Here is a 50,723-nt window from a genome sequence, read left to right on the forward strand (position 1 = left end):
CATTGATATCTTGGGCACATATTCTAGGACCGACTCCCATCTATCATTGTCAATTATTCCCAATTCAGCTTCCCATTTCCCTTTGGCTCGGATGGGATATTTTTCCAGGAAAGAAAAAAGTAGAAACCCATATATTTCTGAAATCGCCCCCTTCGTGCAGCTATTCTTAAGGATATAGTCGAGCATGTGATCAATCTGTACCACTATGGCTCCCCTTTTATTCTGTGCCTGATAAGCATGAGAGATACGATTATACTGGAACAATTCAGACCGTGGCAACTGAAATTCTTCCTGCAACTCCTCAAATGTTTTAAGTCTGCCCTGACTTATCAGCTGCCCCAGCCGTTTAATACCTGCTGCAGACCAAAAGTGAAAACCCTCCCTCTGCCTAAATTCCGGTAGATAAATGTTGTCCCAAATAGGCGAGAATCTGGTGAACCCACTCACTTCCCTAATGAGTTTGACTTTTTCCCATACTCTGTGAATTAATTTGATAGTGCACCCATGTGAACCCATTTTTTTGAATTGTCCTCCCTCCAAACTGTCACTCAAAACGTCTGCCTGTAGTAAGAACCTCAAGCTATTAGGTATTTGCACACTCCCTGCCTCCTCCCCCCATCCACACAGTCTGATCCTTAACGAATCGGTTTGGGGATGACCGAAGTTTATGTGGTTGGTACACGTTCCGTTTGTCGACTTAGTCCATCGGCATTACCGTTTTGTTTGCCGGGTCTGTAGTGGATGGTGAAGTCCAGAGGTTGTAGGGCTAAACTCCACCGCAGTAATCTGGCGTTGTCTCCGGAGACCCGATTAAGCCAGACTAGGGGATTATGGTCCGTTAGGAGGGAAAACTGTCGTCCATACAAATATGGTTGTAACTTTTTGAGTGCCCATACTATTGCCAGGCACTCCTTCTCGATGGCCGCATAGCTCACTTCACAGGGCAGTAGTTTCCGACTCAGGTAAGCTACAGGGTGCTCTTGGCCGTCCGGGCCGACTTGGCTCAGTACTGCCCCCAATCCAAACATAGAAGCGTCTGTGTGAACCAGGAAACGTTTAGTTGGATGGGGTGCGGCCAATACAGGGGTATTGGTGAGGGCGTCCTTTAGCTGGCGGAAGGCTTCCTCACACTCTGGGGTCCAGGTTACCTGGCGGGGTTGGTTCTTACGGGTCAGATCAGTGAGGGGCTTGGCTACGCTGCTGTAATTGGGAACAAATTTCCTGTAATACCCCGCTGTCCCTAGAAACGCCATGACACTTGTTTGGGTTCAGGGTGATTCCGGCCTGGTGGATCCTGTCCAATACTGTCTCTAGGTGATTTAGATGCTCTTCCCATGTCGCGCTGTAGATGGCGATGTCATCCAGGTAGGCACACGCATAGTCCTGGAGACCATCCAGAAGCCGGTCAGCCAGCCTCTGGAAGGTCGCCGGGGCAGTCTTCATCCGGAATGTCAAAACTCGAAAATGGAATAAGCCAAACGGGGTGACAAATGCCGACTTGGGAATAGCATCAGGACTAAGAGGAATCTGCCTGTAGCCTTTGCATAGATCGATGGTGGTCAAATACTTTGCCCCCGTCAGCCGGTCTAACAAGTCATCCACACGCGGCATGGGATACGCATCCGTCACTGTTTTCTCATTGAGCTTACGATAGTCTACACAAAACCGTGTAGTCCCATCCTTCTTGGGCACTAACACTACGGGGGATGCCCAGGGACTATCTGACTCTTTAATGACCCCTAAACGCAACATCTCTTGTATCTCTTGTCGCATCCCTTCTCGTACAGACTCAGGGACGCGGAAGGGGGGTTGTCGCAGGGGGAGTCTGATCATGGGTCTCAACCTTGTGTTGTGCCAGGTGAGTGTACCTGGGTTTCCCCGAAAACATCCTCTGTCGCTGCCTCAACAACTCCTCCGCCTGCTGTCTCTCCCGGGGACCTAAAGGCCCCTTCACACTAAGCGACGCTGCAGCGATACCGACAACGATCCGGATCGCTGCAGCGTCGCTGTTTGGTCGCTGGAGAGCTGTCACACAGACAGCTCTCCAGCGACCAACGATCCCGAGGTCCCCGGTAACCAGGGTAAACATCGGGTTACTAAGCGCAGGGCCGCGCTTAGTAACCCGATGTTTACCCTGGTTACCAGCGTAAACGTTAAAAAAACAAACACTACATACTTACCTTCAGCTGTCTGTCCTCCGGCGCTCTGCTTTCCTCTGCACTGTCAGCGCTGGTCAGTCGTAAAGCAGAGCGGTGACGTCACCGCTGTGCTTTCCGGCTGGCCGGCGCTGACACAGGATGCAGGAGGAGTGTAGAGAAGCACAGCGCCGTGGACAGACAGCTGAAGGTAAGTATGCACTGTTTGTTTTTTTAACGTTTACGCTGGTAAACAGGGTAAACATCGGGTTACTAAGCTCGGCCCTGTGCTTAGTTACCCGATGTTTACCCTGGTTACCAGTGAAGACATCGCTGGATCGGTGTCACACACGCCGATCCAGCGATGTCAGCGGGAGATCCAGCGACGAAATAAAGTTCTGGACTTTCCTCAGCGACCAACGATCTCCCAGCAGGGGCCTGATCATTGGTCGCTGTCACACATAACGATTTCCTTAACGATATCGTTGCTACGTCACAAAAAGCAATGATATCGTTAACGATATCGTTATGTGTGACGGTACCTTTAGTCTTCACCCCAGTGTACCTGGTCCCATGTTTTAGACTGAGTCCTCTCCCCTAAGACATCAGGCAAGGGAAGGCCGGCTAAATCCTCTGCTTCAGGTGCACAGATGGCCACTACCTCTTCAGGGCGCTCCCGGTAGAGCTTCAGCATATTCACGTGGAACATGCGGATAACCCTGGGGTCGTCACAATCGGCGACATTATAGGTGGTGTCGGCTATTTTCCCCACTACCTGGTAGGGCCCCTGCCATGCAGCTTGGAACTTGTTCTGCCAAGTGGGCTCTAACACCAGGACCTTCTGCCCTATTTCCAAGGTGCTCTCTCTGGCCCTCCAATCGTACCATACACGCTGGCGCCGCTGGGCCACCTGCATGTTCCCACGTACAGCCTGGGTCAGCTCCTGTAGGCGGTCCCGGAATTCCAGCACATAGGGTACATTAGGTACCCCTTCTATGATGCCCTCCCCTTCCCAGTGTTCTAGCACTAAATCTAGGGGTCCCTTTACCCGTCTCCCGTATACCAGTTCAAATGGGGAGAACCCCGTGGATTCTTGGGGCACCTCTCGATAGGCAAACAAGAGGGGGGCAAGAATTTCTCCCAGTCCCTGTAGGTCCTGGTAAAAGTCCCAATGAGTTGTTTTAACGTCCCGTTGAAGCGTTCACACAACCCATTGGTTTGCGGGTGGTACGGGGCGCTTCTAATGGACTTTACGCCGCACAGCTTCCACAGTTGGTCGGTCACCTCTGCTGTAAACTGGGTACCCTGGTCCGAGATAATCTCCCGGGGAAATCCAACCTGTGAGAAAACCTGGAGCAGGGCAGCCGCCACCGTCTCGGCCAGTATGTTAGGTAACGCAACCGCCTCTGGATACCGTGTGGCATAATCTACCATTGTCAATATATACCTTTTCCCTGACGGACTGAGTTTGGCTAACGGCCCTATCAGATCGACCGCTACTCGGCTAAACGGTTCCTCCACAATGGGGAGGGGGCGTAATTTGGCCTTGCATCGATCTCCCCTCTTGCCAATGCGCTGGCAACTGTCACAGGTCTGGCAGTATTGACGAACATCATAGGTTACCCCCGGCCAAAAGAAGTTTTGTGTCAGACGATGCCTGGTGCGACTGACGCCGAAGTGCCCGGCCAAGGGTATGTCATGAGAGATTCGCAGTAACTCCTGCCTATACTTCTTGGGAACTACCAGCTGTCGTTTTATAGTGGGGCTCGTCCCTGTGTGGTGCTGCTCTGTGATCCGGTAGAGGAGTCCCTGCTTCCATACAAACAGTTCCCCTTCCAGTACCCCTCTCCCCTCCTGTGCCTTCCCACGATATCCCTCCAATGAAGGATCCTCAAGTAACTCCCTCTTAAATTCATCTGGGGTGGCCCAAGAAATGCGTCTGGCTATGGGAATACGTGTAGGGCTGGGATGTCTTACCTGGGCCTCCTCTGAGTGTGATTCCGTCTCCGCAGCTCGAGCTTGTCTCCAGGTGGTCACAGGATATGTCTCAGTCAGAGGGGCAACTGAGAAGGCAGACAACATGGGCCCAAAGTCATTTCCCAGCAAAACGTCTGCAGGCAAATCCTCCATCAAGCCGTCCTCAACAAGGCCATCCCCAACTCCCCAGTTCAGGTGAATCCTGGCAGTGGGCAGTCAATGTATGGCTCCCCCTGCTACACGGACTGCCACTGTCCGGTCCGTCTTCTCTTGGTCCCGGACGAGATGAGGCTTCACAAGGGTCAAAGTTGCTCCGGAATCTCTTAGTCCCTGCATGCGTTTCCCATTAACCCACACGACCTGTCGATGCTGTTGTCGATTATCTGCCCGGGCTGCCTGCACCGGGTCTACTTCATGCAGCACTTCCTCCATGTCTTCCACCCCTTGGTTAGTTGTAGCCCCCAATTCCGGGTCAGCTTCGCCTTGGTAGCAGTGTACAGCGGCCCGGCGGAAGGTAGCTGTTCCCGCCTTTGGCCACTGGGTATGCTGAGTCCGGTTGGGACATTGTCTTTGCAGGTGGCCCAGCTGACGGCAGGTGTGGCATCGCGCTCCAGGGGAACTGTGGTAGGCCGGGTTTCTAGCTGGTCCCCCTACAATCTTCGGTGGTTTGGGGCCCTCCAGGTCCATGGGCGGACCCCTAGTGACCATCTTTGATCCGGACAACTGAGGCCTCCTGGCGTCATGATGTTCATCGGCCAGACGAGCGGCTTCCTCAAGAGTCCTTGGCCGCCTGTCCCGAAGCCATTCCTGTGTCTCGGGGTTTAGTCCATTAAAGAATCGTTCTAACAAGAAGAGCTGGAGGACGTCCTCCTTAGTGGTTGCTTGGCTCCCTTGTACCCACTGTAGCAGTGACCACCGTAATTTACAGGCCCATTCAGCGTGGGTATCGGTTACTCGTTTTATAAGTCCGCAGAACTTTTGGCGGTATGCCTCTGGTGTCAGCGCATACCGGGCCAAGATCACTTCTTTGATCCGCTCATAGTCCATACAGTCCTCATCAGGTGCCGTGCGATAGGCGTCCGCTGCCCGGCCTGTCAGCTTGCTGGCCAGAATCTGAACCCATTCCTCCGGCTTCACTTGATGAGGGGCACACTGCTGCTCAAAGTCCTGCAGAAAGCCATCAATGTCTTCCTCTGCCTCCCCCAACTGTCGGAAGGCATTATACTGGATCTTTTTGTGGCTTACTGTTGAAGGTACCTGGTCGAAGGTCAGAGCTCCCCCTGCTCGCTGACTCTCCTCTCTCCGCTCTGCCATCTCCATCTTGGCCAGCTCCACTTTGGTCCGCTCTGCCATCTCCATCTTGGTTAGCTCTATCCTGGTCCGCTCGGCCATCTCTTCCTTTAGATCAGTACGCACATCAGCCATCACCTCTCGTATGATCCATACTGCAGGGTTTGGGCCATAGAACGCCAGTCTGTTCTTTACCTCCCTCTGGAATTCAGTCTCCTCCACGTTCACATTGGGGGGCGCTGCACTGTCGTGTTCCATGATGGCTGCTATCAAATCCGCTTTTGTTTTGTTGCAGGCGATTAACCCTCGGGCTTCCACCAGATCTTTTAGTGTAGTCCTCTTTAACTTCTGGTAGTTGTCTTCCATTCATTCCTTTCCTCCTGTAAAAGGGGTATCAGATCCCGCTGTCTGCCACCAGTGTAACGGGGTCTACTGTGCTGTAGTACCTCTTTCAGCACCCCCCCTTGTTTCAGGAGGTCCACTCTGCTTTTGCTGGATTCTGAATGAAGGACGCTTGCTGGAATTCCTTGATTACATGGGAGCATATAAAAGCTGACTGCTACTCCACGTATTTCCAGTCTAAAAGAACACACTTTATTCACAGCAAACAGAATATATAGCACAGATACACAGGGCAGGCCAATAGAAAAAACAAGCCAGCCATACATTACAATAGCCGCAGGGGGCCGGAGCCTGCTGGTATTTATTGTGGGAATTACAAAGGTGGGGGAGGTCAGAAGGAGAATATTTTGTCCCCTCTGCCCAGGGATGCAGCCTGTGGACTGATGCATTTCACATGGAACCTATTATACATAATATATATAGCATAACATATTCATGGTTCTGTAACACTGACCAAAAACTGAACATGTGAACGTGGCCTTAAGGTTAAGGTAGTAAATTTCTTAAAAAATAAAAGTGTTGAAAAAGCAATGAAAGAAGTCAATGATTTTTCTCAAAGGCAAAAAATAAATTGGGGCTCACTGGATCCAATTTCAATACATTTCTGGTCATTTTTTGCAGTCCACATGTCATCCATTTGTCTTGTGTTAGGTCTGGGTGTCAGCCATTTGTCTTGTGTTAGGTCTGTGTGTCATCCATTGCTCTTGTGTTAGGTCTGTGTGTCATCCATTTGTCTTGTGTTAGTTCTGTGTGTCATCCATTTCTCTTGTGTTAGTCCTGTGTGTCATCCATTTCTCTTGTGTTAGGTCTGTGTGTCATCCATTTCTCTTGTGTTAGGTCTGTGTGTCATCCATGTCTCTTGTGTTAGGTCTGTGTCATCCATTTCTCTTGTGATAGGTCTGTGTGTCATCCATTTGTCTTGTGATAGGTCCGTGTGTCATCCATTTCTCTTGTGATAGGTCTGTGTCATCCATTTCTCTTGTGTTAGGTCTGTGTCATCCATTTCTCTTGTGATAGCTCTGTGTCATCCATTTCTCTTGTGATAGGTCCGTGTGTCATCCATTTCTTTTGTGATAGGTCTGTGTATCATCCATTTCTCTTGTGATAGGTCTGTGTATCATCCATTTCTCTTGTGATAGGTCTGTGTATCATCCATTTCTCTTGTGATAGGTCTGTGTTTCATCCATTTCTCTTGTGTTAGGTCCGTGTGTCATCCATTTCTCTTGTGATAGGTCTGTGTGTCATCCATTTCTCTTGTGTTAGGCCTGTGTGTCATCCATTTCTCTTGTGATAGGTCTGTGTGTCATCCATTTCTCTTGTGTTAGGTCTGTGTGTCATCCATTTCTCTTGCGATAGGTCTGTGTATCATCCATTTCTCTTGTGATAGGTCTGTGTGTCATCCATTTCTCTTGTGATAGGTCTGTGTGTCATCCATTTCTCTTGTGATAGGTCTGTGTATCATCCATTTCTCTTGTGATAGGTCTGTGTGTCATCCATTTCTCTTGTGTTAGGTCTGTGTGTCATCCATTTCTCTTGTGTTACGTCTGTGTGTCATCCATTTGTCTTGTGATAGGTCTGTGTGTCATCCATTTCTCTTGTGTTAGGTCTGTGTGTCATCCATTTCTCTTGTGATAGGTCTGTGTGTTTTCCTTTTATTTTTTCTTCATACACTCACCGACTACTCTTCATACACCGACTTCTCTTCATACACCGACTTCTCTTCATACACGCACCGACCTCTCTTCATACACGCACCGACCTCTCTCCATACACGCACCGACCTCTCTCCATACACGCACGACTTCTCTTCATACATGCACCGACTTCTCTTCATACACGCACCGACTTCTCTCCATACACGCACCGACTACTCTTCATACACCGACTTCTCTTCATACACTCACCGACTACTCTTCATACACCGACTTCTCTTCATACACGCACCGACCTCTCTTCATACATGCACTGACTTCTCTTCATACACGCACCGACTTCTCTTCATACACGCACCGACTTCTCTTCATACATGCACCGACCTCTCTTCATACACGCACCGACTTCTCTTCATACACGCACCGACCTCTCTTCATACACGCACCGACCTCTCTTCATACACGCACCGACCTCTCTTCATACACGCACCGACCTCTCTTCATACACGCACTGACTTCTCTTCATACACGCACCGACTTCTCTTCATACACGCACTGACCTCTTCATACACGCACCGACTACTCTTCATACACCGACTTCTCTTCATACACGCACCGACTTCTCTTCATACACCGACTTCTCTTCATACAGGCACCGACTTCTCTTCATACACGCACCGACTTCTCTTCATACACCGACTTCTCTTCATACACGCACCGACTTCTCTTCATACACCGACGACCTCTCTTCATACACGCACCGACTTCTCTTCATACATGCACCGACCTCTCTTCACACACGCACCGACCTCTCTTCACACACGCACCGACCTCTCTTCATACACGCACCGACCTCTCTTCATACACGCACCGACTTCTCTTCATACACGCACCGACTTCTCTTCATACATGCACCGACCTCTCTTCATACACCGACCTCTCTTCATACACGCACCGACTTCTCTTCATACACGCACCGATTTCTCTTCATACACGCACCGACTTCTCTTCATACACGCACCGACCTATCTTCATACACCGACCTCTCTTCATACACGCACCGACCTCTCTTCATACACGCACCAACTTCTCTTCATACACGCACCGACTTCTCTTCATACACGCACCGACCTCTCTTCATACACCGACCTCTCTTCATACACGCACCGACTTCTCTTCATACATGCACCGACCTCTCTTCATACACGCACCGACCTCTCTTCATACACGCACCGACTTCTCTCCATACACGCACCGACCTCTCTTCATACACGCACCGACCTCTCTTCATACACGCACCAACTTCTCTTCATACACGCACCGACTTCTCTTCATACACGCACCGACCTCTCTTCATACACGCACCGACCTCTCTTCATACACGCACCGACTTCTCTTCATACACGCACCGACTTCTCTTCATACATGCACCGACCTCTCTTCATACACCGACCTCTCTTCATACACGCACCGACTTCTCTTCATACACGCACCGACTTCTCTTCATACACGCACCGACTTCTCTTCATACACCGACTTCTCTTCATACACGCACCGACTTCTCTTCATACACCGACTTCTCTTCATACACGCACCGACCTATCTTCATACAAGCACCAACCTATCTTCATACACGCACCGACCTATCTTCATACACGCACCGACCTCTCTTCATACACGCACCGACTTCTCTTCATACACGCACCGACTTCTCTTCATACATGCACCGACCTCTCTTCATACATGCACCGACCTCTCTTCATACACGCACCGACTTCTCTTCATACACCGACTTCTCTTCATACACGCACCGACTTCTCTTCATACACCGACTTCTCTTCATACACGCACCGACCTATCTTCATACAAGCACCAACCTATCTTCATACACGCACCGACCTCTCTTCATACACGCACCGACTTCTCTTCATACACGCACTGACTTCTCTTCATACACCGACTTCTCTCCATACACGCACCGACCTCTCTTCACACACGCACCGACCTCTCTTCATACACGCACCGACCTCTCTTCATGCACGCACCGACTTCTCTTCATACACGCATCGACTTCTCTTCATACATACACCGACCTCTCTTCATACACGCACCGACTTCTCTTCATACACGCACCGATTTCTCTTCATACACGCACCGACTTCTCTTCATACACGCACCGACCTATCTTCATACACCGACCTCTCTTCATACACGCACCGACCTCTCTTCATACACGCACCAACTTCTCTTCATACACGCACCGACTTCTCTTCATACACGCACCGACCTCTCTTCATACACCGACCTCTCTTCATACACGCACCGACTTCTCTTCATACATGCACCGACCTCTCTTCATACACGCACCGACCTCTCTTCATACACGCACCGACTTCTCTCCATACACGCACCGACCTCTCTTCATACACGCACCGACCTCTCTTCATACACGCACCAACTTCTCTTCATACACGCACCAACTTCTCTTCATACACCCACCGACTTCTCTTCATACACGCACCGACCTCTCTTCATACACCGACCTCTCTTCATACACGCACCGACTTCTCTTCATACACGCACCGACTTCTCTTCATACACGCACCGACCTCTCTTCATACACCGACCTCTCTTCATACACGCACCGACTTCTCTTCATACATGCACCGACTTCTCTTCATACATGCACCGACCTCTCTTCATACACGCACTGACCTCCCTTCATACATGCACCGACTTCTCTTCATACATGCACCGACCTCTCTTCATACACGCACTGACTTCTCTTCATACACGCACCGACTTCTCTTCATACACGCATCGACTTCTCTTCATACACGCACCGACTTCTCTTCATACACGCATCGACTTCTCTTCATACACGCACCGACTTCTCTTCATACACGCTTCGACTTCTCTTCATACACGCACCGACTTCTCTTCATACACGCACCGACCTCTCTTCATACACGCACTGACTTCTCTCCATACACGCACCGACCTCTCTTCATACACGCACTGACTTCTCTTCATACACGCACCGACCTCTCTTCATACACGCACTGACTTCTCTTCATACACGCACCGACCTCTCTTCATACACGCACCGACTTCTCTCCATACACGCACCGACCTCTCTTCATACACGCACTGACTTCTCTTCATACACGCACTGACTTCTCTGACTTCTCTTCATACACGCACCGACTTCTCTCCATACACGCACCGACCTCTCTTCATACACGCACCGACTTCTCTTCATACACGCACCGACCTCTCTTCATACACGCACCGACCTCTCTTCATACACGCACCGACCTCTCTCCATACACGCACCGACCTCTCTCCATACACGCACCGACTTCTCTTCATACATGCACCGACTTCTCTTCATACACTCACCGACTACTCTTCATACACGCACCGACCTCTCTTCATACACGCACCGACCTCTCTTCATACACGCACCGACCTTTCTTCATACACGCACCGACCTCTCTTCATACACGCACCGACCTCTCTTCATACACGCACCGACCTCTCTTCATACACGCACCGACCTCTCTTCATACACGCACCGACCATTCTTCATACACGCACCGACCATTCTTCATACACGCACCGACTTCTCTTCATACACGCACCGACCTCTCTCCATACACGCACCGACCTCTCTTCATACAGGCACTGACTTATCTTCATACACGCACCGACCTCTCTTCATACACGCACCGACCTATCTTCATACACCGACCTCTCTTCATACACGCACCGACCTCTCTTCATACACGCACCAACTTCTCTTCATACACGCACCGACTTCTCTTCATACACGCACCGACCTCTCTTCATACACCGACCTCTCTTCATACACGCACCGACTTCTCTTCATACATGCACCGACCTCTCTTCATACACGCACCGACCTCTCTTCATACACGCACCGACTTCTCTCCATACACGCACCGACCTCTCTTCATACACGCACCGACCTCTCTTCATACACGCACCAACTTCTCTTCATACACGCACCAACTTCTCTTCATACACGCACCGACTTCTCTTCATACACGCACCGACCTCTCTTCATACACCGACCTCTCTTCATACACGCACCGACTTCTCTTCATACACGCACCGACTTCTCTTCATACACGCACCGACCTCTCTTCATACACCGACCTCTCTTCATACACGCACCGACTTCTCTTCATACATGCACCGACCTCTCTTCATACACGCACTGACTTCTCTTCATACACGCACCGACCTCTCTTCATACACGCACCGACCTCTCTTCATACACGCACCGACTTCTCTTCATACACGCACCGACCTCTCTTCATACACGCACTGACTTCTCTTCATACACGCACCGACCTCTCTTCATACATGCACCGACCTCTCTTCATACACGCACTGACTTCTCTTCATACACGCACCGACCTCTCTTCATACACGCACCGACCTCTCTTCATACACGCACCGACCTCTCTTCATACACGCACTGACCTCTCTTCATACACGCACTGACTTCTCTTCATACACGCACTGACCTCTCTTCATACACGCACCGACTTCTCTTCATACACGCACCGACTTCTCTTCATACACCGACCTCTCTTCATACACGCACCGACTTCTCTTCATACATGCACCGACCTCTCTTCATACACGCACCAACTTCTCTTCATACACGCACCGACTTCTCTTCATACACGCACCGACCTCTCTTCATACACCGACCTCTCTTCATACACGCACCGACTTCTCTTCATACATGCACCGACCTCTCTTCATACACGCACCGACCTCTCTTCATACACGCACCGACTTCTCTCCATACACGCACCGACCTCTCTTCATACACGCACCGACCTCTCTTCATACACGCACCAACTTCTCTTCATACACGCACCAACTTCTCTTCATACACGCACCGACTTCTCTTCATACACGCACCGACCTCTCTTCATACACCGACCTCTCTTCATACACGCACCGACCTCTCTTCATACACGCACCGACCTCTCTTCATACACCGACTTCTCTTCATACACGCACCGACCTCTCTTCATACACGTACCGACCTCTCTTCATACACGCACTGACCTCTCTTCATACACGCACTGACTTCTCTTCATACACCGACTTCTCTTCATACACGCACTGACCTCTCTTCATACACGCACCGACTTCTCTTCATACACGCACCGACTTCTCTTCATACACCGACCTCTCTTCATACACGCACCGACCTCTCTTCATACACCGACCTCTCTTCATACACGCACCGACCTCTCTTCATACACGCACCGACCTCTCTTCATACACGCACCGACTTCTCTTCATACACGCACCGACTTCTCTTCATACACGCACCGACTTCTCTTCATACACCGACCTCTCTTCATACACGCACCGACTTCTCTTCATACACGCACCGACTAGAAAGAAAAATCAGAAAAAGAAAAAAAAACTACATTTCCCGGCAGGCCACACTGCTCGGAAGTCAGACACTTCCGTTTCCTCCTCGCATGCCCCCCTCCCAAGACTACATTTCCACGCGTCCTCCGCGGCCACACCGCCGCCGCCATCTTGCTTGTGGTTCCGCGCGCTTCCGCCTTCTTATGGCAGAGGATGAGGCCAGAGTCCTGTGAAGACTACACTTCCCGGCGTGCCCCGCGGCTCAGTGGGCGGGAGCTGTAGCCTTTCCCACTGGGCGGCCATGTTGGATGTGGTATTGTTGTGTGTGTGAGTGTGAATGTGAGGGGAAGGCAGGCAGGGGACTGGGGGCAGCTGGTTTAGGGCCCTGTTTGGAGAATCAGGGGCCCCTGACGGAGTCAGTCCGCGCTGCTTGTATAAGAGGGGCGCCGGGGACAGCGAGCCGGGGATGAGGCAGCCATAGAGGGGAGGAGGCGGCGCCGGTGACTGCAGGGAGGGAGTGGGGCAGACGCCGGCCTGGGGGGCAGCTGCTCCTGGAGGGTCCTGGGGGCTCACGGTCTGTTATTGGGGTGCACACCGCTCTCCTGGAGGATGCTGGGAGAGTAGCGGGCGGGGGACCGGTGATAGCTCTGGGGTATGGCCCCCTCCCCTGTGTAGCATGGTGGGCTGCCGTTACTGATCGCCCCCGAGAAGACCCCCGGATTGTGATCATGAGCCGCGGGCAGGCTCGGTCAGCAGCGAGGAGCAGGTGAGTGGCAGCCGTCATGGCGGCCGTCGTGGGTGAGCGCGCTGCTTCGGGCGCTAACGTCTCCATCCCGCAGGTGCCGCCGCAGCTGAGGCCTCGTCAGGAGATGTCGGGGAAGGGTCTGGGGGCTGCGCGGCGCAGGAGGACGCGCTGCCGGAAGTGCGAGGCCTGTGTGCGCAGCGAGTGCGGAGAGTGCAACTTCTGCAAAGACATGAAGAAGTTTGGGGGTCCCGGACGGATGAAGCAGTCCTGCCTGAAGAGGCAGTGCACGGCGGTAAGGAGCGGGGGCACACGGCGGCGGCTGCGGCTTCACGGAGAGCGCGGTAATGACCCCATTCTCCTCCGCAGCCCGTCCTGCCGCACACGGCCGTCTGTCTGCTCTGCGGAGACGCCGGGAAGGAGGACACCGTGCAGGACGAGGAGCAGAAGTTCAACCTGTCGCTCATGGAATGTACCATCTGCAACGAGATCGTCCACCCCGGCTGCATCAAGGTACGGTCCGAGCAGGGACCCCCGAAACAATCCACCCCGATCTGTACAGTGGATTTATTAGTAGCATTTACGGACTGTGCGTCCACGGGCGCCGCCGCGGCTCCTGTGCGTCCACGGGCGCCGCCGCGGCTCCTGTGCGTCCACGGGCGCCGCCGCGGCTCCTGTGCGTCCACGGGCGCCGCCGCGGCTCCTGTGCGTCCACGGGCGCCGCCGCGGCTCCTGTGCGTCCACGGGCGCCGCCGCGGCTCCTGTGCGTCCACGGGCGCCGCCGCGGCTCCTGTGCGTCCACGGGCGCCGCCGCAGATCTCCTGAGGTCACTGGTGGGGTTGCTCTCAGGGATCTGGTGATCACTTCCTGTGTCTCTGGGGATCTGATGAGTTTTCTGCTCACCTGACGCCACTAACGAGGCCGGGGTGATTAGATCGGGTGCCGGGGAGTCTGCACACTTTGCTGATGGTCTCGGTACTTTGTCCTTTATTTATTTATACAGCAGAGAAGTTTCTCCACTTTGCTGATAGTTTACGGGTGGGGGAGGGGAGCATGGGTGTGATTGCTGCCGTACGTACGATTTATAAGGGACCATGGTGAAGAACTGAAGAAAGTCCGCAACACTTTTTCCAAATCTTTGCTTGCTGTCAGTGAATGTAACCGTCTCGTCTTTTCTCCTCAGATGGGTAAAGCTGAAGCCGTTATTGACACAGAAATCCCCAACTGCTGGGAGTGTCCGCGCTGCGTGAGAGAAGGCCGCACCTGTAAGGTAAGTGCTGGGAAGGGTGCGCAGCGCTGTGCATAGGCTGAGGCGTGGACCTGTGCTGGCTGTACCCCTCCTGCAGGTGTCGTGACTCCCAGTGGGGCACAACAAAGTCGCCCTCATCTCCATAGTGGAAACTAAGCGCCCGTGTAATGTCGGCCCGTCACACTGCTGTCTGTGAGCTTTAGTTCTTCTCTTTATCATTTATTGCATTAGTCTCCAGTCCCTGGGTCAGTACTTTGCGGGACCACCTTTCTCTGCAGTCTTTTGGAGTCTCTCTCCCAGCATAGCACATTTTTCCCCCTCGCTCAGTGACATTGGATGGAGACGTCTGTGATCAGTAATTTTCACGTCTTGTCACAGATTCTCTGGGATTTGGGTCTGGACTGTTGCTTCGCCGTTCACACACAAGAATATGCTCTGATCTACACTCTCCATTTCAGCTCTGGCAGGATGTTTAGAGTTGTTGTCCTGCTGGAAGGTGAATCTACGCCCCAGTCTCAAGTCTTCTGCTTCTCTAACAGGTTTTCCTCCACGATTGCCCCCTGTATTTAGCTCTCCCCATCTTCCCATTACCTCTGACCAACTTCCCTGCTGTAGAAGTGTCCCCACAGCAGGATGTGGCCACCACCATGTGTGACTGTAGGGATGGTGTTTTCAGGGTGATGTGCAGTGTTAGTTTTCTGCTATACTTAGCGTTTTGTTTTTAGCACAAATAGTTCTCCTTTGGTCTCATCTGACCAGAGCCTCGCTGTGTCCTCTACATGGGACTTCTTTATGGCTTTCAAAAATGTCTTTCTCCTTGCCACTCTTCTATAAAGGCCAGATTTGTGGAGGACATGACTAAGGGATCATACTCATTTGCGAGAAAAGTGGACGAGTGCAATACGATAAAAAATCGGATTGCACTCTGACCTATGTTATTCAATGGGTGACATCTCATCTGTGACTTTTTTATTTTCTTTCTCAGATGAAATCGGACTGAGAAAATCGCAGCATGCCGAGTATCTCGGACAAGACTTGCCAATTCAAGTCAATGGGTGCGAGGAAAAAAAACCCACAGCACTCGCACCATGCCAATGCTGTCCGTTTTTTACGCACTGGTGTTCTTTGAAAAGCCGGTAATTCATGTGTGCGTACAATAAAAACACACTGACAGGTTAGGATAGAATAGATATATACACATAGAATACATACACGCATGCATGTCGGTAACATGTATGTATTGAACTGAAATAATAAAAGCCAGTAATTCATCTGCCGGCTTCTGTAAAATCACTGCAGGAGCCGACAGAAGAGATGGATGACATACAGTAAATACACATAGAATAGGTAGATATATAGATGTCAGTGACCAATACAATTAGTACAGTGTGTGTTCAAATTACTGTACATGTATTTAATTAATAAACGATTATTTATTGGAGAAAAATGGGCTCCCACGCAATTTTCATTTTCAACCATCAGAGGGAAAGCCAGCGACTGGGGGCAGATGTTTATAGCCTGGGAAGGGGGTAATACCCATGGAGCTTCCCATGCTATAAATATCAGCTCACCGCTGTATACTTAACCTTTACTGACTATTAAATTGGGGGACCACCTCAAAAAAATGATGTGGGGTTCCCCCATAATTAGTAACCAGCAAATGCTATGCAGACAGCTGTGGGCTGATCTTAATAGCCTAGGAAGGGGCCATGGATATTTCCCCCCCTGGCTAAAACATCAGCACTCAGCCGCCCCAGAAAAGGTGCATTTGTAAGATGCGCCAATTCCGGCGCTTAGCCTCTCTCTTCCCACTGCTCTGTTGCGGTGGCATATGGGGTAATAGTTGTGGGGTTGATGTCAGCTTTGTATTGTAAGGTGACATCAAGCCTGGCTTAGTAACGGATCCATTACAAATCCTATAGGTGGTAAAGGGTTAAAAAAAAGACACAGCCAGAATAAAGTCATTTAATGAAATAAAACACCACACCGTTTTCCCATCTTTATGGTTACTCTTAATCCATGCGACGCCTTTGATCTCCTGTAATAAAACTATAAAATAATAAACCGACAATATACCCACACCTGTCCGTCGTTTTGTCCCACGCTGTAATCCATATCTGGGGGATACACCGTTTTCAACGAGCACTGTGCCCCGGCTGGAAGCCACTGGTGAATGAGAAGATGCTGGGAGCAGAGCTTCAGTGACCGGCAGAACCTCACAGTGTGAACTGCGGTAACCTCTGGACCATGGGAAAATGCCAGTTCATTTTCCACAAAAATATTCTTTTATTAATTACATACGTGTCCAGTAATTTGCACACACACTGTACTAATTGTATTTGTCACTGACATCTATATATCTACCTATTCTATGTGTATTTACTGTATGGAATCCATCTTTTCTATCCTGTCCTATTTATATACAGTATATTAGTGTATATGTGTTTTGACAAACAAATATCCGTTTTTTTGGTGCAGATTACGGACCTTTTTTTTCCCCTCACATATGGGTATGAGGCCTTTCAATCGTCCTGTGGACAGATTCTCCTCCGGAGACCATGAGTTTCCCTGCTGTTGCTTCTTGGTCCATTTTTGGATATTTGCACAGTGCTCCGTGAGGTGTTCAGAGCTTGGTTTATTTTTTATAACCTAACCCTGCTTTCCTCTTTTCCACATCTTTATCCCTGACATGTCTGGTGGGCTCCTTGGTTTTGATGCTGTTTGATCTCGAATGTTCTCACACAAACCTCTGAGGCCTTCACAGAACAGCTGTAGTTTATTCAGAGAAAAAAATCACAACCAGGAGGACGCAATGTACCAATTGTGACTTCTGGAGGCGATTGGTCACTCGGGACGTTATTTCATGGAATCCAACTACAGGGGGCTGAAGACTAATGCACAGAACAATTGTCAGATTTATATTTGTGAAATAATTAGAAAACCCTGTATTCTTTCCTTTACAGGTCACAAGTTCTTGCTACTTTGTGTTGTGGGAGTAATGTTGAAAAGTCCACGGGGTATTAAGACTTTATCAAAGCACTGAGTGTGTTGGGGGGGAAAAAAAGCTTTGGCTCTTAGAAGATGGTGAAACGAAAATCCCAAGGTTCCCCACTCCCCAAATTATTGTATTGTGTAAAAGTGGGGAAAAATACTCATCTGCTAATGATGATCATTAGCTCCCTCTGATCTTGTGGTGGGTGCCATTGTGCACCACAGCAAGCTGCCTTTACAATTAAATAAATAAGGCCTGTCCTTTAGGGCTGATTACTCGGACCGTCCAGTAATCCGGCACATCTGCTCTCGTTCTTTCGCAGGAGCCGTTGGACAGTTCAGGTAAACGGCGCATGGACAACAGAGAAGAAGCCGTGCGGTGGAAACTCACAGACGACCCGGCCCCCGGGAGGAAGAAGCCCCCCGACGAGAACCAGGGACATAAGAGGAAGAAGGATCCGGTGCAGGAAGTGGGAGTCAAGAAGAAGGTGGGCGCATCGCTCGCGGCGCTCATCCCCTCCTCCCCCACCAATAGCGCTATTTAGTGTTTTGTTTTGTTTTTTTGTTGTGTTTTTTTTTGTTTTGTTTTTTCTCTCTCATTTTGATACTTTTTTTTTTGTTTCCATTTATAGGTGAAGGCGGAGAAGGATAAGAAAATCAAAAAGGTGCGGTGCCCCTATGTACACACATACCTCTGATCGTTGTACTGACCGCGCTCTCTCGCCTCCGTCCAGTGCAGAGCCGCCATTTTCCCCCTCTGATTGAGCTCCTTTCGGTGCCGAGCCGCCATGTTTGTGCTCGGTATCTCCTTCTCTGATCACGCGCTTCCTCCTCTGTCCGGTGCAGAGCCGCCATGTTTGTGCTCAGTTTTCCCCTTCTTATCGCGCTCTCTCCCTCATCTGGTGCGGGGCTGCCATGTGTATGCTCCGTGTTGCTCTGTCCATAGCTGCCATGTTTGTGCTCGGTGTTTCCCCCTTCTGATTGCACTCCATCCGGTGCAACCATGTTTATGCTCGGTGTTGCTCTGTCCATAGCCGCCATGTTCTTGCTCTGTTTTCCCCCTCTGATCGCACTCCCTATTCCATCCGGAGCCACCATGTTTGTGCTCGGCGTTGTTCCCTCCTCCCCCCGTCTGGAACCGCCATGTTTGTGCTTGGTATTGCTCCCTCCTCCGTCTGGTGCAGCCATGTTTGTACTCGGTTTTTCCCCTCTGATCGCACTCCGTCCTGTGCAGCCATGTTTGTGTTCGGTTTTCCCCTCTGATCGCACTCCGTCTGGTGCAGCCATGTGTTTGCTTAGTTTCCCCCTCTGATCGCACTCCCTCCTCCGTCTGGTGCAGCCATGCTTGTGCTCGGTTTTCCCTCTGATCGCCCTCCGTCTGGTGCAGCCATGTTGGTGCTCGGTTTTCCTTCTGATCGCACTCCTTCCTCCGTCTGGTGCAGCCATGTTTGTGTTTGGTTTTCCCCTCTGATCGCCCTCCCTCCTCCGTCTGGTGCAGCCATGTTGGTGCTCGGTTTTCCTTCTGATCGCACTCCTTCCTCCGTCTGGTGCAGCCATGTTTGTGTTTGGTTTTCCCCTCTGATCGCCCTCCCTCCTCCGTCTGGTGCAGCCATGTTTGTGCTCGGTTTTCCCCTCTGATCGCACTCCGTCTGGTGCAGCCATGTTTGTGCTCAGTATTCTGCCTCTGATCGCACTCCCTCCTCCGTCTGGTGCAGCCATGTTTGTGCTCAGTATTCTGCCTCTGATCGCACTCCCTCCTCCGTCTGGTGCAGCCATGTTTGTGCTCGGTATTCTGCCTCTGATCGCACTCCCTCCTCCGTCTGGTGCAGCCATGTTTGTGCTCGGTTTTCCCCTCTGATCGCCCTCCCTCCTCCGTCTGGTGCAGCCATGTTTGTGCTCGGTTTCCCCCTCTGATCGCACTCCCTCCTCTGTCTGGTGCAGCCATGTTTGTGCTCGGTTTTCCTTCTGATCGCACTCCGTCTGGTGCAGCCATGTTTGTACTCTGTTTTCCTTCCGATCGCACTCCCTCCTCCGTCTGGTGCAGCCATGTTTGTGCTCGGTTTCCCCCTCTGATCGCACTCCCTCCTCTGTCTGGTGCAGCCATGTTTGTGCTCGGTTTTCCCCTCTGATCGCACTCCGTCTGGTGCAGCCATGTTTGTGCTCGGTTTTCCTTCTGATCGCACTCCGTCTGGTGCAGCCATGTTTGTGCTCAGTTTTCCCCTCTGATCGCACTCCGTCTGGTGCAGCTATGTTTGTGCTCGGTTTTCCTTCTGTTCGCACTCCGTCTGGTGCAGCCATGTTTGTGCTCAGTTTTCCCCTCTGATCGCACTCCGTCTGGTGCAGCTATGTTTGTGCTCGGTTTTCCTTCTGTTCGCACTCCGTCTGGTGCAGCCATGTTTGTGCTCAGTTTTCCCTCTGATAGCCCTCTCTCCTCCGTCTGGTGCAGCTATGTTGGTGCTCGGTTTTCCCTCTGATCGCACTCCCTCCTCCGTCTGGTGCTGCCATGTTGGTGCTCGGTTTTCCCTCTGATCGCACTCCCTCCTCCGTCTGGTGCTGCCATGTTGGTGCTCGGTTTCCCCTTCTGATCGCACTCCCTCCTCCGTCTGGTGCAGCTATGTTGGTGCTCGGTTTTCCCTCTGATCGCACTCCTTCCTCCGTCTGGTGCAGCCATGTTTGTGCTCGGTTTTCCCCTCTGATCGCCCTCCCTCCTCCGTCTGGTGCAGCCATGTTTGTGCTCGGTTTTCCCCTCTGATCGCCCTCCCTCCTCCGTCTGGTGCAGCCATGTTTGTGCCCGGTTTTCCTTTTGATCGCACTCCCTCCTCCGTCTGGTGCAGCCATGTTTGTGCTTGGTTTTCCCTCTGATCGCCCTCCCTCCTCCGTATGGTGCAGCCATGTTTGTGCTTGGTTTTCCCTCTGATCGCACTCCCTCCTCCGTCTGGTGCAGCCATGTTTGTGCTTGGTTTTCCCTCTGATCGCCCTCCCTCCTCCGTATGGTGCAGCCATGTTGGTGCTCGGTTTTCCCTCTGATCGCACTCCCTCCTCCGTCTGGTGCAGCCATGTTTGTGCTCGGTTTTCCTTCTGATCGCACTCCCTCCTCCGTCTGGTGCAGCCATGTTGGTGCTCGGTTTTCCTCTGATCGCACTCCCTCCTCTGTATGGTGCAGCCATGTTGGTGCTCGGTTTTCCTTTTGATCGCACTCCCTCCTCCGTCTGGTGCAGCCATGTTTGTGCTTGGTTTTCCCTCTGATCGCACTCCGTCCTCTGTATGGTGCAGCCATGTTTGTGCTCGGTTTTCCTTTTGATCGCCCTCCCTCCTCCGTCTGGTGCAGCCATGTTTGTGCTCGGTTTTCCCTCTGATCGCCCTCCCTCCTCCGTCTGGTGCAGCCATGTTTGTGCCCGGTTTTCCTTCTGATCGCACTCCCTCCTCCGTCTGGTGCAGCCATGTTGGTGCTCGGTTTTCCTCTGATCGCACTCCCTCCTCTGTATGGTGCAGCCATGTTGGTGCTCGGTTTTCCTTTTGATCGCACTCCCTCCTCCGTCTGGTGCAGCCATGTTTGTGCTTGGTTTTCCCTCTGATCGCACTCCGTCCTCTGTATGGTGCAGCCATGTTTGTGCTCGGTTTTCCTTTTGATCGCCCTCCCTCCTCCGTCTGGTGCAGCCATGTTGGTGCTCGGTTTTCCCTCTGATCGCACTCCCTCCTCCGTCTGGTGCAGCCATGTTTGTGCTCGGTTTTCCCTCTGATCGCACTCCCTCCTCCGTCTGGTGCTGCCATGTTGGTGCTCGGTTTCCCCTTCTGATCGCACTCCCTCCTCTGTCTGGTGCAGCCATGTTTGTGCTCGGTTTTCCTTCTGATCGCACTCCCTCCTCCGTCTGGTGCAGCCATGTTTGTGCTTGGTTTCCCCTCTGATCGCACTCCCTCCTCCGTCTGGTGCAGCCATGTTTGTGCTCGGTTTTCCCTCTGATCGCACTCCCTCCTCCGTCTGGTGCAGCCATGTTTGTGCTTGGTTTTCCCTCTGATCGCCCTCCCTCCTCCGTCTGGTGCAGCCATGTTTGTGCCCGGTTTTCCTTCTGATCGCCCTCCCTCCTCCGTCTGGTGCAGCCATGTTTGTGCTCGGTTTTCCTTTTGATCGCCCTCCCTCCTCCGTCTGGTGCAGCCATGTTGGTGCTCGGTTTTCCTCTGATCGCCCTCCCTCCTCCGTCTGGTGCAGCCATGTTTGTGCTCGGTTTTCCTTTTGATCGCCCTCCCTCCTCCGTCTGGTGCAGCCATGTTTGTGCTCGGTTTTCCCCTCTGATTGCACTCCGTCCTCCGTATGGTGCAGCCATGTTTGTGCTCGGTTTTCCCTCTGATCGCCCTCCCTCCTCTGTATGGTGCAGCCATGTTTGTGTCCGGTTTTCCCCTCTGATCGCACTCCCTCCTCTGTCTGGTGCAGCCATGTTTGTGCTCGGTTTTCCCCTCTGATCGCACTCCCTCCTCCGTCTGGTGCAGCCATGTTTGTGCTCGGTTTTCCTTTTGATCGCCCTCCCTCCTCCGTCTGGTGCAGCCATGTTTGTGCTCGGTTTTCCCCTCTGATCGCCCTCCCTCCTCCGTCTGGTGCAGCCATGTTTGTGCTCGGTTTTCCCTCTGATCGCCCTCCCTCCTCTGTCTGGTGCAGCCATGTTTGTGCTCGGTTTTCCCCTCTGATCGCACTCCCGCCTCCGTCTGGTGCAGCCATGTTTGTGCTCGGTTTTCCTTTTGATCGCCCTCCCTCCTCCGTCTGGTGCAGCCATGTTTGTGCTCGGTTTTCCCCTCTGATCGCCCTCCCTCCTCCGTCTGGTGCAGCCATGTTTGTGCTCGGTTTTCCCTCTGATCGCCCTCCCTCCTCTGTATGGTGCAGCCATGTTTGTGCTCGGTTTTCCCCTCTGATCGCCCTCCCTCCTCCGTCTGGTGCAGCCATGTTTGTGTCCGGTTTTCCCCTCTGATCGCACTCCCTCCTCTGTCTGGTGCAGCCATGTTTGTGCTCGGTTTTCCCCTCTGATCGCACTCCCTCCTCCGTCTGGTGCAGCCATGTTTGTGCTCGGTTTTCCTTTTGATCGCCCTCCCTCCTCCGTCTGGTGCAGCCATGTTTGTGCTCGGTTTTCCCCTCTGATCGCCCTCCCTCCTCCGTCTGGTGCAGCCATGTTGGTGCTCGGTTTTCCCCTCTGATCGCACTCCGTCTAGTGCAGCCATGTTTGTGCTCGATTTTCCCCTCTGATCGCACTCCGTCCTCTGTATGGTGCAGCCATGTTGGTGCTCGGTTTTCCTTCTGATCGCACTCCGTCTGGTGCAGCCATGTTGGTGCTCGGTTTCCCCCTCTGATCGCGGTTCTGATCTTCCGCTTTCTTCTCTGTCCGGCAGGAGCCGCAGGCGCCCTCAGAACCGGTCCAGATGACGGATCGCTCCCACCAGCGTGAGAAGATTGAGCGCTTCAAGCAGATGTGCCAGATGTTGGAGCGGGCGCGCAGCAGCACATCCAGCTCCAGCTCCGACTCAGATTCTGACTCCGACTCCAAAGCTTCCCGGGGCAGCAGCGACACGGGCGAAGGGGGCGAGGGCCGATCGTCCCGGATCAGCTTCAGCACCAGCTCGGAGGAAGACGAGGAAGGAGGAGGAGGGGGCTCAGCCACAGATGGACAGAACGGCACCAGGAACGGCAAACAGAAGTCTCCCCGGGGGAACGGCCGGGAGAAGGAGAATCGGAGAGGAGGCGGCGCAGCCGTCAGGAAAGCGACGTGTGGTCGGAACGCGGTGCAGGCCTTGTCCAGGACTCAGATACTAAAAAGGCCGCTGGTGCCCTCTCCGCCTAAACCGCCTCCCCTCCAGCTAGAGAGACATGTGGTACGACCCCCTCCCCACAGCCCCGAGCCAGACTCCCTGCCATTGGACAGTGGAACGGACCATGTGATGCAGAGGGGGGTCTGGCTGGCTGTTTTTAGACATTTGGGACAAAGAGAACTTTGTGTCTGTATGCGGGTGTGTCGGACCTGGAACCGGTGGTAAGAGCGAGAGCGGACCGGGGGAGCCTGGTACCCAGTGTGCCGATGCCCCAGTATTATCAGTGGTGGCAATTTGTAATCATCCAGCACTCGGGGGTCAGGCGCCCCCTAGTGGTGATAAAATATCATGTCTGCACATGAGTGATGGTGGAAATACTGAGACCGTGCCGCCGCAACGTGAGGCCCGAGCAACGGCATAATGATCGCCTCATAAATAGTCAGTATTAAACTCCAGAGCTGAAATCTCCCAGCACTCTATGCTTGTCCAGTGTCTGCACAGAGATTTAACTGAACATATTCTGGGGAGTCCCTTATACCAGTACAGGATAACTGTACACAGTGACTGCACCAGCAGAATAGTGAGTGCAGCTCTGGGGTATAATACAGGATGTAACTCAGGATCAGTAATGTAATGTATGTACACAGTGACTGCACCAGCAGAATAGTGAGTGCAGCTCTGGGGTATAATACAGGATGTAACTCAGGATCAGTAATGTATGTACACAGTGACTGCACCAGCAGAATAGTGAGTGCAGCTCTGGGGTATAATACAGGATGTAACTCAGGATCAGTAATGTAATGTATGTACACAGTGACTGCACCAGCAGAATAGTGAGTGCAGCTCTGGAGTATAATACAGGATGTAACTCAGGATCAGTAATGTAATGTATGTACACAGTGACTGCACCAGCAGAATAGTGAGTGCAGCTCTGGGGTATAATACAGGATGTAACTCAGGATCAGTAATGTAATGTATGTACACAGTGACTGCACCAGCAGAATAGTGAGTGCAGCTCTGGGGTATAATACAGGAGGTAACTCAGGATCAGTAATGTATGTACACAGTGACTGCACCAGCAGAATAGTGAGTGCAGCTCTGGGGTATAATACAGGATGTAACTCAGGATCAGTAATGTAATGTATGTACACAGTGACTGCACCAGCAGAATAGTGAGTGCAGCTCTGGAGTATAATACAGGATGTAACTCAGGATCAGTAATGTAATGTATGTACACAGTGACTGCACCAGCAGAATAGTGAGTGCAGCTCTGGGGTATAATACAGGATGTAACTCAGGATCAGTAATGTAATGTATGTACACAGTGACTGCACCAGCAGAATAGTGAGTGCAGCTCTGGGGTATAATACAGGATGTAACTCAGGATCAGTAATGTAATGTATGTACACAGTGACTGCACCAGCAGAATAGTGAGTGCAGCTCTGGGGTATAGTACAGGATGTAACTCAGGATCGGTAATGTATGTACACAGCAACTGCACCAGCAGAATAGTGAGTGCAGCTCTGGAGTATAATACAGGATGTAACTCAGGATCAGTAATGTAATGTATGTACACAGTGACTGCACCAGCAGAATAGTGAGTGCAGCTCTGGAGGATAATACAGGATGTAACTCAGGATCAGTAATGTATGTACACAGTGACTGCACCAGCAGAATAGTGAGTGCAGCTCTGGGGTATAATACAGGATGTAACTCAGGATCAGTAATGCAATGTATGTACACAGTGACTGCACCAGCAGAATAGTGAGTGCAGCTCTGGAGTATAATACAGGAGGTAACTCAGGATCAGTAATGTATATACACAGTGACTGCACCAGCAGAATAGTGAGTGCAGCTCTGCAGTATAATACAGGAGGTAACTCAGGATCAGTAATGTAATGTATATACACAGTGACTGCACCAGCAGAATAGTGAGTGCAGCTCTGGGGTATAGTACAGGATGTAACTCAGGATCGGTAATGTATGTACACAGCAACTGCACCAGCAGAATAGTGAGTGCAGCTCTGGAGTATAATACAGGACGTAACTCAGGATCAGTAATGTATGTACACAGTGACTGCACCAGCAGAATAGTGAGTGCAGCTCTGGGGTATAATACAGGATGTAACTCAGGATCAGTAATGTAATGTATGTACACAGTGACTGCACCAGCAGAATAGTGAGTGCAGCTCTGGGGTATAATACAGGATGTAACTCAGGATCAGTAATGTATGTACACAGTGACTGCACCAGCAGAATAGTGAGTGCAGCTCTGGAGTATAATACAGGATGTAACTCAGGATCAGTAATGTAATGTATGTACACAGTGACTGCATGAGCAGAATAGTGAGTGCAGCTCTGGAGTATAATACAGGATGTAACTCAGGATCAGTAATGTAATGTATGTACACAGTGACTGCACCAGCAGAATAGTGAGTGCAGCTCTGGAGTATAATACAGGAGGTAACTCAGGATCAGTAATGTAATGTATGTACACAGTGACTGCACCAGCAGAATAGTGAGTGCAGCTCTGGGGTATAATACAGGAGGTAACTCAGGATCAGTAATGTATGTACACAGTGACTGCACCAGCAGAATAGTGAGTGCAGCTCTGGAGTATAATATAGGATGTAACTCAGGATCAGTAATGTAATATATGTACACAGTGACTGCACCAGCAGAATAGTGAGTGCAGCTCTGGAGTATAATACAGGATGCAACTCAGGATCAGTAATGTAATGTATGTACACAGTGACTGCATGAGCAGAATAGTGAGTGCAGCTTTGGGGTATAATACAGGAGGTAACTCAGGATCAGTAATGTAATGTATGTGCACAGTGACTGCACCAGCAGAATAGTGAGTGCAGCTCTGGAGTATAATACAGGATGTAACTCAGGATCAGTAATGTAATGTATGTACACAGTGACTGCATGAGCAGAATAGTGAGTGCAGCTCTGGGGTAGAATACAGGATGTAACTCAGGATCAGTAATGTAATGTATGTGCACAGTGACTGCACCAGCAGAATAGTGAGTGCAGCTCTGGAGTATAATACAGGATGTAACTCAGGATCAGTAATGTAATGTATGTACACAGTGACTGCATGAGCAGAATGGTGAGTGCAGCTCTGGGGTATAATACAGGATGTAACTCAGGATCAGTAATGTAATGTATGTACACAGTGACTGCACCAGCAGAATAGTGAGTGCAGCTCTGGAGTATAATACAGGATGTAACTCAGGATCAGTAATGTAATGTATGTACACAGTGACTGCATGAGCAGAATGGTGAGTGCAGCTCTGGGGTATAACACAGGATGTAACTCAGGATCAGTAATGTAATGTATGTACACAGTGACTGCATGAGCAGAATGGTGAGTGCAGCTCTGGGGTAGAATACAGGATGTAACTCAGGATCAGTAATGTAATGTATGTGCACAGTGACTGCACCAGCAGAATAGTGAGTGCAGCTCTGGAGTATAATACAGGATGTAACTCAGGATCAGTAATGTAATGTATGTACACAGTGACTGCATGAGCAGAATGGTGAGTGCAGCTCTGGGGTATAACACAGGATGTAACTCAGGATCAGTAATGTAATGTATGTACACAGTGACTGCATGAGCAGAATAGTGAGTGCAGCTCTGGGGTAGAATACAGGATGTAACTCAGGATCAGTAATGTAATGTATGTGCACAGTGACTGCACCAGCAGAATAGTGAGTGCAGCTCTGGAGTATAATACAGGAGGTAACTCAGGATCAGTAATGTAATGTATGTACACAGTGACTGCACCAGCAGAATAGTGAGTGCAGCTCTGGGGTATAATACAGGAGGTAACTCAGGATCAGTAATGTATGTACACAGTGACTGCACCAGCAGAATAGTGAGTGCAGCTCTGGAGTATAATACAGGATGCAACTCAGGATCAGTAATGTAATGTATGTACACAGTGACTGCACCAGCAGAATAGTGAGTGCAGCTCTGGAGTATAATACAGGAGGTAACTCAGGATCAGTAATGTAATGTATGTACACAGTGACTGCACCAGCAGAATAGTGAGTGCAGCTCTGGGGTATAATACAGGATGTAACTCAGGATCAGTAATGTAATGTATGTACACAGTGACTGCACCAGCAGAATAGTGAGTGCAGCTCTGGAGTATAATACAGGATGCAACTCAGGATCAGTAATGTAATGTATGTACACAGTGACTGCACCAGCAGAATAGTGAGTGCAGCTCTGGGGTATAATACAGGAGGTAACTCAGGATCAGTAATGTAATGTATGTACACAGTGACTGCACCAGGAGAACAGTGAGTGCAGCTCTGGGGTATAATACAGGAGGTAACTCAGGATCAGTAATGTATGTACACAGTGACTGCACCAGGAGAATAGTGAGTGCAGCTCTGGGGTATAATACAGGAGGTAACTCAGGATCAGTAATGTATGTACACATTGACTGCACCAGCAGAATAGTGAGTGCAGCTCTGGGGTATAATACAGGAGGTAACTCAGGATCAGTAATGTATGTACACAGTGACTGCACCAGCAGAATAGTGAGTGCAGCTCTGGGGTATAATACAGGATGTAACTCAGGATCAGTAATGTAATGTATGTACACAGTGACTGCACCAGCAGAATAGTGAGTGCAGCTCTGGGGTATAATACAGGATGTAACTCAGGATCAGTAATGTAATGTATGTACACAGTGACTGCACCAGCAGAATAGTGAGTGCAGCTCTGGGGTATAGTACAGGATGTAACTCAGGATCGGTAATGTATGTACACAGCAACTGCACCAGCAGAATAGTGAGTGCAGCTCTGGGGTATAATACAGGATGTAACTCAGGATCAGTAATGTAATGTATGTACACAGTGACTGCACCAGCAGAATAGTGAGTGCAGCTCTGGAGTATAATACAGGATGTAACTCAGGATCAGTAATGTAATGTATGTACACAGTGACTGCACCAGCAGAATAGTGAGTGCAGCTCTGGAGTATAATACAGGATGTAACTCAGGATCAGTAATGTAATGTGTGTACACAGTGACTGCACCAGCAGAATAGTGAGTGCAGCTCTGGGGTATAATACAGGAGGTAACTCAGGATCAGTAATGTAATGTGTGTACACAGTGACTGCACCAGCAGAATAGTGAGTGCAGCTCTGGGGTATAATACAGGAGGTAACTCAGGATCAGTAATGTAATGTGTGTACACAGTGACTGCACCAGCAGAATAGTGAGCGCAGCTCTGGAGTATAAGGGTATGTGCACATGATGCAGATTTCGTGCAGAACTGCACTGTGATCACAGTACAATGTAAATCAATGTGAAACAAAAAAGCTGTGCAGATGGTGCTGAAAAATCTGCGCAGAAACGCTGCAGATTTCAAAGAAGTGCATGTCATTTTTTTTGTGCAGTTCTGCAGCGTTTCTGCACCCCTCCATAATAGAAATTTGCAGGTGCGTTTTTGATGCGTTTTTTATGAGTTTTTTTGTGCAGATTTGTGCACAAAAAACGCATCAAAACGCACCTGCGGATTCTGCCAGGAGATGCAGATTTAGTGCAGAACTGCAGCAGATTTTTCTGCACCAAATCTGCATCGTGTGCACACAGCCTTATGCTCAGGATATAGTCTCTGATCTTTTCCCTGTGTTTAGTATATGGTAAATACCATGAGTTGGTTACATTATCCCTGCTTTCTCCACTAGAGGGAGCTGTCTGCACACAGATCATGCATTAAACTCAATTCTTCATCATGTATGGAGCTCCCTCTGGTGGTGGCAGCAGGTAGTGTTACTCTTCGGGTATACAGGAGTTATGTGGACCCCCGTGGATCGGCCTCACTGAGGTCAGACCCATCTTGTAGCTGATCACTGTGGTTCTTGTTCAGTTTTCCTTTAATTTGTCGTTTTTTTTTAATTTTTTTTTCCTTTGTGTGATTTGACGTTTCAGGTGTTGTGATCGGCAGCTATGGACGTCCATTGACCTGAGTAGAAGAAAATCAATCACCCCTCCTATGCTGAGTGGAATAGTCCGAAGACAACCGGTCAGACTAGACCTGAGCTGGACCAACATATCAGAAAAACAGCTGACGTGGCTGATCCACCGACTGCAGGGTGAGCGGGATGATGGGAGTAGTGGGATGGATGATGGGTGGGGGCTGATGACTTTAATGGTTTGATCATTTTGTGGGATGATGGGAGTGATCAGATGGAAGAACGTTCTGCTGCGCATCGGGTGAGGGGGCAGCAGTGAAATGGGAAGGGTGCTAAGGGTGGGGTGCAAAGATGGGACCCACGATGGGGGTGATGGCGTGGGTTGTGGCCGTGTCAGGAAAGGGAGCCATAATGGGGGTGTGGAGAGGGCCATGGGGGGAGCAGTAGGGGGTGTAGGGGTGTGGACAGCCTTGGGGTGAGCAGTGCTTGGAGACCACTTGTGACCCCTTTTCTCCTCCCCAGGACTCAAGGAGCTGCTGCTCGCCGGCTGCACATGGATGGCGGTCTCCTCCCTCTGGACCACCACATTCCCCTGCCTGTCTTTACTTGACCTCGGCTGGGTACAAGGGATGAAAACCTCGCACCTCCGAGAGCTGCTCTCACCCCCCAACTCAGACGGCAAAACAGGTGAGCGGCCCAGACCCGCTAGTTATGCCGACCCCCTGAGCTGCTAGTGATGCCGACCCCCTGAGCCGTTAGTTATGCCGACACCCCGACCTGCTAGTTATGCTGACCCCGGGATTCCTGATAGACTTCTCCAAGTCCCTGCAGTCACTTAACATTCTCCAGCCGGTCCCCAGCACTGGAGGGCGCCCCCCGCAGACTGTAGTAGTACTGCAGTTACTGATTAGGGTTTCGTTACCATCCAGACCAGTGGAGCGTGCACTACCTCATTGTCACCAGCAGGCGGCAGCCTCTGACCGTGCGCAGGCGGGGGAGCAGCGATCTCATCCTCCATCATTAGACCTTTAATCCGGAGATTATATCGGTGCTGGAGCGTTATAAGAGGAGCTGCTGATATCAGCCCAGGAGTCGTGACATAAAGTACTGACCGTGGGGACGGGAAGGAGTCTGCAGTCCCCCCCCCCCCCCCCCCCATTCATCCCATTGAATACTCGTCAGCCTTCCCCCAACCTGAGATGATTGATAATGGCTGATAGCAGGGAGCAGTCAACATGTAGGTGCTGTGCTCCTTAAAGGGTCTCTGCACAGAATGACTGATCCCACCACTCTTGCCCCTCGATGCTCCATGACGGCCGCCGGCTTGGTTTCATCAGTCAGTCTGTGTGGACAGTCCCTTTAATTGGGCACATGGATCCAGAAGCTGCTAGTAACGATGATGCTACTTGCTGATGGTTTCCTGCTCACTCCATTTCTCCATGTTTCAGCAGTGTCAGACCTCCGGGGCCGCCTGCCCTCCCTGACAGAGCTGCGTCTGTGCGGTCTAGAAATGGGGGACTCGGCCCTGCGCCTGCTGCTTCGTTACACTCCTCGTCTCCACCGCCTGGACCTAAGTCACTGCATCCATCTGACGGATCACGGCGTCCACATCCTGACCGCTGCCACCTCTCCGCTAAGGGACAGCCTGACTCACCTCAACCTCGCAGGTACCTCCACTGCTGTGCATGTCGTGCAGTGATGTCAGAGGCGCTGCGATGATGTCATCGTCCTGTGTTCTGTCCCTCAGGGTGTAATCGACTGACGGACCAATCACTGGCCTTCTTCAAGCGCTGCCCCCACCTCCGACACGTTGACCTGCGCTCCTGCCGCCTCCTCACCAGCGAGGGCTTTCAGCGTCTGCTCCTGGATCCACCTGCCGAATCCGAGGGAAAACCTTTCCAGTGCACGGAGGAACACGTTCTGAGCCGAGAAAGCTAGCAGCAGACGTCCCGGCTCCCGTCAGAGCTCTGTTGCCCCAGGCAGGGGCTTTTCTACTGTATCTGCCTCCTTTTACCTGTCCTGGTGGGTTTACACCTGGATTTCGGTGAGGAGGTTGCACTGAACCTTCCCAGCCTTTCGCTATTGTAATGCCAGTAGGTGGCAGCAGAGAGCTGTGACTTTTTCTGCTATTACAGTGGTTATTGGTGCGGGAGGAAACGGAACTTCCTACTAGCTCAGCCTGAGAAATGGGGTATAAACACTCTGGGGGCTGTTAACGTAAGGGTACCGACAGGAAAACCACCCCTCTCCAGCCCATCCTGGGCGTTATCCTCCCAATTGCCTCCACTTTGGTCACCACGCACTCCAAGGAGGGGAGAGGGGAGGCAGTTTATACTTTTATGGGCCTGTTAGCGACACATTTGGGGGTGGGGAAAAAAGAGTGGGGGTGGTCTTGCTTTGGGATGTGGATCCGTCTCTGCGGGATGAGAGGAAGGGATCTTGAACTGAATAATGCCCGGTGGTGGATGGGCAGTGAATGTCATATTAACTGGGACAAGTTTCTGGGAAACTGGGTACAGATCTACAGGGCTTCAGGGTGCGGAGCGTTTCTCGTGATTCCCCGTCCTGCTGGAGAAGCTGCTGATACTCCTCCGACCTGGGCGTCCGTAGCCTTTTTCTCAGGGTAAAGGGTGCGAGTGTTCCCGATAACGGTGACACCGAGTATTTCACAAAGGCGGTTAGATCAATCTTCTATACATCGGCGTGTTGATCCCCAGCGAAGGGATGGGTCAGTATTGATGGGTGCCTCTGGCTGTAACTTGGGGGCGGGGAGCGTCGCTGAGCAGCTATGTATTAAGAGGGAGAACCGGAGAGAAGACTCGTCAGATTTTTTTTTTTTTTTTTGCAAGTTACCGGCACATATCGTACTTCTCTCCCTCCTTCCATCTTCTCACCGCGGGTTGTTACGGTTTCTACAATTCTGCTCTGTTAATTTTTTTTTTTTGTTTTCTTTTTTATTTTATATAAAGTGTTTTTTGTATATATCTTGTCTTATTGTCATTTTTGTTTTCTATGGCAACTTTATTTCATTGACACTTTGGGTACCGCAATGGGGTCTTAAGTCACTCGCCTATATCTAGATCAGGAATTGTCAAACGCTTTTTCATGAAAGAAAAACTTCAATGCTAAGCAAACAGATCCAGTAGAAATCATTCTTTTTTTTTTTTTTTTTTTTTTGTCAGTGGATTGCTGCTTGTAGCGAAATATGGATATGTATGGCCGGCAGTTAACTAACATCTGTCCTTAGGCTGCAGGTCTCACCAAGGTGCTATAATGGATTCAGCAGTGTCATATTAACGGATGATTAGTGGACTTGTGAACATAGCCTAAAAATTAGGTCACTAAAAGAACAATCAGATTTCAGTGTTCGGATTATGGATGGATTGCTGTTTTGGGTGATTGCAGGAGTTGTATATGTAGACAAAAATAGAAATTTATTAGCATGTTACTTTGAAATCAAGTAAATGGTGTATTTTTTCCTATTTGCCATTTTTAGAGAAGTTACAGTGACCGCAATGGGGTCTCCCATCACCCATTCATGTATAAATAAGTACAGCAAATGATAAAGTTGTAATTCAAAACTGTTAAAGGTGTTTTGGCACCTGACACATTTTTAGCTTGTGCTTCTAAGTAAAGATCTGTCCTTTTATTTTCCTAATAACATCTCAGATTTACATTGTATATGTAAATATTCTGATAATGTCATTTCCTGCTGTTTCGTAATATCCTCATATCAGATATGCAGCAGTGTATCTAAGTCTAGAATGTAGGACTTAAGGAAATCACAAACTACCGTACATTCCCCATCCTGGTTTTTGTTTTTTGTTTGTTTTTTAACAAAATGAGGACCTAAGCGTCAACAATTTGATGTGTTTATTGACAATTTTGGAACTGGTATTTTATCTCATCCCCCATCATGTGCTGCTGTATCTAATCCGATCGTGTGCCACTACGTGTGGAGCTGTGTATCTAATCCTATGATGTCTAACACCATCTCTGCTCCTGGATATCATCTAATAAACGGTATTATGGATACGGGCTGCTGTTAGCCCTCAGTGTGCATCCCCCAGAGCTGCTGCATTTCTTCGTTAGCGCGGTCGGAGGTCTCGTCTGCTTGGCTTTCCAGCTGCGGCTCTGACCTCTTTATTATTACATGATTATAGTACGTGACATCAGGCCCCGGCGCTGCTGGTTGCGGTTCTCACTGGCACAGTTGGCAGACGTAACGCGCAGACGTTGTGTTTGGCAGCGGTTGATGCTGAGACAGTGCTATACGTCTGGATTCTTGATAAGTGACGAGGAAAATTTCATAGAAGTTCCCTAGTTGCTGTCATTGACCACTTCCCCTTCTCAGTGTCCCTAAAAATACAAAGGGGACAGTGTGATAGGGCCACACCCGACCAAGCGAAACTCACGCATCACGGGTGGGGGCACAAAGAAATAATAATGGATATGATCTCTGCTATAGCATCAATGATAAAACTCCATGTCAGTTGTACAGCACGAGCCCTGTACGTCCCTACAACCCGGGCTGTGGAGTCGGTGTCATGGAACTTGAGGAGTCGGAGGTTTGGCTTAGCCCTGCCTACAACATCACTGCAGCCGGATGCATGGCGGCAATTATTACTAGGGGGAGCTACCTGTATACAGAGATACATGATAAGATCCTGTCTGCGGCCACCACTAGGGGGAGCACCCTGTATACAGAGATACATGATAAGATCCTGTCTGCGGCCACCACTAGGGGGAGCTCCCTGTATACAGAGATACATGATAAGATCCTGTCTGCAGTCACCACTAGGGGGAGCTCCCTGTACACAGACATACATGATAAGATCCTGTCTGCGGTCACCACTAGGGGGAGCTTCCTGTATACAGAGATACATGATAAGATCCTGTCTGCAGCCACCACTAGGGGGAGCTCCCTGTATACAGAGATACAAGATAAGATCCTGTCTGCAGCCACCACTAGGGGGAGCTCCCTGTATACAGATACATGATAAGATCCTGTCTGCAGTCACCACTAGGAGGAGCTCCCTGTATACAGAGATAGATGATAAGATCCTGTCTGCAGTCACCACTAGGAGGAGCTCCCTGTATACAGAGATACATGATAAGATCCTGTCTGCGGCCACCACTAGGGGGAGCTCCCTGTATACAGAGATACATGATAAGACCCTGTCTGCGGCCACCACTAGGGGGAGCTCCCTGTATACAGAGATACATGATAAGATCCTGTCTGCAGCCACCACTAGGGGGAGCTCCCTGTACACAGATACATGATAAGATCCTGTCTGCAGTCACCACTAGGGGGAGCTCCCTGTATACAGAGATACATGATGAGATCCTGTCTGCAGTCACCACTAGGGGGAGCTCCCTGTATACAGAGATACATGATAAGATCCAGTCTGCGGCCACCACTAGGGGGAGCTCCCTGTATACAGAGATACATGATAAGACCCTGTCTGCGGCCACCACTAGGGGGAGCTCCCTGTATACAGAGATACATGATAAGATCCAGTCTGCGGCCACCACTAGGGGGAGCTCCCTGTATACAGAGATACATGATAAGACCCTGTCTGCGGCCACCACTAGGGGGAGCTCCCTGTATACAGAGATACATGATAAGATCCTGTCTGCAGCCACCACTAGGGGGAGCTCCCTGTACACAGATACATGATAAGATCCTGTCTGCAGCCACCATAGTAGTTGGAGTCTGGAGAAGGACAGAAGAGTCCAGAAGGACAGAAAATCTGGAGTATACCCGGTTAGAAAGTCGAGCGAGATTTGCTTGGAGGGGTCAGAGGAGCCTTGAGAAGACCGCAAGGAAGGGTCTGGAGAAACAGGTGGGTCTGGAGTCAGCAATGGAGTCTGAAGAGGACAGAGGAGTCATGAGGGGAGACAGAAGTTTGGTGGGGACAGAGGAGTCAACTAGAAGATGAAGTCAGGAGGACATAAAAGTGTAGCAGGACAGAGAAGACTGGAGGAGGCAGAGTCTCAAGGGAATAAAGGAGTTTGGAGAGGACAGAAGTGTCTACAAAAGACAGACTGTAGTCAGCAATGGAGCCTGAAGGGAGCAGAGACGTCTCCTCTTCCCTTACTGAGAACCCATACATGCTTGTCCCACCCTAAATGCATATGGGGGCCATAAAAGATCTCTGGCTACATTGTGAGATTTCGGCCTCTTACATTGTGTCAGGATGACAATATTCCGTGAGCTGTAGATGCAGCCGCCTGGCATTAGCATCAGACAGGATGTGCTGCTGTCATCACATCAGTCATTCAGCCATGTTGGGTCCCGGCAGGCAGCGATCCGTTTGTGTATGACTGGAGGATGAATTCCTGCCGGACGGGGGTGGTGTCGTCACAGTGAGTCAGGCAGTTCTGATGGCGGGTGACATCATGTTTTGCTTCGCAGTCTTGATTTCTATTATTCTATGCTGTATCATAAATGCTGGAGAATTCCCAATGTGTCACCCCCCAGACGCAGCTACGACAGGACGCCCCCTCAATACGTCTTCTCTCCCCCAATACGTGTCTAATAGAGGGCTTCTCCTGGGTATATTGGAAAGTGTGGCCCCCTGTGGCCGATTTATACCTTTGGGGGCCCCGATTCAGAGGGGCGGGCAGCATTACTCCAGATTTTATCTCAATGTTACATAAGTCCATCAAATACTACCTTCCTTGTTAGAGGGTCCCACCACTAAGGGTAAAGGGGGATGAGGACAACCTCCGCCACCGCCAGCACTACCACAGTGTATGAGACAGGTGTCAGACCTATGTCCCCCTAGCTGCCGGCAGCTCCCCAGAGTATGAGACAGGTGTCAGACCTATGTCCCCCTAGCTGCCGGCAGCACCCCAGAGTATGAGACAGGTGTCAGACCTATGTCCCCCTAGCTTCCGGCAGCTCCCCAGAGTATGAGACAGGTGTCAGACCTATGTCCCCCTAGCTGCCGGCAGCACCCCAGAGTATGAGACAGGTGTCAGACCTATGTCCCCCTAGCTGCCGGCAGCACCCCAGAGTATGAGACAGGTGTCAGACCTATGACCCCCTAGCTTCCGGCAGCACCCCAGAGTATGAGACAGGTGTCAGACCTATGTCCCCCTAGCTTCCGGCAGCACCCCAGAGTATGAGACAGGTGTCAGACCTATGTCCCCCTAGCTTCCGGCAGCACCACAGTGTATGAGACAGGTGTCAGACCTATGACCCCCTAGCTTCCGGCAGCTCCCCAGAGTATAAGACAGGTGTCAGACCTATGACCCCCTAGCTGCCAGCAGCACCCCAGAGTATGAGACAGGTGTCAGACCTATGACCCCCTAGCTTCCGGCAGCACCCCAGAGTATGAGACAGGTGTCAGACCTATGTCCCCCTAGCTTCCGGCAGCACCCCAGAGTATGAGACAGGTGTCAGACCTATGACCCCCTAGCTTCCGGCAGCACCACAGTGTATGAGACAGGTGTCAGACCTATGACCCCCTAGCTTCCGGCAGCACCCCAGAGTATGAGACAGGTGTCAGACCTATGTCCCCCTAGCTGCCGGCAGCTCCCCAGAGTATGAGACAGGTGTCAGACCTATGTCCCCCTAGCTGCCGGCAGCACCCCAGAGTATGAGACAGGTGTCAGACCTATGTCCCCCTAGCTGCCGGCAGCTCCCCAGAGTATGAGACAGGTGTCAGACCTATGTCCCCCTAGCTGCCGGCAGCTCCCCAGAGTATGAGACAGGTGTCAGACCTATGACCCCCTAGCTGCCGGCAGCACCCCAGACTATGAGACAGGTGTCAGACCTATGTCCCCCTAGCTTCCGGCAGCTCCCCAGAGTATAAGACAGGTGTCAGACCTATGTCCCCCTAGCTTCCGGCAGCACCCCAGAGTATGAGACAGGTGTCACACCTATGTCCCCCTAGCTTCCGGCAGCACCCCAGAGTATGAGACAGGTGTCAGACCTATGTCCCCCTAGCTTCCGGCAGCACCACAGTGTATGAGACAGGTGTCAGACCTATGTCCCCCTAGCTTCCGGCAGCTCCCCAGAGTATGAGACAGGTGTCAGACCTATGTCCCCCTAGCTGCCGGCAGCTCCCCAGTGTATGAGACAGGTGTCAGACCTATGTCCCCCTAGCTGCCGGCAGCACCCCAGAGTATGAGACAGGTGTCAGACCTATGACCCCCTAGCTTCCGGCAGCACCCCAGAGTATGAGACAGGTGTCAGACCTATGTCCCCCTAGCTTCCGGCAGCACCCCAGAGTATGAGACAGGTGTCACACCTATGTCCCCCTAGCTTCCGGCAGCACCACAGTGTATGAGACAGGTGTCAGACCTATGTCCCCCTAGCTTCCGGCAGCACCACAGTGTATGAGACAGGTGTCAGACCTATGTCCCCCTAGCTTCCGGCAGCTCCCCAGAGTATGAGACAGGTGTCAGACCTATGTCCCCCTAGCTTCCGGCAGCACCACAGTGTATGAGACAGGTGTCAGACCTATGTCCCCCTAGCTTCCGGCAGCTCCCCAGAGTATGAGACAGGTGTCAGACCTATGTCCCCCTAGCTGCCGGCAGCACCCCAGAGTATGAGACAGGTGTCAGACCTATGACCCCCTAGCTTCCGGCAGCACCCCAGAGTATGAGACAGGTGTCAGACCTATGTCCCCCTAGCTTCCGGCAGCACCCCAGAGTATGAGACAGGTGTCACACCTATGTCCCCCTAGCTTCCGGCAGCTCCCCAGAGTATGAGACAGGTGTCAGACCTATGTCCCCCTAGCTTCCGGCAGCACCACAGTGTATGAGACAGGTGTCAGACCTATGTCCCCCTAGCTGCCGGCAGCACCCCAGAGTATGAGACAGGTGTCAGACCTATGTCCCCCTAGCTGCCGGCAGCACCCCAGACTATAAGACAGGTGTCAGACCTATGTCCCCCTAGCTTCCGGCAGCACCCCAGACTATGAGACAGGTGTCAGACCTATGTCCCCCTAGCTTCCGGCAGCACCCCAGAGTATGAGACAGGTGTCAGACCTATGTCCCCCTAGCTGCCGGCAGCTCCCCAGAGTATGAGACAGGTGTCAGACCTATGTCCCCCTAGCTGCCGGCAGCACCCCAGAGTATGAGACAGGTGTCAGACCTATGTCCCCCTAGCTGCCGGCAGCTCCCCAGAGTATGAGACAGGTGTCAGACCTATGTCCCCCTAGCTGCCGGCAGCTCCCCAGAGTATGAGACAGGTGTCAGACCTATGACCCCCTAGCTGCCGGCAGCACCCCAGACTATGAGACAGGTGTCAGACCTATGTCCCCCTAGCTTCCGGCAGCTCCCCAGAGTATAAGACAGGTGTCAGACCTATGACCCCCTAGCTGCCAGCAGCACCCCAGACTATGAGACAGGTGTCACACCTATGTCCCCCTAGCTGCCGGCAGCACCCCAGAGTATGAGACAGGTGTCAGACCTATGACCCCCTAGCTTCCGGCAGCTCCCCAGAGTATGAGACAGGTGTCAGACCTATGTCCCCCTAGCTTCCGGCAGCACCCCAGAGTATGAGACAGGTGTCAGACCTATGTCCCCCTAGCTGCCGGCAGCACCCCAGAGTATGAGACAGGTGTCACACCTATGTCCCCCTAGCTTCCGGCAGCTCCCCAGAGTATGAGACAGGTGTCAGACCTATGTCCCCCTAGCTTCCGGCAGCACCACAGTGTATGAGACAGGTGTCAGACCTATGTCCCCCTAGCTTCCGGCAGCACCACAGTGTATGAGACAGGTGTCAGACCTATGTCCCCCTAGCTTCCGGCAGCACCACAGTGTATGAGACAGGTGTCAGACCTATGTCCCCCTAGCTTCCGGCAGCTCCCCAGAGTATGAGACAGGTGTCAGACCTATGTCCCCCTAGCTGCCGGCAGCACCCCAGAGTATGAGACAGGTGTCACACCTATGTCCCCCTAGCTGCCGGCAGCACCCCAGAGTATGAGACAGGTGTCACACCTATGTCCCCCTAGCTTCCGGCAGCACCCCAGAGTATGAGACAGGTGTCAGACCTATGTCCCCCTAGCTGCCGGCAGCACCCCAGAGTATGAGACAGGTGTCACACCTATGTCCCCCTAGCTTCCGGCAGCTCCCCAGAGTATGAGACAGGTGTCAGACCTATGACCCCCTAGCTTCCGGCAGCACCCCAGAGTATGAGACAGGTGTCAGACCTATGTCCCCCTAGCTTCCGGCAGCACCCCAGAGTATGAGACAGGTGTCACACCTATGTCCCCCTAGCTTCCGGCAGCACCCCAGAGTATGAGACAGGTGTCAGACTTATGTCCCCCTAGCTTCCGGCAGCACCCCAGAGTATGAGACAGGTGTCAGACCTATGTCCCCCTAGCTTCCGGCAGCACCACAGTGTATGAGACAGGTGTCAGACCTATGTCCCCCTAGCTTCCGGCAGCACCACAGTGTATGAGACAGGTGTCAGACCTATGTCCCCCTAGCTTCCGGCAGCTCCCCAGAGTATGAGACAGGTGTCAGACCTATGTCCCCCTAGCTGCTGGCAGCTCCCCAGAGTATGAGACAGGTGTCAGACCTATGTCCCCCTAGCTGCCAGCAGCACCCCAGAGTATGAGACAGGTGTCAGACCTATGTCCCCCTAGCTGCCGGCAGCTCCCCAGAGTATGAGACAGGTGTCAGACCTATGTCCCCCTAGCTTCCGGCAGCACCCCAGAGTATGAGACAGGTGTCACACCTATGTCCCCCTAGCTTCCGGCAGCACCCCAGAGTATGAGACAGGTGTCAGACCTATGTCCCCCTAGCTTCCGGCAGCACCACAGTGTATGAGACAGGTGTCAGACCTATGTCCCCCTAGCTTCCGGCAGCACCACAGTGTATGAGACAGGTGTCAGACCTATGTCCCCCTAGCTGCCGGCAGCACCCCAGAGTATGAGACAGGTGTCAGACCTATGTCCCCCTAGCTGCCAGCAGCTCCCCAGTGTATGAGACAGGTGTCAGACCTATGTCCCCCTAGCTGCCGGCAGCTCCTCAGAGTATGAGACAGGTGTCAGACCTATGTCCCCCTAGCTGCCAGCAGCTCCCCAGTGTATGAGACAGGTGTCAGACCTATGTCCCCCTAGCTTCCGGCAGCACCCCAGAGTATGAGACAGGTGTCAGACCTATGTCCCCCTAGCTTCCGGCAGCTCCCCAGAGTATGAGACAGGTGTCAGACCTATGACCCCCTAGCTGCCGGCAGCTCCCCAGAGTATGAGACAGGTGTCAGACCTATGTCCCCCTAGCTTCCGGCAGCTCCCCAGTGTATGAGACAGGTGTCAGACCTATGTCCCCCTAGCTTCCGGCAGCACCCCAGAGTATGAGACAGGTGTCAGACCTATGTCCCCCTAGCTGCCAGCAGCTCCCCAGTGTATGAGACAGGTGTCAGACCTATGTCCCCCTAGCTTCCGGCAGCACCCCAGAGTATGAGACAGGTGTCAGACCTATGTCCCCCTAGCTTCCGGCAGCTCCCCAGAGTATGAGACAGGTGTCAGACCTATGACCCCCTAGCTGCCAGCAGCTCCCCAGTGTATGAGACAGGTGTCAGACCTATGTCCCCCTAGCTTCCGGCAGCACCCCAGACTATGAGACAGGTGTCAGACCTATGTCCCCCTAGCTTCCGGCAGCTCCCCAGAGTATGAGACAGGTGTCAGACCTATGTCCCCCTAGCTTCCGGCAGCTCCCCAGAGTATGAGACAGGTGTCAGACCTATGACCCCCTAGCTTCCGGCAGCTCCCCAGAGTATGAGACAGGTGTCAGACCTATGACCCCCTAGCTTCCGGCAGCACCCCAGACTATGAGACAGGTGTCAGACCTATGTCCCCCTAGCTTCCGGCAGCTCCCCAGAGTATGAGACAGGTGTCAGACCTATGACCCCCTAGCTTCCGGCAGCTCCCCAGAGTATGAGACAGGTGTCAGACCTATGACCCCCTAGCTTCCGGCAGCACCCCAGACTATGAGACAGGTGTCAGACCTATGTCCCCCTAGCTGCCGGCAGCACCCCAGACTATGAGACAGGTGTCAGACCTATGACCCCCTAGCTGCCGGCAGCACCCCAGAGTATGAGACAGGTGTCAGACCTATGTCCCCCTAGCTGCCGGCAGCTCCCCAGAGTATGAGACAGGTGTCAGACCTATGTCCCCCTAGCTACCGGCAGCACCCCAGAGTATGAGACAGGTGTCAGACCTATGACCCCCTAGCTGCCGGCAGCTCCCCAGAGTATGAAACAGGTGTCAGACCTATGTCCCCCTAGCTGCCGGCAGCTCCCCAGAGTATGAGACAGGTGTCAGACCTATGTCCCCCTAGCTGCCGGCAGCACCCCAGAGTATGAGACAGGTGTCAGACCTATGTCCCCCTAGCTGCCAGCAGCACCCCAGAGTATGAGACAGGTGTCAGACCTATGTCCCCCTAGCTGCCAGCAGCACCCCAGAGTATGAGACAGGTGTCAGACCTATGACCCCCTAGCTGCCGGCAGCTCCCCAGAGTATGAAACAGGTGTCAGACCTATGACCCCCTAGCTTCCGGCAGCACCCCAGAGTATGAGACAGGTGTCAGACCTATGTCCCCCTAGCTTCCGGCAGCACCCCAGAGTATGAGACAGGTGTCAGACCTATGTCCCCCTAGCTTCCGGCAGCACCCCAGAGTATGAGACAGGTGTCAGACCTATGTCCCCCTAGCTGCCGGCAGCTCCCCAGAGTATGAGACAGGTGTCAGACCTATGTCCCCCTAGCTGCCGGCAGCACCCCAGAGTATGAGACAGGTGTCAGACCTATGTCCCCCTAGCTGCCGGCAGCACCCCAGACTATGAGACAGGTGTCACACCTATGTCCCCCTAGCTTCCGGCAGCTCCCCAGAGTATGAGACAGGTGTCAGACCTATGTCCCCCTAGCTTCCGGCAGCACCCCAGAGTATGAGACAGGTGTCAGACCTATGACCCCCTAGCTTCCGGCAGCACCCCAGAGTATGAGACAGGTGTCAGACCTATGTCCCCCTAGCTTCCGGCAGCTCCCCAGAGTATGAGACAGGTGTCAGACCTATGTCCCCCTAGCTTCCGGCAGCTCCCCAGAGTATGAGACAGGTGTCAGACCTATGTCCCCCTAGCTTCCGGCAGCTCCCCAGTGTATGAGACAGGTGTCAGACCTATGACCCCCTAGCTGCCGGCAGCTCCCCAGAGTATGAGACAGGTGTCAGACCTATGTCCCCCTAGCTTCCGGCAGCACCCCAGAGTATGAGACAGGTGTCAGACCTATGTTCCCCTAGCTTCCGGCAGCACCCCAGAGTATGAGACAGGTGTCAGACCTATGTCCCCCTAGCTTCCGGCAGCACCCCAGACTATGAGACAGGTGTCAGACCTATGTCCCCCTAGCTTCCGGCAGCACCCCAGAGTATGAGACAGGTGTCAGACCTATGACCCCCTAGCTTCCGGCAGCTCCCCAGAGTATGAGACAGGTGTCAGACCTATGACCCCCTAGCTGCCGGCAGCACCCCAGAGTATGAGACAGGTGTCAGATCTATGACCCCCTAGCTTCCGGCAGCACCCCAGAGTATGAGACAGGTGTCAGACCTATGACCCCCTAGCTGCTGGCAGCTCCCCAGACTATGAGACAGGTGTCAGACCTATGACCCCCTAGCTGCCGGCAGCACCCCAGAGTATAAGACAGGTGTCAGACCTATGTCCCCCTAGCTTCCGGCAGCTCCCCAGAGTATGAGACAGGTGTCAGACCTATGTTCCCCTAGCTGCCGGCAGCACCCCAGAGTATAAGACAGGTGTCAGACCTATGTCCCCCTAGCTTCCGGCAGCACCCCAGACTATGAGACAGGTGTCAGACCTATGTCCCCCTAGCTTCCGGCAGCTCCCCAGAGTATGAGACAGGTGTCAGACCTATGTCCCCCTAGCTTCCGGCAGCACCCCAGTGTATGAGACAGGTGTCAGACCTATGACCCCCTAGCTTCCGGCAGCACCACAGTGTATGAGACAGGTGTCAGACCTATGTCCCCCTAGCTGCCGGCAGCACCCCAGACTATGAGACAGGTGTCAGACCTATGTCCCCCTAGCTTCCGGCAGCTCCCCAGAGTATGAGACAGGTGTCAGACCTATGACCCCCTAGCTTCCGGCAGCACCCCAGAGTATGAGACAGGTGTCAGACCTATGTCCCCCTAGCTTCCGGCAGCTCCCCAGTGTATGAGACAGGTGTCAGACCTATGTCCCCCTAGCTGCCGGCAGCACCCCAGAGTATGAGACAGGTGTCAGACCTATGTCCCCCTAGCTGCCGGCAGCTCCCCAGAGTATGAGACAGGTGTCAGACCTATGTCCCCCTAGCTGCCGGCAGCACCCCTGAGTATGAGACAGGTGTCAGACCTATGACCCCCTAGCTTCCGGCAGCACCCCAGAGTATGAGACAGGTGTCAGACCTATGTCCCCCTAGCTTCCGGCAGCACCCCAGAGTATGAGACAGGTGTCAGACCTATGTCCCCCTAGCTTCCGGCAGCACCCCAGAGTATGAGACAGGTGTCAGACCTATGTCCCCCTAGCTGCCGGCAGCACCCCTGAGTATGAGACAGGTGTCACACCTATGTCCCCCTAGCTGCCGGCAGCACCCCAGAGTATGAGACAGGTGTCAGACCTATGTCCCCCTAGCTGCCGGCAGCACCCCTGAGTATGAGACAGGTGTCAGACCTATGACCCCCTAGCTTCCGGCAGCACCCCAGAGTATGAGACAGGTGTCAGACCTATGTCCCCCTAGCTTCCGGCAGCTCCCCAGAGTATGAGACAGGTGTCAGACCTATGTCCCCCTAGCTTCCGGCAGCACCCCAGAGTATGAGACAGGTGTCAGACCTATGACCCCCTAGCTGCCGGCAGCACCCCAGACTATGAGACAGGTGTCAGACCTATGTCCCCCTAGCTGCCGGCAGCACCCCTGAGTATGAGACAGGTGTCAGACCTATGTCCCCCTAGCTGCCGGCAGCTCCCCAGTGTATGAGACAGGTGTCAGACCTATGACCCCCTAGCTGCCGGCAGCACCCCAGACTATGAGACAGGTGTCAGACCTATGTCCCCCTAGCTGCCGGCAGCACCCCAGAGTATGAGACAGGTGTCAGACCTATGTCCCCCTAGCTGCTGGCAGCTCCCCAGAGTATGAGACAGGTGTCAGACCTATGACCCCCTAGCTGCCGGCAGCTCCCCAGAGTATGAGACAGGTGTCAGACCTATGTCCCCCTAGCTTCCGGCAGCACCCCAGACTATGAGACAGGTGTCAGACCTATGTCCCCCTAGCTGCCGGCAGCACCCCTGAGTATGAGACAGGTGTCAGACCTATGTCCCCCTAGCTGCCGGCAGCTCCCCAGTGTATGAGACAGGTGTCAGACCTATGACCCCCTAGCTGCCGGCAGCACCCCAGACTATGAGACAGGTGTCAGACCTATGTCCCCCTAGCTGCCGGCAGCACCCCAGAGTATGAGACAGGTGTCAGACCTATGTCCCCCTAGCTGCTGGCAGCTCCCCAGAGTATGAGACAGGTGTCAGACCTATGACCCCCTAGCTGCCGGCAGCTCCCCAGAGTATGAGACAGGTGTCAGACCTATGTCCCCCTAGCTTCCGGCAGCACCCCAGAGTATGAGACAGGTGTCAGACCTATGTTCCCCTAGCTTCCGGCAGCTCCCCAGAGTATGAGACAGGTGTCAGACCTATGTTCCCCTAGCTTCCGGCAGCACCCCAGACTATGAGACAGGTGTCAGACCTATGACCCCCTAGCTGCCGGCAGCACCCCAGAGTATGAGACAGGTGTCAGACCTATGACCCCCTAGCTTCCGGCAGCACCCCAGAGTATGAGACAGGTGTCAGACCTATGACCCCCTAGCTTCCGGCAGCACCCCAGAGTATGAGACAGGTGTCAGACCTATGTCCCCCTAGCTTCCGGCAGCTCCCCAGTGTATGAGACAGGTGTCAGACCTATGTCCCCCTAGCTGCCGGCAGCACCCCAGAGTATGAGACAGGTGTCAGACCTATGTCCCCCTAGCTGCCGGCAGCACCCCAGAGTATGAGACAGGTGTCAGACCTATGTCCCCCTAGCTTCCGGCAGCACCACAGTGTATGAGACAGGTGTCAGACCTATGTCCCCCTAGCTGCCGGCAGCTCCCCAGAGTATGAGACAGGTGTCAGACCTATGTCCCCCTAGCTGCCGGCAGCACCCCAGACTATGAGACAGGTGTCAGACCTATGTCCCCCTAGCTTCCGGCAGCACCCCAGAGTATGAGACAGGTGTCAGACCTATGTCCCCCTAGCTTCCGGCAGCTCCCCAGAGTATGAGACAGGTGTCAGACCTATGTCCCCCTAGCTGCCAGCAGCACCCCAGAGTATGAGACAGGTGTCAGACCTATGACCCCCTAGCTTCCGGCAGCTCCCCAGAGTATGAGACAGGTGTCAGACCTATGACCCCCTAGCTGCCGGCAGCTCCCCAGAGTATGAAACAGGTGTCAGACCTATGTCCCCCTAGCTGCCAGCAGCACCCCAGAGTATAAGACAGGTGTCAGACCTATGACCCCCTAGCTGCCGGCAGCACCCCAGAGTATAAGACAGGTGTCAGACCTATGTCCCCCTAGCTTCCGGCAGCTCCCCAGAGTATGAGACAGGTGTAAGACCTATGTCCCCCTAGCTGCCGGCAGCACCCCAGAGTATGAGACAGGTGTCAGACCTATGTCCCCCTAGCTGCCGGCAGCTCCCCAGAGTATGAGACAGGTGTCAGACCTATGTCCCCCTAGCTGCCGGCAGCACCACAGTGTATGAGACAGGTGTCAGACCTATGTCCCCCTAGCTTCCGGCAGCACCCCATACTATGAGACAGGTGTCAGACCTATGTCCCCCTAGCTTCCGGCAGCACCACAGTGTATGAGACAGGTGTCAGACCTATGTCCCCCTAGCTGCCGGCAGCTCCCCAGAGTATGAGACAGGTGTCAGACCTATGTCCCCCTAGCTTCCGGCAGCTCCCCAGAGTATGAGACAGGTGTCAGACCTATGACCCCCTAGCTTCCGGCAGCACCCCAGAGTATGAGACAGGTGTCAGACCTATGTCCCCCTAGCTTCCGGCAGCTCCCCAGAGTATGAGACAGGTGTCAGACCTATGACCCCCTAGCTTCCGGCAGCACCCCAGAGTATGAGACAGGTGTCAGACCTATGTCCCCCTAGCTGCCGGCAGCTCCCCAGAGTATGAGACAGGTGTCAGACCTATGTCCCCCTAGCTTCCGGCAGCTCCCCAGAGTATGAGACAGGTGTCAGACCTATGTCCCCCTAGCTGCCGGCAGCACCCCAGAGTATGAGACAGGTGTCAGACCTATGTCCCCCTAGCTGCCGGCAGCACCCCAGAGTATGAGACAGGTGTCAGACCTATGTCCCCCTAGCTTCCGGCAGCACCACAGTGTATGAGACAGGTGTCAGACCTATGACCCCCTAGCTTCCGGCAGCTCCCCAGTGTATGAGACAGGTGTCAGACCTATGTCCCCCTAGCTGCCGGCAGCTCCCCAGACTATGAGACAGGTGTCAGACCTATGTCCCCCTAGCTTCCGGCAGCACCACAGTGTATGAGACAGGTGTCAGACCTATGACCCCCTAGCTTCCGGCAGCACCCCAGTGTATGAGACAGGTGTCAGACCTATGTCCCCCTAGCTGCCGGCAGCACCCCAGAGTATGAGACAGGTGTCAGACCTATGACCCCCTAGCTGCCGGCAGCACCCCAGTGTATGAGACAGGTGTCAGACCTATGTCCCCCTAGCTGCCGGCAGCACCCCAGAGTATGAGACAGGTGTCAGACCTATGACCCCCTAGCTTCCGGCAGCACCCCAGAGTATGAGACAGGTGTCAGACCTATGTCCCCCTAGCTGCCAGCAGCTCCCCAGAGTATGAGACAGGTGTCAGACCTATGTCCCCCTAGCTGCCGGCAGCACCCCAGAGTATGAGACAGGTGTCAGACCTATGTCCCCCTAGCTGCCGGCAGCACCCCAGAGTATGAGACAGGTGTCAGACCTATGACCCCCTAGCTGCCGGCAGCACCCCAGAGTATGAGACAGGTGTCAGACCTATGTCCCCCTAGCTGCCAGCAGCTCCCCAGAGTATGAGACAGGTGTCAGACCTATGTCCCCCTAGCTGCCGGCAGCACCCCAGAGTATGAGACAGGTGTCAGACCTATGTCCCCCTAGCTGCCGGCAGCACCCCAGAGTATGAGACAGGTGTCAGACCTATGACCCCCTAGCTGCCGGCAGCACCCCAGAGTATGAGACAGGTGTCAGACCTATGTCCCCCTAGCTGCCGGCAGCACCCCTGAGTATGAGACAGGTGTCAGACCTATGTCCCCCTAGCTGCCGGCAGCACCCCAGAGTATGAGACAGGTGTCAGACCTATGTCCCCCTAGCTGCCGGCAGCACCCCTGAGTATGAGACAGGTGTCAGACCTATGACCCCCTAGCTTCCAGCAGCACCCCAGAGTATGAGACAGGTGTCAGACCTATGTCCCCCTAGCTGCCGGCAGCACCCCAGAGTATGAGACAGGTGTCAGACCTATGTCCCCCTAGCTTCCGGCAGCACCCCAGAGTATGAGACAGGTGTCAGACCTATGTCCCCCTAGCTGCCGGCAGCTCCCCAGAGTATGAGACAGGTGTCAGACCTATGACCCCCTAGCTGCCGGCAGCACCCCTGAGTATGAGTCAGGTGTCAGACCTATGACCCCCTAGCTGCCGGCAGCACCCCAGAGTATGAGACAGGTGTCAGACCTATGTCCCCCTAGCTGCCGGCAGCTCCCCAGTGTATGAGACAGGTGTCAGACCTATGTCCCCCTAGCTTCCGGCTGCTCCCCAGAGTATGAGACAGGTGTCAGACCTATGTCCCCCTAGCTTCCGGCAGCTCCCCAGAGTATGAGACAGGTGTCAGACCTATGTCCCCCTAGCTTCCGGCAGCTCCCCAGACTATGAGACAGGTGTCAGACCTATGTCCCCCTAGCTTCCGGCAGCACCCCAGAGTATGAGACAGGTGTCAGACCTATGACCCCCTAGCTGCCGGCAGCTCCCCAGAGTATGAGACAGGTGTCAGACCTATGTCCCCCTAGCTTCCGGCAGCTCCCCAGTGTATGAGACAGGTGTCAGATCTATGTCCCCCTAGCTTCCGGCTGCTCCCCAGAGTATGAGACAGGTGTCAGACCTATGTCCCCCTAGCTGCCGGCAGCTCCCCAGAGTATGAGACAGGTGTCAGACCTATGACCCCCTAGCTGCCGGCAGCACCCCAGACTATGAGACAGGTGTCAGACCTATGTCCCCCTAGCTTCCGGCAGCACCCCAGAGTATGAGACAGGTGTCAGACCTATGTCCCCCTAGCTGCCGGCAGCACCACAGTGTATGAGACAGGTGTCAGACCTATGTCCCCCTAGCTGCCGGCAGCACCCCAGAGTATGAGACAGGTGTCAGACCTATGTCCCCCTAGCTTCCGGCAGCACCACAGTGTATGAGACAGGTGTCAGACCTATGTCCCCCTAGCTGCCGGCAGCACCCCAGAGTATGAGACAGGTGTCAGACCTATGACCCCCTAGCTTCCGGCAGCTCCCCAGAGTATGAGACAGGTGTCAGACCTATGTCCCCCTAGCTTCCGGCAGCTCCCCAGAGTATGAGACAGGTGTCAGACCTATGACCCCCTAGCTGCCGGCAGCTCCCCAGAGTATGAGACAGGTGTCAGACCTATGTCCCCCTAGCTTCCGGCAGCACCCCAGAGTATGAGACAGGTGTCAGACCTATGTCCCCCTAGCTTCCGGCAGCTCCCCAGTGTATGAGACAGGTGTCAGACCTATGTCCCCCTAGCTTCCGGCAGCACCCCAGAGTATGAGACAGGTGTCAGACCTATGTCCCCCTAGCTTCCGGCAGCTCCCCAGAGTATGAGACAGGAGTCAGACCTATGTTCCCCTAGCTGCCGGCAGCACCACAGTGTATGAGACAGGTGTCAGACCTATGTCCCCCTAGCTGCCGGCAGCACCCCAGAGTATGAGACAGGTGTCAGACCTATGACCCCCTAGCTGCCGGCAGCACCCCAGACTATGAGACAGGTGTCAGACCTATGTCCCCCTAGCTGCCGGCAGCTCCCCAGACTATGAGACAGGTGTCAGACCTATGTCCCCCTAGCTGCCGGCAGCACCCCAGAGTATGAGACAGGTGTCAGACCTATGACCCCCTAGCTGCCGGCAGCACCCCAGAGTATGAGACAGGTGTCAGACCTATGACCCCCTAGCTGCTGGCAGCTCCCCAGACTATGAGACAGGTGTCAGACCTATGTCCCCCTAGCTTCCGGCAGCACCCCAGAGTATGAGACAGGTGTCAGACCTATGTCCCCCTAGCTGCCGGCAGCTCCCCAGAGTATGAGACAGGTGTCAGACCTATGTCCCCCTAGCTGCCGGCAGCACCCCAGAGTATGAGACAGGTGTAAGACCTATGTCCCCCTAGCTGCCGGCAGCACCCCAGACTATGAGACAGGTGTCAGACCTATGACCCCCTAGCTGCCGGCAGCTCCCCAGAGTATGAGACAGGTGTCAGACCTATGTCCCCCTAGCTGCCGGCAGCACCCCAGAGTATGAGACAGGTGTCAGACCTATGTCCCCCTAGCTGCCGGCAGCTCCCCAGAGTATGAGACAGGTGTCAGACCTATGTCCCCCTAGCTTCCGGCAGCTCCCCAGTGTATGAGACAGGTGTCAGACCTATGTCCCCCTAGCTTCCGGCAGCACCACAGTGTATGAGACAGGTGTCAGACCTATGTCCCCCTAGCTTCCGGCAGCACCACAGTGTATGAGACAGGTGTCAGACCTATGTCCCCCTAGCTGCCGGCAGCACCCAAGACTATGAGACAGGTGTCAGACCTATGTCCCCCTAGCTTCCGGCAGCACCACAGTGTATGAGACAGGTGTCAGACCTATGTCCCCCTAGCTGCCGGCAGCTCCCCAGAGTATGAGACAGGTGTCAGACCTATGTCCCCCTAGCTTCCGGCAGCACCCCAGAGTATGAGACAGGTGTCAGACCTATGTCCCCCTAGCTTCCGGCAGCTCCCCAGAGTATGAGACAGGTGTCAGACCTATGTCCCCCTAGCTGCCGGCAGCACCCCAGAGTATGAGA

At 52.9% G+C, this 50,723-nt stretch overlaps 1 protein-coding gene across 2 annotated transcripts; it reads left to right on the forward strand.

Moving 5' to 3' along the window:
• The first annotated feature begins 13,206 nt into the window (after positions 1 to 13,206).
• Positions 13,207 to 32,577, forward strand: FBXL19 (F-box and leucine rich repeat protein 19). Of its 2 annotated transcripts, none has more exons than XM_069735051.1 (11): positions 13,207 to 13,649; positions 13,723 to 13,920; positions 13,995 to 14,138; positions 14,809 to 14,895; positions 18,189 to 18,353; positions 18,498 to 18,530; positions 23,239 to 23,876; positions 29,612 to 29,775; positions 30,118 to 30,282; positions 31,044 to 31,262; positions 31,343 to 32,577. In XM_069735051.1, exons 2-11 carry the CDS (start codon positions 13,753 to 13,755, stop codon positions 31,531 to 31,533), a joined length of 1,974 nt encoding a protein of 657 aa, XP_069591152.1. In that variant the 5' UTR covers positions 13,207 to 13,649; positions 13,723 to 13,752; the 3' UTR covers positions 31,534 to 32,577. The 2 variants fall into 2 exon arrangements, with proteins under 2 accessions (XP_069591152.1, XP_069591153.1); XM_069735052.1 differs by having other exon boundaries at positions 13,512 to 13,649; positions 31,047 to 31,262.
• The last annotated feature ends 18,146 nt before the right edge of the window (positions 32,578 to 50,723 follow it).

Source organism: Ranitomeya imitator, chromosome 7 (assembly GCF_032444005.1).
Source record: "Ranitomeya imitator isolate aRanImi1 chromosome 7, aRanImi1.pri, whole genome shotgun sequence".
Taxonomy (NCBI): domain Eukaryota; kingdom Metazoa; phylum Chordata; class Amphibia; order Anura; family Dendrobatidae; genus Ranitomeya; species Ranitomeya imitator.

Bases quoted from the DNA above. Each gene is read 5' to 3' on its own strand.
- FBXL19 (XM_069735051.1), top strand. From the start codon at position 13,753: ATGTCGGGGAAGGGTCTGGGGGCTGCGCGGCGCAGGAGGACGCGCTGC. The intron at 18,531-23,238 runs GTGCGGTGCCCC...TCTGTCCGGCAG, and splicing joins AGGATAAGAAAATCAAAAAG to GAGCCGCAGGCGCCCTCAGA. The intron at 30,283-31,043 runs GTGAGCGGCCCA...TCCATGTTTCAG, and splicing joins CAACTCAGACGGCAAAACAG to CAGTGTCAGACCTCCGGGGC.